We start from the raw sequence: 72089 nt of genomic DNA on the forward strand, positions 1-72089 counted from the left end.
TTTGCGAAGCAACGTTATGCATAAGAGGATAACAATAATAAGAGAATAGACACCTAAACACTAACTGTGGGGAGTGGTGGTCTCGTACGCTGCGCTACGAACCCGGCGACCTGAGTTCGATCCCCGCTCATGGCCAGCAACACCGGTGATGAATACCTGAACCGGTCCTGGACTTCATTCCCTAGTTCGACTCAGCCTCAAATGAGTTCCTGGTGCTGTGGTGGTGTTGTTAACATCGCCACCGAGGAGACAAAAGCGGCCGGGCACGATGCTGGCCATCCACCAACTCGTGTGCCACAGTGCCGGCCTTTGCAGGCGCTGCTACTTGCTAAAAGCACTTGCCCTGACGGTCTGTTGAGGCTTTGTCATTGTGTGACTGGAAATTTCAAAAGTGGTGAACAGTGATCGTTCAAGGAACGTTTGGTGTTGTTTTACTGTAATAATAATAACAATAAAGTACAGAACCCGAGTTTAAAGGTTGTCGACATTGTCAATGTCTTATCCATATTCTTGTTTTTTTTTGGTAAATAAAAAAATAACATTTATGAATAAAACATAAAAATGGAAAATAATAAAAGGAAAAACCCCACGATGTTTCGATCGCAACACAAGCGTTCTCCATCAGGCGGAAAGAAAAGAGACTTAAAATAAATTTGAGTCCAAATTTTACGTCTTATCCGTGATTTCTGTGGAGTTTTGATCAACCTCTCTACCTCTCGAGGTGCGGTGATTTAGATCGCCGTGTGGATTATACATCAAACGAGATTAAACTTAAAAAAGCAACAATCTTAGTGACTAGGCGGGCGTTTCAAGGGCAGACTCGACTCGCGTGGATTTACTGCGAGGGATGAACTCCTTAATGTGTAAAGACTGTCAGAAAGTCTCGAGGTGAAGACAATGTGTCAGCGAGGCTGGAGGGTCTTGGTTGGGTAATTCCCCATAGTGTCCAAAAGAGACAGCTGGGGAAATTCCCCTGGAGAATCCACAAATATATGTGTAGTGGTGATACGCGCTGGCTGTAGGGATCGTGGGGTAGCGCGTGGTGATTGGCTGTGTTGGTGACGCGCGCTGACGGTGAGAGATCGTAGGTCAGCGCGGGGTCATGGGTTATGTGATGGTGATTGGCTGTGTGTTGGTGACGCGTGCTGACAGTGATGGATCGTGTGGCAGCGCGTGGTGATTGGTTATGTGCGCTGACACAAGTTGGAAGAAGGGATCATATGGCAGCGTGTGATGATTGGTCGGCTAGGGTGGGTGCTCACATCGCGGTCCGCATAGGTTCCGTCTCCTTGGAGCGGAGGGCTATATAAGGCGGTGCGCGCGGGCGCTCGGGGAGCAGTTGGTGACCAGTGAAGACGGAAGACGGAGGAGGAAGAGATAGGGCCCTGAGACACCTAGTCCCGCTGTCCTTGTAAGGACCGGGGCCTTGTGTGGCTCAGAGGCGGGACCTTGGGACCCGGGGGCCGGACGTCCGTGTGAGGACCGGGCCGCGGGACCCAGTGGTCGTGATCCATACCCGAGCTGGGGTGGGTCTAGAGGTTCCCCCGGATGCTACGGGGCTGGAATGCCCGTGTGTGTGTAGCCGGGTAGAACATGTAGCGTGAGCTGTAGTATCCACACGTGTCGGGTGGAACGTGTAGCGTGAGCTGTAGTAACCACACGTGTCGGGTGGAACGTGTAGCGTGAGCTGTGGTAACCACACGTGTCGGGTGGAACGTGTAGAGTGAGCTGTAGTGACCACACGTGTTATTGAGGAAACCCAAGTGTTAGTCAAGTGGTCTCCCGCCGTAGTTTACTATACTACAACTGGCGTCAGGAGTGAAACAGTCTTCCTGCCATGGATACCAGGAAGACTCATCGGACTCACGAGTGTGACTGGGAGGAAAACCACGACGACTCGGGCCAGCAGGCATCAGGGGGAGAAGAGGAAGAGACGCCGGCGCCACAAGACCCTTCATGGGCGCCCAACGAGCGGCTGGGGGCTGACGCCAGACTCCGCGACGCGCACTCCCACCTGGCGGAGCTACTGCTCGCCGCGGCAAACATCCTAGCGGAGATCACCACGTCTGGAGGAGCGAGAACGTCGACGGACATTGAAAGGGCTCGCGTTGCTGATTCCCACTAAAATGACTTTGAAATTCCCGCCATTTCTGCTGAGCGGCCATCTTTTGGCGGGAACTGCGAGCAACACGTGGCGGGAGTCCTCCAATCCCTGCCGCTTACGTCATCAACGCGCGCTACGGGCCGCCATCAGCCACCCGCCATAGGGGCCGCCATTTTGCAGCTCGACGGTGCGGTGCGGGAGAGTCACGAGCCAGAGGACGACATCATTTTCCAGCAGCGTCTTCCCGCGTTGACAGCCTTCAAGGCGGACGGCGGGGACTGGGGCGCATTCCAAAGAAGATTTCGCGCCCATCAAGAGATGTCGGCCTGGTCCGACGCTACGGCACTGCGGGCACTGCCTGCCATGTTGGACGACAACGCGCTCGCAGCCTTCAGGTCCGCACCGAGATCGGCCCGCTCCACGCTCAAGGCTGCGCTGGGCCTCATGGCCAAAGTGTACGGATCACCTTCGGCCTGCCGCCACCAATTTTACGACTGACGGAAGGTGGACACGGAGACCGCGCTCGCCTACCGCATGGCGTTGTTGGCTCTCGCCGACGCCGCGTTCCCTCGTATGGACGAGGAGGGGCAGGACGCTATGGTTTTGGAACAACTGCTCAAGTTGGCGCAGGACCTGGGGGTCCCCATCAACACAGCCGACGAAGTGGATATATGTTCGTTGCGTGTTGCAACGAGTATTCAGGCGCACGAGGTCCTGCAGCGGAAACAGGTGGTCGTCTGCACTGCTGCCGCGGTCTCTGCTCCTGGTCACCGAGCCCCAGGTCGTTCGCCCACGGGAAGAGGCGTTCGCGGCTGCACGACCGGGGGATTGAAGGTCGGGGGGTCGGTCGCCTCTGCGATCGACCCGCAAGCTGGAGCAACCGAGACCTCCGACGTCCTTCATCATGTGCTACAACTGCGGCCTTCGGGGCCACGTGGCGTCCGGGTGCTGCGCTCCACGTCAGCGCGCCACGGGACCTCGGCTGGACGACGACCACGGCCCCAAGTCGTCCCAACTACCCCCGGCAAGTCGCGGCACTTCACATGCTCGGCCTACACATGTAGTGGTGGTGTTGACGTGCGCCGACTGTGACAGTGATGGATCACGGGGCGGCGCGGGGTGCGGGGTTGGGCACGCGTTGTGGGCGTGGTGTGGACGCGCGCGCCGGGAGTGACAGATGACGGGGCGGCGCGGCGTGGGTGGTGAGGCACGCTGAGATGTGGGAAAACAGGATCGTAGCCAGCGCCCAGTGATTGGTCGAATAAGATGGGTGCTCGCAGCGACGTCCGCAGGTGGGGTATAAAGGGGGACGCGCGAGAGCACTCGGGGAGAGTTACCCAGTTGAAGACCCGAAGACGGAGCTGAAGACCTAGTGCCCCGAGACCCCTAGTCCCGCCGTCCTTGTGGGGACCGGGGCCCTGTGTGGCTCGGAGGCGAGACTGTGGGACCCGGGGTCCGACGCCCACGTGGGTCGGGCTGGGGACCCACAGTCAAGACGGACACCCCGGGCAGGGAGTGTCCCGAATAGCTGAGTGGGCGTTAGTCGCCAGGGTAGCTAGGAGGGCGTTAGTCGCCAGGGTAGCTAAGAGGGTGTTTGTCACCCGAATAGCTCAGCGGGCGTTAGTCGCCAGAATAGCTCAGTGGGCGTTAGTCGCCAGGGTAGCTAAGAGGGCGTTAGTCGCCAGGGTAGCTAAGAGGGTGTTTGTCACCCGAATAGCTCAGTGGGCGTTAGTCGCCAGAATAGCTCAGTGGGCGTTAGTCGCCAGAATAGCTAAGTGGGTGTTTGTCACCCGAGATACTAAGTGGGTGTTTGTCACCCGAGATACTAAGTGGGTGTTTGTCACCCGAGATACAAAGTAGGTGTTAGTCACCTGTGAACGAGTTTGGTAAAATAAAGAGTGTGTTACCCGTGAAGTCGTCTCCCGCCGAGTTACTACATTACACATACACGACACACATGGGCCGTCGCTTTGCGGCGGAGGATGTGCGATTGGGGGTCGGGGATTCGGTTCGGAGAGGGGGGTTCGTACGGGGCCGGGGGGACATTAAATGGTCCGAGTTGGGCCACAGAATAGTGGCCGCGGCGGCCGGTTCGTCGGTCGTTACGGGATTCATAGACGGGTCGAGGTCAGGGTGTTGGTGGACACGGGAGCGTCGGCGACTATAATTTCAGACCTCATTTATAACATTCTCCCCGTCCAATGTCGACCTCTGCTTCCGGTGGACGTGCCATTTTACGCGGCAAATGGGGGCTCATTGGGTATTATCGGTCAGATTCGGGCGAACATTTGCATAGGGGATATTAAATTGGCGGGACCTGTTTTCGTCTCCTCTTCCCTAGCGGTTCCTTGTCTGTTGGGCACAGATTTTTTGGCTAAGATGCCCATTAAAATTCTCGTGGATCAACGTTGTATTGAGCTGCCATCGGGTCGCCGTATTTCATTTTTATCTAACCCTACTGAAATACGGACGGCGTGCGCGACGATCCAAGCGCTAGCGACACAGACGGTGCACGTGCCCCCGGGTTCGCAGATGTTGATACCCCTCCGGTTGCGGAAGCCATTGGGTGGGGAGACTGCGGGTCAGGGCGTGCTTTTGGGTCCATCGAATAGAGCTGTCGGGGGTCTGGATTTGGCGGTTGCTCAAACGTTGGTTCGGGCTGACGGGGACCCGTTCGTTATGGTGTTAAACGCTGGTTCGCGGCCGGCCATTATTCCGCAGGGCACCGTGCTTGCTCATGCGGCACGGGTCCCTGCGGAAGAGCGCCTGGTTGCACATGTTGATCCCATCCCGGCGCAGAAAATTATATCGGGTGATGACCTTGAATGGGTCGGTTCGCTGTGTGCAGACTCCACTGATTTGTCAAGGGTGCAATTGGGTGCGCTGCACGCTCTGCTGATCGAATTTTCCGATGTGTTCAGCACGCACAAATATGATATTGGGTGCACTGACCTGTTACGCCACCACATTGAAACAGGCGATGCAGCACCAGTCCAGCAGAATCCCTTCCGGCTGAGTCCTGCCGAGAAGGAACACGTTCAATCGGCCGTCAATGACATGCTGATGGCCGACATCATTTCGCCCTCGTCCAGTCCGTGGGGAGCACCTATCGTTCTGGTTAAAAAGCAAGATGGGTCCTTGCGATTTTGTGTAGATTTCCGTCGCCTGAATAAAATCTCCGTGGCCGACGCGTATCCGCTCCCCAGAATGGACGAGTCCCTGGACGCATTGTCCGGGGCGCGGTATTTTTCTACACTTGACTTACTGTCGGGATTCTGGCAGCTGCCATTCGACGATGAGTCTAAACCTAAGACAGCATTCCGGACCCCAGGGGGCCTGTTCCAGTTTAATCGGTTGCCCATGGGACTCCACTCCGCTTCCGCGATGTTTCAGCGCCTTATGGAATTGGTTTTGTCGGGTTTGCAATGGGATACTTGCTTAATTTATCTTGACGATGTCATTGTTTTCAGTAAAACCTTTGAGGAACACCTCCAGCGATTAAGAGGGGTGTTCTTGCGGATGCGTTCGGCTAAGTTAAAGTTTAAACTGGCAAAATGCCACCGTCTGCGGAAATCCGTAAGGTACTTGGGCCACATTGTCGATTCTTCGGGGATCTCCACCGATCCCGCGAAGACGAACTGTGTCAGTTCATGGCCAACGCCCACGTCGGGTTCAGAGGTCCGCAGCTTCATTGGTTTTGCGTCATACTACCGCCAATTCATGGAGCATTTCGCCACCATTGCCAACCCCTTGCACGCTCTAACAGCCAAAGGAGTCAGGTTTCGATGGGGGCCAGAGGAGGAGGCCGCGTTCTGCTCCCTTCGGGACGCCTTGGTGGGTGCCCCGCCCTTACGTTACCCTGACTTTACGAGTCCCTTCTTGCTGGATACTGATGCTAGTAACACGGGCATTGGGGGGGTGCTCTCACAGGTCGTTGGGGGAGTTGAACGGGTGGTCGCCTATGGTAGCAGGGTTTTGTCGCCTGCGGAACAGCGCTACTGCATCACCCGTCACGAGTTGCTGGCTATTGTTTTTTTTGTGCAGCAATTTCGACCTTATCTCTATGGCCATCATTTTACGGTCCGGACGGACCACGCGGCGCTTCAGTATTCATTGAGGGTCGCCCAGCCCTCGGGCCAATTGTCACGGTGGTTGGAAGTCCTCCAGGACTATCAATTTACGACCATTTACCGTAAGGGGTTACGCCACACCAACGCGGATGCCCTGTCGCGGTTGTCGCCTAGTCCTGAATGTGCGTGCTTGATGGGGTCGGCGCGCTGTAAACCGCCAAGTGCTGTGCCCGAGAGTGAGTTGGTCACGGCCGCGAATGCTCCGATGGTTGACGTTCCCGCTACCCCTGCGGACGGGGACTCGCTACTCTCACTGTCTCTCGTTGAGTGGGGCCGACTCCAGATGGCTGACAGCTCCCTGCTCGCGTTGCGTCATAGGGCGGGGGGTTCCGAGGAGGGTCGAACACGGGCTGGCTCCTGGCTGCTCAAGCAGGGCCTGCTAATGAGGTGGGACTATGTCCCGGCGGCACGCACTCGTCGTGCCTTCCGCTATGCGGGGCAAAGTTGTTTTGGCCGCACACGAACGCCTCTTGCATCTGGGGGTAAACAAAACGCTTACTCTGCTCCAGCGTGACTATTATTGGCCGGGGATGGGGAGCGATGTGGTCAATATACTGAACGGGTGTGTGGATTGCGCCAAACGGAAACCACCGCCCATTGCGCCAAATCCACTGCTGCAGTCTATTCAGGTCTCGCGCACCAACGAGCTCATTGCGCTGGATATTTTGGGGCCTTTTCCTGTCACGCCAAGGGGGGTAACAAGTACCTGTTGGTTGGTGTGGAATACTTTACCCGATGGCCTATGGCGTGGCCACTCGCCAACCAGTCAGCGGCGGCCGTGGCGGACGCTTTTGTCCAAGGCTACGTCTTGGACAAGGGGGCTCCCGAACGCTTGCTGACCGACCAGGGAAAGAATTTTTCGAGTAAATTGCTGCAGGAGGTGTGCGACCTTTTGGGTACTAAAAAGGTGCGTACCTCCCCGTACCACCCACAGACTGACGGGATGGTGGAGCGACTCCACAGGACTTTAACCTCCATGTTGTGCCAGCAGGTGTGCGAGGCACAGGTTGACTGGGACTTGCAGGTCCCGGGGGTCCTCGCCGCGTATAGAATGGCCCCCCACGCAGCTACGGGGTTTTCCCCATTTTATCTGATGTATGGTCGGGAGGCCGATCCGCCCATGGAGACTCAGCTGGGACTTTCCGTGCCACGGCCTAATTCCAAATTGGTCGACCATATTAAGTTTAACATTGCTAAACTCGCCGAGGCACGGGAGGCCGCACGGCTTAATTCGAGATTTCGGCAAGTCGCCAACGAGTGCTTGCGTGCACGGAAGGTGTCCGTGCACGATTGGAAACCGGGCGATAGGGCCTGGCTGCACTGCCCTCATGCACCTTTGGCTACGTCGCCTAAATTGTTGAGGCCATAGCGGGGACCCGTGGAGGTCGTGCGGGTTGCACGCCCCCAGTGTGTTCAGATAAAATGGGGAAAGTGCCGGTGGTACGTTCACCCCTCCCGGCTGAAACCGTTCTCGCCACCATATGGCTTCCTTTGTGTCGTGATGACCGAGCATGTGATGTGACCAACGACCCGGGGAGGGAAATTTCTTCGCCTGCTCCTCACATGTTTTCGCCTGATCCGCTCCCAGGTGTCTTGGAACTGATGGCTGCCGACCACCGGCGACCGGATCCCCACGGCATGGCCGGTTCTTCCAGGCCCGAACCGTGCCTTCCTGGGCTGCCGGAGCCACCGGACGGTCGACAGCGTCTCCTCCCGTACGACAGACCGGCCAGGCGGACTCGCGCTAGGTCGCGCAACTTTTCCTGACCGAATAAATGGGGTGGGGATGCGGGCCGACGCGGCCGGAGCGTCTCGTCACTACGTTCCCCGTCCGCTCGACCGCTTTATCACCGTTCAAGGAGCGTGCGGAAGGGGGATCGGTAGTCAAGGAGACACTGGACACGTTTTTTTTCGGAATAACTTTGATTGTGTTGCTCGTCGGTTTGTACATAGGTTGTTGTTGTGTTGTGTAGTTGTGTTGCGTTGTTGTTGTGTTACGGGGCACACTTGGGGAGTGGGGTTTTTTTGTTGTTGTTTTGTTGTTGTTTGGCAGCCGGGCCAGCTGCGAGCTATGTGGGGGGGGGGGGGGGGGTGATGTAGTGGTGATACGGGCTGGCTGTAGGGATCGTGGGGTAGCGCGTGGTGATTGGCTGTGTGTTGGTGACGCGCGCTGACGGTGAGAGATTGTAGGTCAGCGCGGGGTCATGGGTTATGTGATGGTGATTGGCTGTGTGTTGGTGACGCGCGCTGACAGTGATGGAACGTGTGGCAGCGCGTGGTGATTGGTTATGTGCGCTGACACAAGCTGGAAGAAGGGATCGTATGGCAGCGCGTGATGATTGGTCGGCTAGGGTGGGTGCTCACATCGTGGTCCGCATAGGCTCCGTCTCCTTGGAGCGGAGGGCTATATAAGGCAGTGCGCGTGGGCGCTCGGGGAGCAGTTGGTGACCAGTGAAGACGGAAGACGGAGGAGGAAGAGATAGGGCCCTGAGACACCTAGTCCCGCTGTCCTTGTAAGGACCGGGGCCCTGTGTGGCTCAGAGGCGGGACCTTGGGACCCGGGGGCCGGACGTCCGTGCGAGGACCGGGCCGCGGGACCCAGTGGTCGTGATCCATACCCGAGCTGGGGTGGGTCTAGAGGTTCCCCCGGATGCTACGGGGCTGGAATGCCCGTGTGTGTGTAGCCGGGTGGAACGTGTAGCGTGAGCTGTAGTAACCACACGTGTCGGGTGGAACGTGTAGCGTGAGCTGTAGTAACCACACGTGTCGGGTGGAACGTGTAGCGTGAGCTGTGGTAACCACACGTGTCGGGTGGAACGTGTAGCGTGAGCTGTAGTGACCACACGTGTTATTGAGGAAGCCCAAGTGTTAATAAAGTGTGCTACCCGTCAAGTGGTCTACTGCCGTAGTTTACTATACTACATATGTAACGGGCATATGTGACGCAGGAGAAGTTGATGGAGGCAACACGTATTTATTACAATTAAATTCAGTACAGCAGAGTAACGACTCTAACACTTGAAGAGGTATCGGCCTCTTCACCCGGTCTATTAGAGGAAGTGTTCCCCAGCTAACGTTCCCCGTTAACTCCCTACTTCCCTCTATCCCAAACCTTCCCCAAATGTAGGCTAGCTGACCTGGCCCAGCTTTGGCGCAGGTTCCGACCCTCAGCCACACGAGTCTGGCCCTTACAAGGACATCAGACCTCGCTGCTCTGAGGTCGCCACTGACTTGCCCTGCTCGGCTCTTACAAGAACAGCGAGTCAGGGTAGTTCCAGGTCTAGCAATCTGGCCTTCAGTCTTCACTGGCTCTTCATCTTGATCTGTACCCAACGACTGCCACGAGCTCTCTCGCTCTCCGCCTTATATACCAACATGCCCTCGAGGGGCAGGCTGTGTGGGATCCCAGTGTCTCCCCCACACAGCCCCCCAGGGTGTTAACCGTTTGCGGACATGGATGTAGACACCCCAGTGTAACTGCCCGTTTCTCCCCATTATGTAACACCTCTACAGATATGCGCAGGGCAAGAAGGGATGTTCGGGGTCTGTAGAGAGGGACTCGTGCCTCGTCACTGTCTTTACGTCGTAGCTGTCTTCATGTCATCACTGTTTTCACGTCATCATGGTCTGCTCGATCATACGATCTACACGTTGGCATTATCTCATGACGATGGGGTCCTAAGCTACGTTACGTGCAATAAAAAAACCTCTAAATTTCGATTCCGAAGTCATTACAACTGGTGTCAGGAGTGGGGTGAATTAAATGTTAAGATGCGGCAGAAGAAAAACCCACCGGGTGCAACCTTCGGATGAAGGAGAGGAATTTGAAGAAGCCCCCCTCCAAGCAATCCCCGGGAACAGGGATCCCGTCAACAAAATCCTGGAACGATCTGGAATGGCGGGAGGAGATGAAGCTGGATGCCAGCAACCACAGCCGCAAGCCACGGAGGCAGGAGGTTGCAGGACGGCTCAACCTGCTCCTCACAGCCGTCGCGCAGCTCTCACTGCAGCTGGACGCGACGGGGGCGAGCAGGGGGGCCATGGAGAGCGCAGGATGAGACGCGACTGAAGAGCCCGCGCGATCGCCAGCCACGACGCTTGCTGCGGCAGAGCAACTGTGATCACTGACTACAAATCCCGCCGCGACCGCGGCATATGCGACGCAGGAACCGGCGGCCAATATTTTTGGTGACCAACGTGATGCAGCAACCGGCTCCAAGGACGCAAGAGAGAGCGTCAGATCGACCGCGACTGCTGCCCCCTGTCAAAGAATTCGTCACTGCGGGCGGGGACTGGGCTGCTTTTACTCGCCGTTTTGAGGTGGCCTACCAGTCCGAAGGGTTGATGGAAGAGGAGGCTCTGCGGGTCCTGCCAACGGCCCTCGACAACGATGCTCTTGCGGCATTCCGAGCCATTCCAGTCAAGTCGAGGTCCACAATTTTACGGGCCTACAGGGAGATGGCGGACGTCTTTGAGCCACTATCCAATACGCGGCAGAAGTTCCTGCAATGGAGGCGGGGGGAGGCTGAAACGCCCCTCGCTTACCGCAGAGCTTTGATGGCGCTTTGGCAGGCGGGATATCTGCGTATGAATCTGGCCGCACTGCACTCGCTAACGATGGAGAAATTGCTGGTGTTGGCGCAGGAGATGGGGATCGTGCTGCCTGTCGTTGATGAAGAAGCACAGACGTCCCTATGGGTAGCCAGGTGCCTGTAAGCTGATGACAGCATGAACCAGCGGCCTTGGGTAGTAACCTGGGCAGGTGAGCCCCAGTTGAGCGGTGCCTCGACTGCCTGATCAACATGGAGCAACCGGAGCTGGGGAGGGAAGGGACAGCAGTACAAGGCTGGGTTCAGTGGCAGGGGGAGACCTCGTGGCGGCCTGGAGATAGGAGGCCTAGCGGGAGGCGACCCCCCACAGCAGAGACCTGCCATCACCTGCTTCAGATGTGGTCAGCCTGGACACATCGCCCGAGGATTCCGGAGCGACGCCCGACCAACTGCAGCGTCACCTACATCCCACTCTTCCGCTGACGTCCGCTACACAGCCCAGACAGGCAAGTCGTGACACACCAGACATCCAGCCCAAACCACCTCACGCATCTATGCGCAGAGTTCAAACGTCATATACATCCCTCATCCATTAGCCATCGACGAGGTACAGCAGGTTCCCACTCTAGGCGGCTGGCCACATTCGAGCACCCAATGGAGGAAGTTGGCTCGCCGGGTTGTGGCGGCGTCGGCCGGCAGATACGGCACATCGGCAGTGGCTGGCTACATCGAGGGGGTAGAGGTACGCATGCTAATAGACACGGGGGCCTCGGCCACTATCATCTCATGAATAATTTTTGACACGTTGCCATCAGGGAGTAGTTGCGCTATGCCACTAAGAAATGGGTGTATTGCGGCTAATGGAGGGAGCATGGGAATCATGGTCCAGGTAGAAGCTCGTGCAAAGATTGGAGAATTAGAAATTACGGGACCTTTATTGATTTTCAAAGCACTGGCAGTACCATGTCTCTTGGGTACTGATTTTTTTAGTAAAATGCCCCTAAAATTTCTGGCAGATTTAGGAAGTTTCGAAATGATGTTAGGACAGTGATTATTTTTTCTGAACTCCCCAGCTGAAAGTCAGGTTGCGAATCATTCCACTGTGGTATTGGTTAAGGAATCAATAGAGATTCCGCCAGCCACGCAAATGTTAGTCCATCTACGATACCGCAACTGCCTTGAATCGACTGATCCTGAGGCGGGAGTGTTCCTTACTCCTTCAAACACTTTGACCCGAGGCCTCACGATGGTGGGTGCGCAGATGATTTTACGGGTGAACCAGGAGCCATTTTTCAGGTCCTAAATGTAGGAGTGAGACCCGCAGTGGTCCAGGCGGGTACGGTGCTGGCTCACGTGATGGCTGCAGGTTGCGAGGCTGCTGAATGGATAAAAGGGCCGAGGTTAATGATAAATGGGCAGAAGAAATGTGCGGGGGAAACGCAACAATTTACGGTCGTTGATACAACAATTTTCTGACATTTTTAGCAAAAGCAAATTCGACATTGGTCGTAGCTCGTTGCTACAGCATCACATTTATACGGGCGATGCTGCTCCCATTAGACAGAACTCATATCAGCTGAGTCCTAATGAAAATTAAAATGTACAGCTGGCAGCAGAGGAAATGTTGCCAACGAATATAATCTCACCGTCAACAAGCCCCTGGGGAGTACCGGTGAGATTGGTTAAAATGCAGGACAGAAGCCGGAGATTTTGCGTTGATTTCCGAAAATTGAACAAAGTCTCAGTGGCAGATGCATATCCGCGTCCACGGATGGACGACTCCCTTGATGCATTATCGGGATGCCCATTTTTTCCACATTAGATTTACTTTCGGGGTTCTGGCAGCTGCCCTTGGACGAATAATCAAAACCAAAAACTGAATATAGAACACCTCAAGTGCTGTACCATTTTAATTGTCTTCCCATGGGATTACATTCGGCACTGGCCACATTTCAGAGGCTCATGGAGTTAGTCCTAGCAGAACTGCAATGGGATTCGTGCCTCATTTATTTGGATGATGTTATTGTATTCGGTCGCACGTTCGAGGAGCATTTACGGTTGATTCAAACCTGCAAAATATCATCTTTAACAAGCCTCAGTATATTATTTGGGCCACATTGTTAACGCTTCTGGCATAGCGACAGATCCAGACAAAACGGCATGCGTACTTGACTGGCCAACCCCGAAGACGGTAGGGGAGGTGCGCAGTTTCGTTGGATTTGCCTCCTACTACAGCCGGTTTATTCCACAGTTCATGACAGTTGCAAAACCCTTACACGCTCTGAAGGCCAAAAACCATAGGGTTCAATGGGGGGAGGAGGAGGCTGCGTTTGTAGAGCTGAGAAGTTGCCTCGCTAATACACCCCCCTCGATTATCCAGATTTCTCCCTGCCATTTATCTTGGACACAGATGCCAGTGACCTTGGCATAGGGAATGTTCTCTCTCAAGTTAAAGGCAGGGTTGAGAGGGTTATTTCTTACAGAAGTCGGGTCCTCACACCAGCAGAACAGCGTTATTGTGTCACCCTCCGATAACTTTTGGCCATGGTATACTTCACCCAACAGTATAGGCTGTACCTATATGGCAGGGAGTTCGTTATTCGTACTGACCATGCAGCCCTGCAGCACTCCCTACGAGTGGACCAGCCTTTGGGTCAGCTCTCGCTCTGGCTAGAGATACTGCAAGAGTATTCCTTCCACGTAGTCAATCGAAAGGGCTTGAGGCACTGCAATGCGGACGCATTATCTCGGTTGCCGCCGGAAGAATGGTGTGCATGTGCGTTGGGTGCAGGACGCTGCAGACCTCCTGCAGCCGGCTTGCCAAAGGTCGTGGCTGCGCTCGGCGAGACAGAACCTGCCGGGGTGGTTCCACCCACGCAGTGCCGGCCCGAGCCTCTTGGGGGCCCTAAGCAGAATTTGATTTGGGGGCCCCCCTCCCACCACGCAGACTCATCTGTGCTAGAAGGTGGCCAGGGGGCCCCAAGCAGCCGCTTAGTTCGCTTATGCCTCGGGCCGGCCCTGCACCCACGGATAATTATTTGGGGCTTACACTGCTGGAATAGGGGAAACTCCAAATGGAGGACAGCTCTTGTTGAGGCTGCTGCCCCCCGATTCCTCTCCCCCTCCCTCCTCTTCTTCTTCACTCCTCGCTGCTGCCGCTTCCCCTCTGTGAGACATAACTCTCGGCTGGCCCTTGGCCACCTCGGTCATTCCCTCAAACATTAGTGGGAACTACCCGCACGTTGCTATTCCCCCCGTGCACACGGCTAAAAATAGCGCGGCAGCCGCCCGCGCTATTTTTACCTCACCTCGCCCGCTACGACTCGCGCTAAAAATAGCAGTATGAGGATGCGCGGCCTCGGCGCAGCGCGAGCCCACTGGCCGTACGACTAACCACCAAAACAACCACCACAATACCCACCACCACACCTACCACTGCCACAACTGCAACAACCTCTGTATGAATATGCCCGCGTGTACCCGCGTACCTCGTGGCGCAGTTCCACACACGCGGCACCCACCGCCCGCCCTTGAATTATTTGCCGTCGCAGCCTTTCGGAATCTATTAATTAATCGGAGCTCTTTACCGGCAGGGCTTTAATCCATTGCGTCAACACGGCTTGGTTACTGATTACCTCCTCGGAGCGGCTCGGAACTAATTAAGCAATCTGTGAACGCTACGCTGCCGCTCCTGCACATCCACGCGTTGGTGCGGTGAACCCCCACTAATACCACACGACGCTGCTCCCCCATGCAATAGTGGATCAGCGGCCGGAGGACCTGCCCGTTAATTCCCAGGGCAACAACACGCTACGGATGATAAGGCATGCGCGATAAGCCCCGAGTGAACACGCATGGGTGAGTGCAAACACGTGGGTAAATACGCCCTCGCAGCGCAAGCAACGGCACCGACATGTGGTCGTTTTATCACTGAAAACGCACGCGCTCTTTACGTACGCCCGTACACACACCACGTTCCCACTCTCTCCACACTTCGCAGAAAGCACACGAAACGGTTTATTGATTACTAATGGTTTATTCCCCGTGTGACTGAGATTACCCTCTACGTGAATCGGAGCTGAAATCGGCGAGGAAACCACTCTACCTCTCGACATTCTGAACCCAATTCGCCCGACCAATCAGAGGGCCTGCCCTGTTTTCCCGCCGCTCGTGGTTACGCCCCCCTACCTGCCTGCCGACCCGTGTGTGTGGTGTGTGTCTTAACCGCGGGGGCTGCGCAGCCTCGTCATGACCGTGTAACCTCACGTTGATTCACGGCGCTGCAGTGCAATTTAGCCTGGGGAAAGCCTCAATCAATTCCCTTGCCTCAGGAAAAACCGTGGAGAATGTCCCTCCACGAGGAGGGCTCCTGGGTGAAAACCTGTGGGCCAGGCGACTTTCCCGCGAGGCTCTATGTGGGGGTGGGTGCGGGTGTTCATGTGGGGGGCAGTGAGGGGAGAGCAGTATCGGCCAGGCTACTTGGCGGTGGTGGGACCATAGGTGGTGCGCCGACAGAACGGCTTCGCTGCTGCGGCATCACACTCTCTGTAAACTTTGCGGTGCCACGCTGAAGCAAATTACCACAACCCCACCTCTAAGGGAGTCTCGCGAGTTGTGCTCCAAGAAGGGTTGTTAACATCGTCAGTGCATAGTAGCACCCACTTCCCTGCGGGAAAAACTAACTCGAGGGGTACACGAAATTAACCTGTTGCACCTCGGCCACCGGAAAACACTCCTAACCTCATAACGGGACTTTTATTGGACGGGGACGTCAAATGATGTCCACCATATTGTGGCGGGTTGCACGGAATATGCGTGCCGAAAGCCCCTATTGAAAAAATCTCAGTCCCCGTTACAATCCATCCCCGTGTCCCGAATCAATGAAATGGTGGCACTAGACATCCTGGGACCATTTCCGTGTACTCAAAAGGGAAACAAGTTTCTATTGGTTGGAGTAGACTATTTTACCCGCTAGGCTATGGCTTGGCTGCTGCCTGACCAAACAGAAGCATCCATCGCAGAGGAATTCCTCCATGGCTACGCTTTGGACAAGGGTGCCCCTGAGCAGCTTCTCACTGACCAGGGGCAGAATTTTTCATCCAAACTGCTGCGCGAAGTGTGTGAGACACTAGGCACTCAAAGGATTAAAACATCACCATACCGTCTTCAAACGGATGGGATGGTGGATCGCTTGCACAGAACCATAAAATCTATGCTCTGCCAATTGGTAAATGAGGCACAAACAGATTGGGACTCACATGTTCCGCGAGTTCTCGCAGCACATCGAATAGCCCCACACGCCTCTATGGGATTCTCCCCGCTTTTCTTATGTATGGTCGGGAGAATGAACCAACCATAGAAACTTAATTGGGTACAGCCTCAGGGATGAAGAATAAAACATTCATTTTTGGGCCAATGCACGCTACGCTGAGTCGTGTGTCAAAGGCACGCGAGGCAGCCAGGGAAAACACCGCCAGAGCTAAAGCCGCTAATGAAATGAACACCAGGCGGAGGGAACACGTGCTTCCATGGGCGGTCGGGGACAGGGCATGGGTACATTGCCCACAGGTACCGCCGGGAACGTCTCCTAAGTTGCACTGCCCATGGCAAGGTCCAGTGAAGGTCATAGAGGTGAAACGGCTGCAGTGTTTATGAATACAGACAGGGCGTCGCCGCTGGTTTATCCACTCGTCACGTCTCAAACCTTATGTGCAACCACACCCAGACAGCTCATCCCCATGTCCTGTATGGCCGACGTCTGGTGTATCTGACGTGCCGGGGCGCTCGGCTACAGAAACTGCACGCCAAAGGGAAGTTGTTGTGCCGCCCACAGTTTCCACGCATCTAAAGCCCGAGTTCGTCAAGGGACGGCAGGTGGACGAACTCTTAACGCTCGGGATGGCACAATATTCTGCATAAGACAAGGGACCGGCATCGAGAACCTGCTCAAAGTGCGCAAGGATGCGCTAGTAGGTCGAAAACCAACCCAGGGGAATTCAAGATCCACCCCTTGAGCTACGTGCGGATGTTTTGTTGTTAAATGTGTTGTTGTTACTGGGTGAGTGGGGTCACACTACTCACCCCTTAAAATAGCCTGTTGAGTTAGCGATCGTCGCACGTCATATTACAAAATGCATTACCGCGGTTCTGCCCTAACGCACTGTTCCACTAAAAATGGTTACTAGACAAGATGGCTAAAACATTTTCTAGTGATGTAAAGACTGTGTCAGTAAGTCTCGAGGTGAAGACAAGGTGTCAGCGAGGCTGCATGCAAAGACAAGGTGCCAGCAAGTCTGGAGGGTCTTGGTTGGGAAATTCCCCAGAAGTCCTTGGTTGGCAAATTTCCCAGAGTGTCCAAAGGGGACAGCTGGGGAAATTTCCCCGGAGAATCCACGAGGATATACGCAGGGCAAGAAGGGATGTTCGGCGTCTGTGGAGAGGGACTCGGGCCATCGTCACTGTCTTCACGTTGTAGCTGTCTTCACGTAATCACTGTCTTCAAGTCATTGCGGTCTGCTCGTTCATACGATCTCCACGTCGGCATTATCTCATGACGACGGGGTCCTATGCTACGTTACGTTAAATAAAATAAACCTCTAAAGATCGAGTCCTCAGTCATAGCGAATATATAATCAGTGTACAGCGTTGACATGCAATTGGCATACATTACACAAAATATATAAAAAACTAATAATTATTATTTTGTGTGGAGGTGAACTTGGAAGATAACGAGAAAAAGTGAGCCACTCAGCGTGCTTCATTACAAGTGGTGGTGGCAGCGGTGACAGCTTTACCCAGGGTCGTCCGGAATCGGAATGAGATGATTAATCCTGGAAAAATGCGGTGAGCTGTGAAGCTCTTTTTCGCAAACTTAACAAAGAGAATGGCCTTGCACGCGTACAAGTTTATAAACTGCATATTTGTTAAGGTTATACTGCACTGGCAACTACATTTTTTGTACCTCATCCCCTCCTTCTCTCAGCGTTTCCCCTGTCCCTCAACCCCGCTCTTGTTGGTTTTCTGTCTGAGAGAAAACTGTCTAAAACATTTCGCCATTCGTGTTAGAGACCACGCTAAATACCGGCGAACAATTGACCACGGCACATCGTGCTTAATTCATTGCCCGGTGATTGCGAGCTGAGACTGGACTGAAAAGGTTGGGAGACCTGATGTTCTTATTTCTGGCCGAATCTGCTTTTCTGGTGACAAGTGAATGCACAGCCCTTGTGTAGAGCCATATCTTGATGAGAGCCTTCTCGCACTGTGCGGGTCCTTTGACTCCACTTCTACAAGCTGGTCAAAGTGGGTTGGTTAATGTTTAAAGTATAAACGCTGAAGCATTATGCTATAGACAGTTGGGTTATGAGGCACTATCCGTCATTGTACTTAAACATATGATGTGTGTTTGTGTGCACTTGGTTGTTTTTGCCAATAAAATTACGTAAACAACCGGGTTTTAGCAGATAAAATAATGAATCATTATTGATATATGCGTTAGGTCATATAATGATCAGGCCAGATTTTCTCAAGACGTTTATCTATACAACTGCATTAAAAGGACAAGTAACTAATTAGTGACGTTTTTGGAAATGGATAATTTTATAGGCATACTAGCGGAAGTACCCGGCTTTGCCCGGGTGAAAAATATATTTCTTAAAAACCTTACATATATATACACAGATACTAAGGTATTGTCAAAGCCCGGTGGGCTGTTTGTACATTTCTCCACCAACAAATATATAAGAGGCTTTCACAAGTCCAAAAAGTTGTAGAAAGTGTAGGGTAAATAGTTGATGTCAAAAGGTTTCCGAAAATTGTGGTCTCCCCCCCCCCCCCCTCAAAAAATATATTTACCCCTCGTAGGTATATATACTAACAACACCTTACATACAACAGAGAAAGTGGTATCTATTGACTCTGTAGTAGTATCTACTGACTGTACCGTAGTATCTACTGAGCCAGTAGTAGATACTGACTGTGTAGTAGTATTTAGTGACTGTAATAACTACTGACCATAGTAGTATTTACTGGGCCTACAGTAGTATCTACCGACTATATACTCGTAACGACTAACTGTATAGTATCTGCTGACTCTATAGTTGTATCCACTGACTATAGTAGTAACTACAAAATCTATAGCAGTATCTACTCACTCTATAATAGTATCTACTGACTCTAGTAGCTACTCACCGTGGTAGTATGTACTGACTGTATAGTAGTATATACTGACTGTAGCAGTATTGACTGACTGTAGTGGTATATACTGACTGTTTTGGTATTTACTATAGCGGTATTTACCAACTCGATAGCAGTATCTACTATCGCTACAGCAGTGTATACCGACTGAGGTCGTACCTGATATCACTACAGCAGTGCATACTGCTGTGTTGGTACCTGTTATGATGACAGCAGTGCATATTGTGGTGGAACCTGCTATGAATACAGCAGTGCATATTGCTGTGATGGCATCTGCTATGATGAGAGGAGTACATATTGTGGTGGTGGTACCTGGTATGATAACAGCAGTACATACCGAGTGTGGTGGCGCATGCTATGACGACAGCAGTACATACTGTGGTGGTAGCTGCTATGATGACAGCAGTACATACTGTGGTGGTGGTGGTACCTGCTCTGATGAGAGCAGTACATACTGTGGTGGTGGTACCTGCTATGATTACAGCAGTGCATATTGACTGTATTCATCATTCACCCTCACCATTCACCACTCACAACTCACCCTTACCACTCATCCTCACCACTCACCACTCCCACTCACTATTCACCATTCACCCTCACAACTCACCACTCACCAATCTCCCTCACCAATCTCCCTCACCACTAACCCTCACCACTCACCTTCACCACTCACCCTCACCACTCACCCTCACCAATCACCACTCACCCTCACCACTCACTCTCACCACTAACCCTCACCACTAACCCTCACTACTCTCCCTCACCACTCTCCCTCACCACTCACCACTCACTCTCACAATTCACCCTCACCATTCAGCCTCACCACTCACCCTCACCACTCACCCTCACCACTCACCGTCACAACCACCACTCACCCTCACCACTCAACCTCACCCTCACTACTCACCATTCATCCTCACCAATCACCATTGACCAATCACCACTCACCACTCACCACTCACCCTCACCACTCACCCTCAAAACTAACCACTCTCTCACCACTCACCCTGACCACTCACCACTCATCCTCACCAATCACACCCTCACCAATCACCAATCACCACTCACCCGCACTGCTCACCCTCACCACTCACCACTTACGCTCACCCTCACTACTCACTAATCACCACTCATAACCGCCACTCACCCTCACCACTCACCACTCACCCTCACCACTCACCCTCACTACTCACCACTCATCCTCACCACTCATCCTCACCAATCACACCCTCAACAATCACCACTCACCCTCACCACTCACCCTCACCACTTTCACCACTCACCACTCACCCTCACAACAACCAGTCACCCTCACCGCTCACCACTCACCCTCACCACTCATCCTCACCAATCACACCCTCACCAATCACCACTCACCCTCACTGCACACCCTCACCGCTCACCACTCACCCTCACTACTCACCACTCATCCTCACCAATCACACCCTCAACAATCACTACTCACCCTCACCACTCACGCTCAACACTCACCCTCACCACTCATGCTCACCACTAACCCTCACCACTCATGCTCACCACTAACCCTCACCACTCACCCTCACCACTCACTAATCACCTCTCACAACCGTCACTCACCCTCACCACTCACTCTTACCACTCACCCTCATCACTCACCCTCACCACTCACCCTCACACAACCACTCACCCTCACTACTCACCCTCACCACCAATCCTCACCAATCACACCCTCACCAATCACCACTCACCCTGACTGCTCACCCTCACCGCTCACCACTCAACCTCACCCTCACCACTTACGCTCACCCTCACTACTCACCCTCACCAATCACCCTCACCACTCACCCTCACCATTCACCCTCACCAATCTCCCTCACCACTCTCCCTCACCACTCTCCCTCACCACTCACCCTCACCACTCACCAGTCATGCTCACCACTCACCCTCACCGCTCACCACTCACCCTCACCACTCACGCTCACCCTCACCACTCACCCCTCACTAATCACCACTCACAACCGCCACTCACCCTCACCACTCACCCTCACCACTCACCCTCACCACTCACCCTCACTACTCACCACTCATCTTCACCAATCACACCCTCAACAATCACCACTCACCCTCACCACTCACGCTCAACACTCACCCTCACCACTCATGCTCACCACTAACCCTCACCACTCACCCTCACCACTCACTAATCACCTCTCACAACCGTCACTCACCCTCACCACTCACTCTTACCACTCACCCTCACCACTCACCCTCACAACAACCACTCACCCTCACAACAACCACTCACCTTCACTATTCACCCTCACCACTCATCCTCACCAATCACACCCTCACCAATCACCACTCACCCTCACTGCTCACCCTCACCGCTCACCACTCAACCTCACCACTCACCCTCACCAATCACCACTCACCCTCACCACTTACCACTCACTACTCACCCTCACCACTCACCCTCACCATTCACCCTCACCACTCTCCCTCACCACTCTCCCTCACCACTCTCCCTCACCACTCTCCCTCACCACTCTCCCTCACCACTCACCCTCACCAGTCACGCTCACCACTCACCACTCACGCTCACCACTCACCCTAACCACTCACCACTCACCCTCAACACTCACCCTCACCACCACCACTCACCCTATTCCCGTTTTAAAAACTTACTTACGTGTCGCCAAGTATGCTTGAGGGTGATTGGTGATTGGTGAGGGAGAGTGGTGAGGGTAAGTAGTGAGGAATAGTGGTGAGGGTGAGTTGTGAGGGTAAGTGGTGAGGGTGAGTGTGAGTGGTCAGTGATAGTGAGTGGTGAGTGATAGTGAGTGGTGAGGGTGAGTGGTGATGGTGAGTGAGGGAGAGTGGTGAAGGAGAGTGGTGAAGGTGTATATATTTTTGCCTATGATGACAGCAGTACATGCTGACGTTTTGTATGTTAAATGTAAAAGCTAAATGTGTGAATGTGTGTGTCGGAAATGTTAAGCAAACGTGGCGACACGTAAGTATATTAAACGGGAATAGGGCAATTCTAAAGGAATCTACAACCTTCGATGATTCCTTTGCGCGATTCAAAGAATCGATTCCTGGCGCGTAAGAGGTTTCCATTTTTAATTACAGAGTTTTATTTTCATTGGTATGTTATGTTTTAAGTTTTCAGGAGTTTTTAATTATATTTTTGCCCCGGTCAACGCCGGATATTTCCCATTCGTAGCAGTTTATATCGACTCTATAACAAACTTATATTAAACGGGAATAGGGCGATTCTAAATGAATCTACAACCTTCGAATTCTTTTCGCGATTCAGAGAATCGATTCTTGACGCGGTCGGGTTTAGAATTTTAATTACACAGTTGTATTTTCATTGGTATGTTATGTTTTAAAGTTTTCAGAAGATTTTAAATGTATTTTCCCCAGGGCAACGCTGGTTATATCGAGTTTATACCACAAAGTCGTCGCCTGAGACATGTGGGGTGTCGAGGCCTAGTACCGTGCAGAGCCTCCGGCCTCGCCTAGATTGTCCATCCGGCCGAGGCTGGGTGCTGTGGCCGTTACCCCCCCCCCCCCCGCGCTACAATAATACTGTCTAATCGCTATAATTTTATTATCTACCGACCCTATGATAATAATTGCACACATTGGGGTGGGGGGGGGGGGAGTGAAGAGGACGTGAAACTTTGATGAATTTACTTCAGCGTCGCGTGTTAATGCGTGCGCATATTTTTAACGGGAATTAAAAATGGCGTCTACCCTGCAGCGACGGCGTTGCTGCCCGTTGCCAGGGGCCAACCGCCCGTTGCCAGGGGCCAACCGCCCGTTGCCAGGGGCAACCGCCCTTACGCATGCACAACGGCGTGCTTCGTTACACGCCGGTCGGCAATAGTAAATAAATAAATAGAAATCGCACTAAATCGATAATCGGCTCATTTATCGCCATTATATATAAGCGACTTTCTGACGATTACAATTGCTAAACCTTGAATTTGGGGTCTAGGGATGGAGCGGTGACAATGTAACAACTCGTTACGTGAGTGTCTTTTCAGCCCTTGCAGTTCATGTGCTTGCAAACTAAGACTGAACTGATGAGTGTGATTTGTTTAACATTCCTAATCATACAGAGTGAATTGAATTACACTTGGCTGTAATGGATATCAGCACCTCCGAGATCCCTCCTAGAAATGCAATAAAGAAAGCGATACATGAGCATTTCTGTGCGAATGTTTTGGTGTTTTCCTCTTGAACATATCTTTTTTGTAGATCATTGACAGATCTTTGCTCACCTAAAGCCACACACTCATTCATAATGGTCCTGACTAAACCTTTGTTGAAGTAATGCTCTCGTGAAAACGAGCATGGAGACCAAATAAAAATGTCTCATGTAAATAATTGGCATTTGTTGAATGAAGCAGCTTTTATAAAAGTTCTATGATGCATGTGGCGTGGATATCACTTTCTTTATAACCCGGCTAACTGTGGTCGCTTGCCATTCGGAGCTGGTGGACACTTCCCAGAGGTGTGGACTCGAGTCATGTGACTTGGACTCGAGTCAGACTCGAGTCATGAATTTGATGACTTGCGACTCGACTTGGACTTGCATAACAATGACTTTGTCCCACCTATGAGATGTGGACTCGAGTCATGTGACTTGGACTCGAGTCAGACTCGAGTCATGAATTTGATGACTTGCGACTCGACTTGGACTTGCATAACAATGACTTTGTCCCACCTCTGACACTTCCATTGCCAAACAACTACGAGTAACATATCAAAGAGAACGCCTGCACACGTTAAAGTTTATAAACGGCATATTTGTTAAGGTTATACTGCACTGTCAACTACATTCTTTGTACCTCACCCCCTCCTTCTCTCAGCGTTTCCCCTGTCCCTCAACCCCGCTCTTGTTGGTTTTCTGTCTGAGAGAAAACTGTCTAAAACATTTCGCCATTCGTGTTAGAGACCACGCTAAATACCGGCGAACAATTGACCACGGCACATCGTGCTTAGTTCATTGCCCGGTGCTTGCGAGCTGAGACTGGACTGAAAAGGTTGGGAGACCTGATGTTCTTATTTCCGGCTGAACCTACTTTTCTGGTGACAAGTGCACGCACAGCCCTTGTGTAGAGCCATATCTTGATGAGGGCTTTTTTAAACTGTGCGGGTCCTTTGACTCCACTTCTACAAGCTGGTCAAAGTGAGTTGGTTAATGTTTAAAGTATAATGCAATAGACAGTTGAGTTATGATGCACTATCCTTCGTTGTACTTAAACATAGGATGTGTGTTTGTGTGCACTTGGTTGTTTTTGTCAAAAAAAATACATAAACAACTGGGTTTTTGCAGGTAAAATTATGATTCATAATTGATATATGCCTTAGGTCATATAATGATCAGGCCAGATTTTCTCAAAAAGGTCATGTAATGTTTGTAGACCCATAGCTTCATGAGGGCCTCCTGGCATTATGCTTAATTGCCCATACTTCAGCAATCTGATCAAGGCAGCTTGGTTGAATTTAGGGAGCATTAACCCTGGATTTTAATAGGGTATAAGAATGTTTTTGCTGCATTGAAGTCTTTGGTACATGTCGATTGGATGAGTGTATGTTTGCTGCCTTTTTTTCGTAACACCTTGCAAGGTGAGTGCTGTGATCTGAGTTTCATTTCCCAGCTGTGTTGATGCGCTGTATGATGGGTGATCATAACATTTAGCGCCTGTCAAATGAAACATAATTGGCTTGAAATTGTCATTTTGTCTTTCGAAATATTTAATGTTGTCATCAAGGCCCTTGGTCCACCTCTGCTGCATTTTGTCTATTCCCATCCATTGCAGGCGTTTGTCACGTATGTGCAAAAACTCCTCTACACATGACATTACTTCCCATCAACCCTTACCTTCATCTTGTCGAAAAGGACAAATTCTGACTGAGCAAAATCGGGTAACAAATAAAAGTTTAATGAAGAATCAGTTCAAACCTACTTTGGGTAGCTGTCGTCACTGCAATGAGGCTACGTTGTGTGATGCATTCGCCTAGAAAGAACCATGCTCTGAGTCACCTTTTCTCGCTGTGTTTGTCATCTTGGTTTCTCCCAGCCACCACAGTTCCTATCATCTCTCCATTTATGGTTTTTCCTCTTAAGAAGAAATCCGTTCTGATCTGACCTTTTAAATACCATAACACTTTTGAAATTATTGAAACAGATAACTTCTTCTTAAACATCTTGGGAAGTGGATATTGATTTTTTTTCCAATACCTACTATAATTATATTCAGGATCAATGTGGTGAGCCCTTGTATAATACTGTCGCGTCATTCTGCTATTTAAATTGTCTGGGACTTTTACAATCACAACAACATGGCCCCCATCTTGCTGACACCTTTGTCATTGCTTAGTTTTCAGTGCAGATTAAGATCTCTGACATGTTGCTGATTACTACTATATCTGATGGGTGTCTAAACGGTGATTCTTTGTTATAAATACATCAAATACTTAATACATTTGTAATCAGTCCACCAGACGAAAGTTGAGATGACACACTTATCTTTATTTTCTACACGAGCTAACGCTGGGTGCGACCACTCCATTCCAAATCCCACCAGGAAGTGCCCCGATCGCCCCGCCTCATCCTGTGACGTCACCACTCTCCTCCTTGGCGTTCCCTATCTCTCACGCCCCGCCTTCTCGTTTCTTTCGTTCGTGACGTCATCTTTAACAGTAACCTGGAATCCCTTGGGTATTTCTACTCCCGGATCGCATAAGTATTAACACTACACATTCATCAATTACACTGACTGAAAACGACATAGAGGGATACATCGCCGAATGTAGGGGTTAGGTTCCTGGAAATGCAGTTTTGGGCAAAGCTGTATTACACCTATGATAAACCTTACAGGAAAAAAGGGTTGCATTCCCCTGTCTAAAATTATCACCCCCTTCCTCTTTATCCAATTCTACATGATATCCTCCTTTGTCATTGTACTAAAGGATGTTGAGTCACTCTCCATTGCGTTTGTGTGTATACACTCTTTATTTTTCAATTTTACCTCCACACAAAACCCATTATTCTTTCTGCACTGTGATTCTCACGCCAAATGCTCACTCCTGACACTGAATTTCCAGCCTTACGTTCGACCCTAACACTATAACTTGAACATAAATTAATTGCCCTCTAGGCATCTGTTTGACGAACATCTTCAACGAGTGGATTGCGAGATGTATGCAGCAATGCGAACATTTGAATTTTGTCTGTGAGAGTGCTTGATGATTTGTCATCCAGGCGTCCATTTGACTGACGCCATTAACGTTTGGATGCTAATATGGTTGCAGCAATATGTAAACATTCCGTTGTGCCTGTTGTGTCTGTTATATTATCAAACAAGCACTAAAAGGGATTATTATACCGTTGTATATATGGGGATGTGTTCCCAACAGCGTTATTTATTTTACGTGAACAATATGCAAGAGCTTCATTGGGGCATCGGGAATAACGCTACTAATAATACAGATGGTAAACATTTCATAACTAATAATTATAATGTTTTATAACATCAGGAAGTATTATGTACAATACTATGTACTCCTATTACACAACAGTGGGAGACGAGGTTGTAGCTACTGCACTCCCAATCCGGGTCATTCTCAAATAAAAGTTCCAGGACTTCTGTAATCTTAGTGATGCCTTCAGCGAAAAGTACAGATATTAAGCATTATTTCATGATAAAAAATAATAATGGATTATATTAGTAAGTATTATGTACTGTATTCACAAGTGCATTCTACTGTACTCTTGTAAGGCAGCAATGGTCAAAATGTTTGATGTGATGAGGTTACTTTTAGATGGAGTCTGATACTCTGTCCTGGTCTGGCGAGTTATCAGCCGGCGAGACGCACTGTAATAACCTTGAAGAAAATATTTATATCTTTAAGAAATGTAATCGTGACCACGATTTGTGAAAATCAAATCACGGGGGTGGGGTCTAGTGGACTCGGAATATTTTACTTCATTGGCTCAGCGAATAATGGGGGCAGGTACATCTACTCAACTGGTGCTGCCGCGTATTCTCTCTAATTAGCGCTGTTGAGATATTTTGATTTCATTTTACTCGTAAAAAATAATCTATCAAAATAAGCGCTATAAGAAATGAGCATTTTTTGGGGTCGTGCTAAGCAAGGACTGCCTTTATGTGTTAATTTTAGCAGTTACAGGCCAAACCTTGCATTCACTTATCAATAGTTATTGGAGCTGCCATACCCCATGCATGCACGGAGGTTTTTCAGCCAAGCCACTCTGAGTTGGAGGCCTGGCTATGGATTTTTGTGATAAGCAAAGTCCAATGTGGATCAAGTATTGGCGGCCCTTAGCAGAAGGAAAACTATCATTGAGCCTTGGCTCACAAGCCAATTTCTCATGCTGGGAGAATCTTTAAAGCCCCCTGTAGTGCAACGAGCCAACAGCTGAAAGATGAGGGGATGGCTAGAATGGAGGTGGCGGGAACCCAGTGGCATCATCAGTGGTGGCGATCCATCGAGACCGCTGAGTAGTGAAGCAGAAATCTGGGGCCCGCTGGAATCAAGGAAGGGGAGAGCAGTGATGACTGAGAGGGATTCTGGGAATGATGGATTGGAGAGAGAGCAAATGTGTAGCTCAAAAGACGTTGCATTCCTGTCCCAGGTTAAAAACGTAGTTGAGAGGGTGGTCGCGTATGGCAGTCACATCCTGTCCACCGCGGAACAGCGGTATTGTGCCATCCACAGGGAATTTTTGGCCATGGTGTACTCCATACAACAGTACAGGCCTTATCTCTATGGCATGGATTTTGTTGTTTGCACGGATCATGCAGCCCTTCAGTACTCCCTGCGAGTGGACGAACCTTCTAGCCAGCTCTCACACTTCAGGTGCGAGATTGTAAATCGGATGTGTTGTCCCGCTTGCCCCTGGTGGAGCATTGTCCATGTTCGTCGGGCGCGGGCCGCTGTAAACCACCTGTGGCGGGGTCACTGCATGTCGTGGCGGCGCTCGGTGAGGGGGAGTCCGCCAAGGTGGTCGTGCTGGGGAACAGCACTTTTAACCTCACGAGCGCCGAGTGGGGGCGGCTGCAGTTGGAGGAGGGATCCCTCATGGCCTTGCGGCATTGCGCTGAGTTGCAGTGCAAAGGGTCTGCTCCCACGGGAGGTCCTCAAATTGTTCTTCATGAAGTACGTTTTATGAGGTGGGACGAGGGGCTGCACCGTCACTGTAGTGTTGTTCCCACCGCCCTGCAAGGCAGGTTTACGCGGGTAGTGCAAGAAGAAAAGATTTTGCACCTCGGGGTGCAAAATACGTTGTTGAATTTGTAGCGTGGTTTTTATTGGCCGGGAATGTCGAGTGACGTGTACCATCTGGTAAAAGATTTCACGAATTGCGCGTGCTGGAAACTGCCGCTGAGAAGTTCCAGTCTCCATTGCAGTCCATTTTGTTGTCTCGGATTAACGAGCTGGTCGTACTCGACATACTGGGACCCTTCCCGGCTACGTAGAGAGGGAATACATTTCTCCTAGTAGGGGTTGAATATTTCTCTCGGTGGCCGATGGCCTGGCCATTGCCCAACCAATTGGCCGCATCTATAGCCAATGAATGTTTTCACGGCAACGTAATGGATAAGGGAGCCCCCAAGCAGCTTCTCATGGATCACGAAAATTCTCATCGAAACTGCTGCGCGAGGTGTGCGACGTGCTAGGCACTAAGAAAGTTAGAACGTCACCATACCATCCCCAAACGGACGGTATGGTCGAACGCCTGCACGTAACTTTGACATCTATGCTCTGTCAGGCAGTCAGCGTCGCACAAACTGATTGGGATTTGCATGTTCTGGGGGTCTTGGCGGTGTACACGATGGTCCCACACGCTTCCACAGGATTTTCACTATTTTTCCTTATGTACGGGAGAGAGAATGAACTCCCCATGGAGGTCCAATTAGACATGTCGGGGGGCAAGCAACAAACGGCATTGCCCATGCCCCTGCAGGTTACGCTGAGTTGCAAGTTGGCAGCACGCGACGCGGCTAGGATGGTTGCTCTGCTAAACAAATAGCTATGTAGTTCAGTTTGCAATTTCGAGTTTGCGTTTTAAGTCAATGTAGGTTTTTAATATGTCATGAAAGCTGGCGGCCAATGAAAAGAACGCGGGGAGGCATGAGAGTGTGCTTCCATGGGTCATAGAGGACAGGGTTGCACTGCCTGCAGGTGCCCTTGGGAACATCCCCTAAACTGCATCGGCCATGGCAGGGTCCCGCGGAAGTGGAGGAGATTAAACGGCCACAGTGTGTGTGTGTATACAGGTGGGCCGTCGCCATTGGTTTGTCATCCGTCACGGTTGAAACCATGTCCCTCCCCAAACTGACAACTCATCTCCAAGCACTGTACGGCCGGTGTCTGATGTGTCAAACGAGCTGGGGGAATCGGCCACGGAGAGCGTGCGTCAGAAGGATTGTGTTATGCTGCCCACAGTCTTAGAGCCCCTGAAGGCAATGGGGTCACGGAATCCCGCTGCATGCGATGGACCACTGGCTACAGCGCGGTCAACGTGTGATAAGGAATCAGGGGGGGAGCCGACCCCTTTTAAGGCTTTTATGCAAGTCCCCATCGCCCTGAGAGAAGACAAAGTTCGCCCTCAAGGATGGATCGAAATGTGTTATGTTCCATTAATAGGAATTTCCCTGTGTGTGTGTGGATACGCAGATAAACCCCATCAGCATGTCCTTAAACCGTGCATTGAGGTCCTCTTGCCTGAGATAATTTTCAACCCAACATTGAGTAACTGTGACCGACTCACAGCAGCAGCAGAAAAAGACAAACTGTGGACTGCTTCTGACCAAATTCACAACAGAAGTCTCAACGCACAAGCAAAGTAACTTCTACTATTCTGATAATTTGTTTTTTACCCTTCTATCTGGCAACAAAACTGACACCTTTTTACAAGGAGTCATGTTTGCATAGACTGCAATACCTGCAGTCATAATACAAACAAAAGAACATAACTCTGAGTTGTGCGCCTTTTGGCGTCATCTGGTCCAACACCATGTGAGACTAGGCTCTAAGGAAAGCTGTCTCGGGTGTGGACCAATCAACTTCAAGGACAGTGCACATTATCAGAGTTATGTTCTTTTGTTTGTATTATGACTGCAGGTATTGTGGTCAATGCAAACATGACTCCTTGTAAAAAGGTGTCAGTTTTGTTGCCAGATAGAAGGGTAAAAAAACAATTATCAGTGCATACATTCTCAGAGTTGTGTTTTTGTTTGCATTATGACTGCAGGTATTGTGGTCTATGCAAACATGACTCCTTGTAAAAAAGGTGTCAGTTTTGTTGCCAGATAGAAGGGTAAAAAAACAATTATCATATTTTCTTTTTTTACTGGCAAATGAGGTTCCAATGGTGTAAATTCTACTATTCTTTCAGATCCCCACCGTCTACTGAGCAGTGATGCTGGGTCTGACCAAAATCCTTCATTGCTACCTGTGGTCTACCAACCTGTCCTCCAATGTTTTTGCCAATCATTCATTGGCAATGCTCTCTGTTCTATATCTTCCTGTACTTTCTCAATCGAACACATTCTCTGTGCCTCTGCTTCTCAATCATTGTACTGTATTTTAATTGTCCTCGTCATTTGCGTATATTTTAATCATGAATTTCTCCTAACTCCACATTATTCCCTTATGCCATCCTTTTATGCAGTTTTTTTCATTAATCTGTTTAGCTCAAACTCTAGCATTGTGATGAACATAACATTACGGTATTGGCACAATCTGTTCCGTAATTATAGTTTTCGTTTTCATTTTATTGTCTTTGAATTTTCAGTTTTATCAACTTTTTCCAATCAATTTGTTATTCAACTCCTTTTTATATTTCAACTCCTTCATCAAAATGTCAAGTGTGTAACTACTGTGATCGTAAAACATAATCTTCTCATATATGTTGTTATTATGCCCGTTTACCCAGGAAAACATCATTGAGTCTAAATATGTTTTTTCATGAGGTTTCTGCTAAGTATTGACAATAGTCAGGAGCAATGTTGTTGTGATGGTGTAACGGCAATAAAGTGATGTGCAGCTAAGTTTTCAACATTGCCATGTTTTGTCCAACACCATTTACATTTTGTGGAATCTGGAGAAAACCCATGCCGAGCAGGGAGACAGAATAGAAGTTCCACACAGTCACGCTCACTCACACGCACACTCACCCTCATACAGAACAAGGTGAAAACATGCCAACTTCACAAAAAAAGGCACCCGAGTCTGGAATTGATCCAGGACCCGCAGGGTGTGCATTCGCCAGTCTGGTGTTAATCCGGATTAACGAGGGTGAGTAAAGCATTCTTGAGTGCGGAAGGGCAGACAGTAGATTTATGATGGTCGGTACGTCACAAGAGGGGGTGGGTGGCCAACACCATGCCCGCTCACTCTGCTCTCCCGGTTCTCGCCATTGGCTGAAGGCGTGCCGGGGAGGAGGGGTGAGCTCCGCTGGAGGATCCGCCACGTGGTCCGTGGCGAGGAGGGGATGAGCAGCGACGCAGTCCAGAACCCAGGCTTCCTACAGAGACCTATATCCTACCCGGCGGAGCTAAGCCCCGCCTCTCACCACGCCCCCTCGTGGAACCTTCCCGATGGTTCCCGAACCTCTACCCGACTCTGCCCGTCCTCTGGCCCAGATATTATCCCCCCTTAGGATTGTTTGAATTCTGACCACAAATATTGTGATTAATGCACACATGATTCCTTGTAAAAGGTTTCAGTTTGGTGTTTTAACCTGTTTTGTTGCCAGAAAAAAGGGAAAAACCTATTCTCATATGTTGGTACTGGCAAACGAGGTCCCATGAAACCCACTGTATTTAAATGCCCATATGGTCAGTGTTAAGAAATGTGCTATGGTTCAACAGAAAGAGAAGCAGTCAAACTCACAATTAGGAGTATTGTACTTTTCTATGTAACAATATAAAATACTGTATAATAAGTAAAATTAAACGTTAAATAAAGTAACATGAATAGAAAATAACACTGTTTTACTTTCATGAACCTTGGGTCCTGATGCTAGTCAGAAAGGGGGCAATGAGTTACCACAATTGCAGGCACACACACAGACAGACAGAGACACACACACACCACGACGACAATGATCCCCCGTGTAGCCTTAACAGGCTATAGGGACAAGTGTTGTTAGTGAGCAGCGCCTATGAATGCCGGCACGGCACACGTGGGGGTGATTTGCCAGCGCCACGCCCGGCTGCCTTTGTCTCCCCAGTGGCGATGTTTACACACCAGACGCCGGCACTGATGTTAGCCGTGAGCAAGAATCGAACTCGGGTCGCCACTTTTGTAGCGCAGTGCGCTCACCGCTACACTTCCACTCCCCACACACCAATACCAATATCCGCCATTCGCCACAAAGTGACGGCGACGTCACCACGGCGCCTGTGCCAGGCTAGGGGCACTTTAAGGCTCTAAATGTGGGGTTGGCTGGCTTGCTCTCTTCTGAAACAGTGGGATGCTTTCCAAGCAAAAAAAAGCTCAAGAAAAATATAGAATTGAGACGAAAAAAAAATCTGAAATGCTGGATCTGATTAGCATATCGATACCAATCTGTAGTTTGACTGCTTACAAATGCCACTTGGTGACTGATGTTCGCCTGGAAAAATAAACGGTCAATGGACTAAACTATTTTTCTATTTATATGTGGATATATAATGGAGTTCTACTCATTTGTTCTTTCGCCCATGATGCTCCACATATATACATAACAAGTTAGTGTATGATTTAGGTTTTAGTGCTTTGAGAGCCTTAGTATAATTTGGAAATTATATCTCATTGTCCGATTCCTGGAGACACTCCTTCTTAATGCGCTATCCTCCAGAGGTGGGACAAAGTCATTGTTATGCAAGTCCAAGTCGAGTCGCAAGTCATCAAATTCATGACTCGAGTCTGACTCGAGTCCAAGTCACATGACTCGAGTCCACATCTCATAGGTGGGACAAAGTCATTGTTATGCAAGTCCAAGTCGAGTCGCAAGTCATCAAATTCATGACTCGAGTCATGTGACTCGAGTCCAAGTCACATGACTCGAGTCCACACCTCTGCTATCCTCACTGCCGCGGTAATATGCAATATTCAACAATTCAAAGGACATACGCTCACAATCTTTCTTTCACGTCCACACACGCGTTCTGTCTCTCACACACAGGCACACACACGCGCATTCGTTATTATCAAGCACTGGGTGGAGTCTGGGAAGCTCCACCTTTTTGTGAATCTGAATATAAAACCGGGGTGAATCCAGAGAGCAGAAGAGACGGAGCAAATGACTTGCGCCCTACGGCTTTCCATCACCTGAACATCGTGAGTATTATAAGAGATGCAAGTCGGCTGCACATTGGCCAGTAATAGGCTAAAACTATTGAAATCAGTTACAGGTAAATTATATACGGCATAGATGTTACAACGTACATTGTAAACTATGTGTGGTTAATATAGGCTGGCTATTGTAAATCAGATATGTTAACAGGCTATGTTTAAAAAATAATACCATGTTAAACTGCATGTTAATGTCTAATGGGTTAGCGATGTATAATAGGTTGAACGAATGGCCCTGTAATATCGGACTGCATGCAAACACACCAAAACAGTCTAGGCAACACAAAATAACGTTTTAAAAATATGTCAAACATGAATCTTGCCTGAACACTTGCACTTACGCGAACCTTGATGTTGGTTTGTAATACTATACTTAGCCCAAACACAACATTAGCGACATCCTTAATAGTCTTGATTTATCAAACGCATTATCTATTGATATGCCAATCACAGTGCATACTACCTTCTTTGACAGTGTTCGGACATGTGGTCATTAACGAAAAATATAGAACAAAAACCCAGGGTATAAAAAAGGGTTTTACCCTTTCTGGAAATGAAAGAGGTGTTAAGATGTTAAAACACCAAACTGCAACCTTTGCAAGGATTCATGTCTGCATTAACCACGTATACTTGTGGTGAACAAATCGTGCTTTAGTTTAAACACAGGACACAATCTAAACACCAAAGTATGCAAGTGAGGTGTGTATGTGTACGTAAATAAATGCACATACAAGTGACGTGGTGTAGACTAAGGTTGCCGCTAGTCAGTACAGGTTTCTCTCACTTTATGCGGGTTCGGTTTGTGTAATATCATGTATTTTGGACGAATGTATTTCTACCCAAAATTCGCTATATGCAATTTTAATTCACTCATATACGGCTTCGTGATCGGACGTGGGGCACCATTGTGTGTATATGTGTACTCTATGAACTGTTTGGCAGGTAAGCTGCCCTGTGTGGTTTCGGTTTGTGTGCCTTTTTTCTTGGAACACATCTACAACCACAAAGCCAGGGAAACCTGTATGTGTTGCACTTCAGGCTCCCTACGCCCTTTCCAATGAATGTGCAGTATTTAACAGAACATTCCATCGCACGACAGTGGCATGAAAATAGCTGTATAAGACGACCTCACCACTAGGGTGCTCTTATTAACAATTTTCTTCTACCACATAACTTATTGCAACACTACAGGCGCAGTCCTTGGCTCTGCAAGCGGCCCAAAACAAACGAAAAAACGTAATAGAATCCTTCTCGTGACACTTAGTGTGCCTCAGCAGGAACTGAACTCTGTTGCCAGTCACGAGAGAAAGTCCCGGAGTCTGCCAGTGCAGAACTAATATGATTGTGTGCTGTTTATATGTAATTTCTAGCTCATTTGATTAATTACCTAGTATATATTACCGCCCGACATTCTCCTCCCACCTTTGCACACGTGGTGCATCCATCGGGTCAGCCTGAGATCATCCCTGGTTCTGGCTCCGCAGACATCCTGGTACTTGATGTCATAACCCCTATCAAACTCTTCCCTTCGGAGGTCATCCCACGATATGTGTGAGCACAGACACACTTAATTGCCCCTAGGTGTTGTGTGTGTCTGTAGCCATGTTGATTGTGAAACGGCTTTCCTCTCTCGTTAGGTCGACTCATCCTTAAAATTAATTCCTGCTGCAGCATGCAATGACAGTCACTGGGAAGACAAAGGCGGTTGGCAGGCTCTGGTTATACCCCTGGAATGCATGCTATTTTTGTCGTGGAGAATATACGTAATTCGTATTACGTATATTTTCTGAATGATCCTTTGGTTCAATACTTCAGTACAAATCTTCCATACGTCATTATCAAGTTTATATGCTTAACTCAGATCTCATGGCACTTATGTATTGATAAGTGGATGTTAATAGAACATGTAACTAGTCGTATTCACAACCCCCTGACTATGTGCTGTGTTGTCACTTAACAATATCTAGTATCACCAAAGGTAATTTTTAATTCCATGATGTTTAAGAATGTTCATTTGCATGGTTGGCATTTGAACGTTTCAACTTTCCAGGCACCAGGGTTTGTTAATTCAGAGAGTCAAATGGCAAGGGGCATACTTGTCTCTCTGCCCTGGATTTGCCCTTGGGTGAGCAGCGAGTTTATGGTGTTTTGCCATGGGTCCACCCTTGCGTATATTCTCTCTCAGAAATTTCCCTGGGTCACTCCTTGCCCATGCAATAGTTATTCCTCTATGGCCTGTCATGAACGTCTTCCTCCTTCACAACACGAGTTCGGTTAATTCCCGGGAAGCAAAATGTACTACTTCTTCCAGGCCCTCCTCAGCTCTGGTTATTATCATCATACCCATTTGATCGATGTCTCATTGATTATGTTTACCCGCTTCTCATTCTAATGCTGTTGTGGATTCGCCATCTGGTTTTCGTGACTTCTGGCATGCAGTGAATGCATATGTGTCTGTCAGGAAGTGCGACATTCAAAATAGACAAGACATTAAAAAAATTATAACATGCATTCAGTCGATCGAGGGGCTGAAAGATTTGGGGGAAATATCTAATTGCGATTTTTCTGAAAGATGTTGCGATTTGATTTGCGATTATAAAAATTTAGTCAAGCTTCAGTTCAATATTCACTGTGTAATAGATTTAAAACATGTGATGGAGCATTGCCAGATAATACCATCAAATATGAACTGCTCTATATATTCTAATGCAAGGACGATAACTTAAAATACATGAATTGCTTCCAACATGTATTTATTAAAATGTTTTAATTCAAATAGAAAAATAAAACATAGAACAATTGTTAAGTTAAATAAAGTTATAATAGTACAAAATAATAAAATTCCAATAAGAAAGTAATCGAACTTTTCAAATCGCAAAAAATCGCAGCCTTTGCGATTTGCTAATCGCATTCTTTCAAATTGCGATTTCGATTTGAAATTGATTAATCGTTCAGCCCTAAGTCGACCCTTTCACATCGCAGGGGTTAGAGGCGCCGCCCCCCCCCCCCCCCCCGCGATCTGTAAAGAAACGCGTAAAATATTTTGGTCCCCGTGGCGAGCGAGCGAGCACCTCCAGCTGGGGAGTTCGCGGGGGCTGTGAGATATCACGTGAGAGGCTGCCATAAATAAGCTTGGCATCCTCCAAACCACTGCGCAAACTAACTTTTCACAAAGTTTTACTTGAAGAAAAATTGTGTATATTTATGGTATTAAACAAAAAATACATTGATATTATGCATATATTTGATGCATTTGTGCGTTACTAAACTCGTTGTGTGTCATTTGCTGGCCTTCGCATGTCGTCTGTGGTTTTCGCAAAACTCCCAAAAACTCCCCCAAAAAGTCCCATTATATTTATTATGCCGACCCCGCGATATATCGAAACCGCGATGGGGAAAGTCGTGATGCAGAAGGGTCGACTGCATATTCAATAAGGAGCCAGGGTGAGCTGGCTTTGTTGCTCATATAGACACGCAGTGAGCTATTGATCAGCGTCGTCCATATCACGAGGATTGTTTTCAGGCAAGGAATTGTCCTTGTGAACTTTCACATCAAGTCCTTAATCCAGGCTGTGCTATAGTCCGATGAGAAGTCCACACATCCCGCTTGTTCTCCAGGGATCACTGACTCGACGAGGGGGCTGATCCTCTGGAGGATGATGCGTTCCAGGAGTTTGTAGGTCGTTCACATGAGTAATATTAGCCCATAGCTTCCCAGGTCATCGGTTGGTTTGTCGGGTTTGAGTATTGCAATGACCAACACCTCCCACCATGCTTTTGGGATCCATCCGGTTTTAATGTTTTTGTTCAGATTAACTTATATTTAGATGCTGTATCAATGTGTATGTTGTTGTAATAACCTTTAAATGAAAGTCTATGTGAGTCAGTAAACTCATGCATAGTTCACAGTTATCTGAAACTGTGGTTACTTTGTAGTGTACTTTGAAAATAATTAATCACGTGTTTGGTTTGTTTATATTTTCAAGCTGGACACAATGCAACTCCACCGCACCATCGCACTTGTCTGTCTATAAAGAGGGTCAGGAAGAGAGTTCCAGCCTCCTTTGTGTTCTGAGCAAACGAGAGGTGAGTCCATGAGACGGTCAACTCTGGCACTTGCATTGTGAAGATTAAGGTCGCTGTTGGCATCACGACTGGAATGTCTCTGTCGTGTAAATGGCATGTTTAATTATGCATTTGTAGTAAACAAATAATTGAAATCATATTCTTTGGGTCTTTCTGTAAAGTCATGTAGATAGGTCCAAAGACAATTACAAAGAAAAACAAAAAACTACGACGTTTCGATCGCAACACAAGCGGTCGTCACCAGGAAAAAGGGAATCAGCTTCTAAAGACAAACTCTTTATAAAGGTGTAATAAAGGTCGTGGAAGCGACTTCTGGAATCCAGTCTTTATTTGCCTTTCTTTTACAACACTCCTTCACGCTGCTGACAGACAGCGTGAGAGGGATAGAAAAAGAGAGACACGCGCAGCCACGTGGCAGCCTGGACCCCGCTCCAGCATGGCCTCACCCTCCGTTCGTTCCAGATCTGACCACGTGTTGTTCGTCTCCACCCCTTTTAATACCTGGGTCACGTGGTACCTTTCCACCAACCCTGGTTAGCCTCTATGGAATCTTCCAGACTCCATTGTACGCTCCCAGGACCACGCCCCTGACTCATCCCCCCATTGGTTGTGGCTAAAGCCAGCAGAACCAATCCTCTACTTACAGATGTCACATTCCCATTACGTCAGGGCCACGCCCCTAGACTTCTCCCCATTAGCTATGGGCCAGGACCGTCAGAGCCAATCATCGTACGAGGTGTAATCCAACAGCAACCCGGATATGTCCTCATATTACAAAGGTTTGAAATGGGCATAGCCCGAATGTCAGCAGCCAATGCCAATGCAAGTGGTGGGCAGCGACTGCGGCGGTGGTGGATTTTCCACCAATCATTGGTGCTGACCATTATATATTCATGAATTTATATTTATTTTCGTTGTAAAGTATTTTATGCATATAATAATTGCTATTCACAGCTTCAAAGTGGATTACGAATTCGAAAAACACACCTAATACAGAATTAGGGAGACTGCAGTCAAATCATATAACTGTTCATCTGATACTGTAGTTATGATGAGCTTAAAAGAAGATGTACACATTTTTGCATTCAAAGAAGAGTATACCATTCTGTGCCAGCACGCTAATAGCGAGTTACAGAAATAATGGTTACACCATTGGTGCTGCCATTAACCAACCTAAACATCAGCTCACCACCTGCATGAGGCAAGGCCTAAAGGCCCGAGCTCTCAAGTCCAGTACCACAAATGATGGCACATGAATAATAACCGTCATGGTTGGCCATGTGATGGTAATCAATGTATACAAGCCCCCGAAAAAGAAATGTCCATCACCACTTCAGCAGCAACTACAATGAATAATGTACCGTACATTACATTATCACATAGGGATAATGTAAAGTACAATATCACATTGGGATAATATAATGTGATGCCCAAGACATTATCCCTATGCGATCGATTGACCCCAGTGTGATTGTAGCTTTGAGCAGTGCCTAAGACCACCCTACTCTCGCGCAGGGGCACACAGTGTGTGTGTGTGGCCTTAGCTCACTCTGGCACAAAGAGCGTTGGCTTTCAGATCAAGATGTCATCACGGTCAAAGCTCTTGATACCACCACACCTTAGAACCACCACTTTTAACCTCTATCAGATCCTGCAATTGCACAGTAGACACACGATCTCTAAGACCAGACCTCATAGTATCCCCCCAAGCACCTCACCACTTTTTTAGATACATGACGTTGGCCCCATCCCAGTACACCCCTTACTACTACCTCTAGGGGCCGGTGTAGCATTGGCTAAAGACCGACTTTTATCAACATTTTCATTAGGAAATGACATGTAGTCAAAAACGTTTTCAATTGGAAAGTAGTTTTTTGAGGAAAACAGTTTCGGGCCAAGTGGCATGAGAACCATGTGTGGAGCTTGAGCACAGAAGCTGGGCAGGATTGATCCATTAGCTATGGTGCCATGGCTTAAGTGCTGCTTGTTATAGCATGGGAAATTAAAACACTTCCCATCAGTATTCTTAGGTTTTTTCGGTAAAGTCACGTAGGTAAAACATTAAAATTAATAAAAGTAAAATAAAATAAAAATCACGACGTTTCGGAGGCAACACAAGCTTCCGTTAAAGGAATTAATTCCGTACTGTTATATTCCAAATTTCAACATGCAACGGCTTAATCAATTGTTTAAATTTAATTGGTATTATTAAAAACGTAGAGAAGCATGGTAGGTATAAGGAAATACTTTATTTCATATTCATATTCTTTATTTAATATTTCTCACAGATGTTTGACATTAAAATAGGTGATGAACTTTGGTTATTCGTCTGAATATTTGTTATGCTATGATTAAAAACAACATTCAATATTCAACTGAATTATACATTGATTTGTATTATTGTTAAATGTTGTATTACTAATTAAGAACGATGTCTATGTGTGTATTCAAGGCTATGTCTGAAGAGGAGGCACACGACATAAAAGCTGAGGATGAGCTTGCCAAAGTACTTAGAGACTTAGGTCTTAAAACAACTTTTTGGATTCCAAAACTACGAGATATTTTGGATATCACCAATGTAGAAGCATTGCAATATTTTGGCCCTGATGAATTTGAAATCATAGAACCACATTGCCGGCATTCATGGGAGAAAAAGGCATTGTGTAAGTTAGTGGGAATGTCGGGCAATGAAGTTGTTTTAAAACAATCACAACAATGTGAGCCAAGTGGAAACAAACAGAAGCAAGATGCACCAACAAAGCAGCATCCGGAACAAATCCATCAGAAAAGATTAATTCACAGTGGTGAGGCCAACGTAGAGACTGAGACAGAGCAGCAAATGAAATTGAAAGGAGCAAAACAAACCCCATTGTGTGATGGCAGCCATCTCAATGAAATGGCAAACACTTATCTAAAGAAGTTAGATTTATCAGACATTTCAACTTTACGTGGGACTATTTCACATCTAAGTCTTTTACAAAATGCATCTAAAGGACTTGCTTTGGAAGGGGTGTATCGAACTGGTCAAATAAAGGATAGGTTAAAGAAAAGAGGCAAACTCTTAAACATCCCAATGTCGTTTGATCTTGCTGGGCCAGTACATCAGCCGATGATAAAGAAACAAGAGTTTCCATCATCTGAAGAGGAAAACATATTTGAGACAGCAGTGGAAATAATGGGATTCAATACCATAACGACAGAAGAAGGTTTCCTACAGGCGTTGAAGGAAGAAATCACCTCGCGACATAGCAAGGCATTACACAATGAAAAAAAGCAACAAGAAAATCCCACGGATACCTGCATTCATAGCGCTAAATACCTGTACCTACCACTTGCCTCAGGAAGTCTTGACTTTAATCAACTCAAGCTCTCTGATGAGGCGTTGGAGGAATTAAAAAGCGTTGAAAACACTTTACAAACCGCCAAGGATTATTTTAAACCGCATGTGCTAAGAAACAGGTTAAGACGTTTTTTCGAGAACTTTGGCTCTCATGCCCATACAGGCCCTGTCCACTTTGGTGGGATATTTAAGTGGAAAGCATCAGCAGAGGGCATCAGCTCAGATGAGGAAAAGCAAGAGAGAAATATGCTATCGGAGGCAGTGGAAAGGTATTCCAATTCTGCCTGCAACAGCAGTGGCAGTGCAGGTGGTGTGAGCATGATGGCATCCGAATTTACCACGGAATTTTCTGAAAAATACAATGCTACACTTCTTAGTAAGGTGACATTTTCCATAGGTACAATAGGTGGATCAACTGGCCTTTGTTCTCTTCAACAATGGAAAACCGACATTGTATCCAACACCAAGACGTGGTCTGTCATTGATCTAGGCACATCATTGGTTCCAGTGTGGGACATTGTCAAGTTTAACCACAAGGATCATTTTCAAAATACCTTGATAGCTAGCGGGCTCAAGGAGGCATACACACTTTTGACAAACCAAAATCAAGATTTTTGTCTTGAGGACATATTGGTCTCTGCTAACGCTAAAGCCAGGTCAGTGATGCAAGATATTAAACATGGGCAAGAATCCGACATAGAAAATAATTTAAAAAAGATACTTGATTTGAAACAAACGTTATATGATGAAACGAAAAGCAATTTAACCTGGATAAATACCTGTTTATCTCACCCAGCCCTCCAATCATTTTTGTCAAATATTGTTACAGCACCTGCCGAAACGGTGAAAATCACAAAGCTTATGCGGTCTATTATGGAGCCAAACAGCTGTGACGTTGACAGTTTTCCACAATTCGCCGCCATTATGCAGTGGCTGAATGAGTCTGAAGGAGTCTCTAATCAATTATCTGACTTCAAAGATCTCGTGAACATCTTATCAAAAGCAGAAGAACATTTAAAAGTTGGCTTTTCACCAACTTATTCAGAAATACATGAAAAAAGAAACAAAGAAATCACACATGCATTTAATTCATTCTGTCAATCACTGAGAAGAACAAAACTCATCGAACAAGAGCTACTCATCATTTCAGTTGCTTCTGCTGTTGGCTACTGTGTAAAAGAAAAACGATTTCAGCATCCCCTGGATTACGACAACATTGATCATCTTCAACATGCACTAGAGTCAGCTTACGGAGAGTACTCAAGACTGATGCTACAAGACAAATCCAGAGCTCAGGCATACGTGTTACGCACAGGTTTGTCTAATGCAAGGACTCTTGCCGAAAAGCAAAAACAGTTCGATTTCATGAGATCCCAGGTCGAAGAAACAATGTGTGCTGAAGTTTCCCATGTGATTAAATGCAGTGAAATAGGGCCAACTGACTGGAATAAACTTGATATGATGCTGGAATCCTTTATCGCTGGAACTTTCAAAGAACAACCATGTAGTTCAAAGAAAGAATGTAGGATGCAAAATGCAGGAATATTTTCCCAGGGGGGATTGAAAGAGGACACATATTCAAGGCAAGAAGAATTACAAAATAAGCCATCTATTCAACCACGAAGAAATTATGATGATGAAAAGTTCATGAATCTGCTAGAAAGACTTTCGCTGAAAAAATACTACCCCAAAGAATTACACACAAGTGATGTATGTGTTATCAACAGGTCTCCAATTCAAACTAACCCTGATCGATGCACAGAACAAGAACTTGCTCTTTCTTATCTGCAAAAACTGATGATGATTGACTATCGAGCAAGATGTGTTAGTTTTCAGTGTGAAAATCAAAACCAAGACAAATTAAACAACTTATCTCAGTCCACAAATACAAATAAAAGCCCTAATAGTGATAGCTTCTTTTCTGATGATAATGATGATGACGTAATAAATAACAGCGAAGGGCCTAGGACAAACACTGAAACCCACATTCACCCTATGGACTTACAAATGGCAATATTCCATTGTGGAGACAATTTTGTAAGGCAGTACATTTACACCAAACTTTCATTCATTCAGTTCGCACTTCCGCTTTTAGTTCCAAATCCTTGTCGTTCAGAAACAGAATTCCCTATATGGTCATTCAGACAGATTAAAAAGAGCTGGAAATACCGTGATGCATCTACCAACGAATGGCAATCTAAAAACTGTGCAATCAATGATGCCAACACTGCACTCGTGTCCTTCATAAGATTTGGTAAATCACTTTCATCGAAATCTCAGATAATGAACTCTCTGCTCGGCAATCAAACGCATCGAGTTTTCTTTCATAGGCACTGCCGAGGCAGCAGCAGGAATGTTCAACTAATGAAAGGAGTTGCAGAGATCGCCTGGTATCTTCCAGGTGGGAAGGACAATGATGTATTTAATGACTGCATAGCATTCACTAATCTCCACGGAGATGCAAGAGAACACAAAGCACAGGTGAAATTTTTACATGAGATTTCGTCTATAAATGTTATTTTACTGTCAGATGGTGATCGCAATGAAGAAGGCAAACGTATCTTAGACGAATGTTTGAGTTCCTCAAAGCCGCTAATTTGCCTCTGTGCTGACAAAAAGAGATTTTCCAGCGGAGTATCTGGAACAAACGCGAAAATTGCTGTCGAAAATCGAAATGAGGCTGAGTTAATCGATGAATTGACGTCAATAATCAAATTGTTTTTAAACAATTCAAAAATAAAAATTAACATCGAAGCTTGCTCAACTATTGCAAGACAGCATGGCTTCATTGTTGATGAAGATGATAAACAATGTGAAGAGGGCAAGGATATGGCGAAAGTTTTGCTGAGTCTTATAAGTGTCAAGCCGCTGTGTTCCATAAAGGAGACATTTTTGCCTCTTCAAGGGACATTGTGGCAGTCGTGGTGCAAGAAAGACAAAGAATTGAAACGCATGACGGTAAGGGGGGGACAAAGTGTTGAGGAATACAAAAGTAATATTTTAGGAGAAAAAACACGCATTAGGAAAGCACAGCTTGAAAAAGCATTTCCTCTTAACGAATTTATGAGATCATTGATTGAAATTTTGAACCAAAAGGCATGCACAGTAAAAACATACTTTCTGCATTGGCTACGCATATACTTAGATAATATGTCTGCAGATCGCTTATCACAACTTCATCTCACTTATCATCAGGCCTGGACGGCAATAAAAGCGTTGAAAAAACAAGGTTCTAACACGAGTACTATTGCTACAAAACAAACAGAGTTGGATAAAATATCAGAAGAACTTGAAGCCTCTTCCTTTGGAATCGATCACGTTTTTAGGGAAGTTGGTCAGATCTACGAAGCTTCACAGACAACGCCATCAGTTGACAAACTCCCGGCTACTTTGCCCAAGATTGCAGCAGAAATGATGATCTCTGGATTTCCCCTTGAACTCATGGATGGTGATGCTGCACATGTCCCTCTCATTTGGATTAGCTCAATCTTGGACGAAATCATTGCTAAAATTGGGAACGTGAAGCTGTTTGTTATCTCAATACTGGGAATACAGAGCAGTGGGAAGTCCACGCTACTGAATGCCATGTTTGGTCTCCAGGTTCCTGTTGGCAGTGGGAGATGCACCCGAGGGGCCTACATGCAGTTAGTGAAGGTGGAGGCAGAGTTCAGTAAACAGCTGGGATATGAGTTTGTGCTGATAGTCGACACAGAAGGACTGCGTTCTGTAGAGCTGTCAAATGCAACACGTAGTCATGACAATCAGCTGGCAACGTTTGTGATTGGGCTGGGAAACATGACCGTGATCAACATTTTTGGAGAGAACCCTTCTGAAATGCAAGACATTCTACAAATTGCTGTGCAGGCGTTTCTGAGAATGAGGCAGGTGAAGTTATCACCGAGCTGTGTGTTTGTCCATCAAAACGTAGGAGAAGTGACTGCTCACAATAAAAACATGGAGGGAAGGAGACGCTTTCAGGAGAAACTCGATGAGATGACCCGCATGGCTGCAGACCAGGAGCAGTGCGCTGTTGCATCATTTGACGCGGTGATCAGGTTTGACGTGAACTCTCAGATCCGTTACTTTGCTCATCTTTGGGAGGGAGACCCTCCGATGGCTCCACCAAATCCAAGCTACTGCCAAAATATTAAAGACCTTAAAGAAATGTTACTTAGAAATGCGACAAAAGAAAAAACAATCAACGTCTTGAAGATATCAGAATTCAAAGCACGCATTAAGGATCTATGGACGGCTTTGCTCGCAGAAAACTTCGTTTTCAGCTTTAAGAACACCATAGAGATCGCAGCTTACACCAAACTGGAAGAAATGTATGGAAAATGGACTTGGGAACTCAGGAGTCATGTTCTTCAGCAGGAAAACAAACTCTATAACAGCATTGATAACAATGCAGATACAATGACACGATTACAGATTGAACGAAGAATTTTGTCAAACTATCAGGATATTAAAAAGAAAATGGAAGAACATTTCAATAGCGCAGATGATGCAGAATTGTTGGTTCAATGGAAAGTTAAATTTGAAAAAGGATTTGAAACAGTGAAAGAAGAGCTAGTATTTGATGCTTACAAAAACTACTCTGCCCTGATGGCTCAAAAAGACAAAAAACGAAATCTCGATCTGCAGAGATCAAGTTATGAATATCAACTTATTAGAAAGAGCAAGGATTTGGCTTCAAAATTGAGAGTAAATACAGTAAATGACGAAGAATTGAAGAATGATTTTGATAAAATCTGGAAGGAGTGGATTAAAGTGATAAAATACGGTATGACCAGCCCTGCAACGCTTGATGTCAAAAAAGAAATTAAAAACCTTCTTTACGACGTTTACGAGAATCAAACTCCACACCTAGAAAAAGTGATATTGAACTATCACATAGGGACAGGATTTTACGTTAATCAAAACGAACACATTATGATGAACACGAAATGGCTTGGAACTCGGAGTCACCATTTCAAAGATGAGGATACTGAGTCAATAAAAAATTTAATTACTGCCATAAAATACAAAGTCAGGAGCTGCATTACCACCCAGGAGAAACATAGAACGAATTTCAAACCATCCTACATACGTGAAATTTTAGAGGTAATGAATTCAGACATACAGGAATTTCCACAATCCAATCGAAGATTTTGGCTCACAGATAAGTTCAAAATTTATTTATCTGTGCACATATTGGCAGAGGTTACGGGGCGATTTCAGAAAATGCATGAAAATTTCCAGAGAGAAAACGACCCATTAGTATACTTCACCAGTAAGAAAGAAGAATACTTCAACAGCTTCAAAATCCGCTGCCAAGGCGCAACGTCCACAACTATTTTTGTGGATTTTTTGTGTAACAAACTGAAAGCATCCATTGAACAGGCAGTTTACGATAAAGTTTGTGTTGACATTGCAGGCAGGATGAAGTCCACATTTTCTGCATTCAACGGAAATCGATCAAAATTAGAAAACTACATTCTCATTGATTTAGCGAAGAAGAAAGATTTTAAAGCATTTGATGAATATATTCACCATCCAAAAGAACACTTTCAGAAATACATTACTGAACGTGTAGAAGAATATTGCAAGGGAAAAGAAAATGAAATAATTCATGAGATGTTAAAGTCAAGTCTTGGGGATACCACAGCTGCAATTACTCGTGCAATTAATAAAGCAACTGAAATGGTACAAGACAACGGGTATGATGCATCTTCATGGCTGGATACATTTTGCACACAGCTTGATGACGCCATCAAGCTCCCAAGACACACTTTGGACCAAGGCGACTACAAAGAAATAACGGATATTGAATTTCTTAAAGAAGAATTCACAAACGGACTAAAAACCGTGGTTGAAGGGTTAAAAGATAAATTTTCTTCAGCATGCTTAAATGATTTACAAAGCGTTCAGAACAAACCGCACGAAATATTATTTCGGCAGCTATGTGGGTGCTGGGTGCAGTGCCCATCCTGTAAAGCCATCTGCACAAACACGATGTCCAATCATGACGGAGACCACAGTGTTCCCATTCACCGCCCCATGGCAGTGAGTGGAGGAAAGTGGCATGAAACTGATCACTTTGTCACCGACATCTGCACTAGTTTAGTTGCCAGTAACTGCAACATATTTTTTCCAGACAGAAAAATACTATGGAAGGATTATCGTACAGCCGGGCCAGAATATGCTTGTTGGAGCATAACACCAGACTTAGCCACACAGCCATATTGGAAATGGTTTGTCTGCAAGTTCAAGTCAGACTTAGAAAAGCGCTATAACCTAAAATTTGCGGCGCTGGGAAAAATCCCATCAGATTGGGAATGTATTAAAGAACATGATGTTATTGAGGATTTAGAGAAACTGTAGGTTGATTAATAAAACTCCAAACGAGCATCCTATGTTACAGATGAACTTATGAATACGTGGCTCTGTTTCCAAGTCTGCAGATTTAAATATTTTATGTTATTAATAATAACAACGAACACAATTAATCATCAAACAGCATCATCTCTAAAATGGAATGGCATTTAACGATCGTTACATGCATGCATATGTACATACTTTACACTTAACTTGAGAAATTGTGGACGTTATAGTAAACTGATCATCTGCATTAGACGTGAATATTTTCGAGCAAAATTAATATATGCATCATTTTAAGTAATCCATAAAGAAATATCTGCAATCATTTCCAATGTGTTTATTCCTCTATACCCTTGTTTTGTTTAAACGTGCATTTTGTTTGTGATGCACTTCAAATGTAAATACAAAATTAAGAATAGAAATGTAAATTAAAGTGGTAAATTACACATCAGCTAACTACGTGCTTAATATTAAATTGTGTTTCTACTTTAACATTTGTAATTTAAATCTAAAATCAATATTGCATGTTTTAATGGTAAGTTTGTGCTTCAAGTTCCCACAAATACTCACCAGCCTTGCGCTTTCTTCTTCATGTTGGTGCCGGACCCCTATTTCATGATGCAGAGCCTTCTCCCTTGGGAACTCTCTTCTAGAGCTTTAATCAGCTGCCCATCCCCTCTAATGAATGCCCAAGACTGGTATTTAGCATCTCACGATTGTTCCTTTCAGACGTTTATGTTGATCCAAAATTGCTTCAGCATGAGCATAATAATATATTTCCATGGGATAGCATATGGCCATTTGAAGTCAAATGCCAAGCTGAAAAGTTCCAATATTATCAAGTATTCCGTTCTCAGCATGGATATCTGCCAAATATAACATTTAAGTAAATGTTGAAACATCTTTACCAGTAACTTCATCTTTTCTGATTATTTTGCAGCAGCAATTCTGTCTTGCTGAATGGCTTTTTTCGATTAAAATAATGATATCACCATTACGTACAATTACTTCGTTTGCTCTCCAATTATACGTTCAGACCCACCTAAAATACATATATTGAGTAAATACAACACAATTTCAGCAAGCCTCATGGTACTGTAAATCCATAATGTGAACAAATGCTTCCAATGACTGGAAAGGCACCACATGGGACACACAAATTAGCTGGGTTTACAAAGCTCATAGAATTTACTAAATTAAACAACATTGTACTGATCAACACCATTCACCCCCACAAATCATCAAGAATATCAACGTAGCACTCATGTTGTGGTGCATATCACTACTGGACTGACGATACACGAATGTCGAACCATTTTCAGTCAACTAAGAAGAGTGGATATTTCTCTGGGCAGACATTGGAAGTGACGGTGGCTTAATAATGATGATGGTCACAATCAAACTAAGAAAGAATTTCAGGGAAAAGAGCACGAAGGCGAAATATGACTTGGACAAGCTACAGAGCCGACAGATGAAGGCAGAAAATGAAGCAATGATTTGAATAAGGTTTGCACCATGACAACTGTTAGCGCTACATTAAGTTACGGATGATTCCATGTAATATCACAATAAGGGGCTAAAATATGTTATTAACAAGGCTCGGGAGTTAAAACAGGCCTGGGTGACTAAGGGGGGGGCATGTACCGAAGTGATTAGTCATGGAATTTGAAATCCAAGAGACCTGATGGAGAAGACGATACAATGATCAATCATCCACTATAACAGCACTGTCAGAACTGCACATGTAAACAAATACAAAATAAGGTCAAAGTCTGTGCAAGTCATTCAACTATTTTTTACTCGACAGAAACAGAAGAAAGCTATTGACACTGTTAGGAAACTCATCAAATAGAACCAGTCAAGAAAATCAGCAACATAAGAAATATTTAGCAACTTTTTTGAAAATAGTAACACAAATTTACGCGATCTAAACCAAAAAACCTCTATTATAGAAGATATTGGTCACGAAAGCATACGTGTTAAACTGAGTAACACAAACAGGCAACCAATATGACTCCCTACAATATCAATGTTGCTGAAATGATGTGCTTCCAAAATGTCGTGTTGCTGATGGGATGTGAAAAAATATTCGTTGAATGTTCATATTGAGGTACAGATATTGGAGAGATGTGTATTGTTACCCTATTAATTTTGGAACTTTTATTAGATTAATTATGTTATGATACAAAGTAGACAACTGACAGTAAGGTTGGCAGTATGCTGTGAAATATCTGCCTAAGACCAGAGGAACTTATTAACCACATTTTCTAGGGCACAGTCGAAGTTAAGAGAGGTTGGCCAATGATCAACATCGTGCCTAAGACGTAAATGTCAAATGCATACATGTAGATCACAAGAGACTGATGAAGGTGGAATCGGTTGATACATTATTGGCACACCTACAACATTACAAGTTAAATAAACAAAACTCACATTCGTAGTCTTCAACCCTTATCCACTCTATATCTCCGACCTCTGTTTGTGCTATGAAAAAGTGCAGTTATCACAAATAATCAGTTTTTTATATATAAGAATGTGTATTTATGGCAGTGCTATTGCTTTTTTAAGCTGAACGTTCAGTAACTGATGATAATGACGATACCAACATTTTCGTACGTGGACATATAATAGCACATGTTGGTAAATGTGAAGAAATAATAACAGTTTTGCATACAATCAATACAATTTCTTCGTTTGATGCATCGAAGTCAATATGCTGTATGACTTGAGGGGAGGACTTGTCCATTAGAATGTTTTTAGGTGATGTCCAGATAAGCGTATTAGCAAATAGTGTCCACGCTGCCTACTCATCTTCCTCTCTTCCAGATCCATTGTATGTTATTGCAAGGTCTACATTATTTTTAACACCACAATTCACATAGCATGAAGATGGTTTAACCAAGGAAAAAACTGCATATTAAGTGTAACATATCATAAAAATCAATGGACAAAAGCAAACAACTTTAAAATGTAAATTCTGAGTGTAAGCCGGATCAACAAAAGAAAAATTCAGAGGTCCTATAAATACCAACTAATAGGCTGAGATCAATAAGTAAAACAACGCATCGTCATCTAGGCATTGTTTGGAATCCAGGGGGCAGGAAGACTTTACTTTGAAGGGATGAGGAAGGCGATGAAGAAAACGACATAGATGGATTCATAAAAGCAATGAATAAAAGTGGCATCATTGCGGACGAATGCTTCAGAAGGGTGGACGAGAGGAAAGATCAAGTTCTACAACTGCCAACCGCTTCCAAAGACAACACAAATGATTGACTTTTCATATAATTATTTTACACGAAGCTTCATATTTTACATTAACAACTTTAAGTTTCTTACGTCCATTTCCAATTTGGTCATTGTAATTAAGGTGCGTGAGCAATTGGGAGTCGTTCTGGAATTTGAGTTGTTATTTTTGATCGCATGCAACTTCATATATACATAAAGATTATACTATCTGAATACAATACAGGAATATATTGCACATCTTTAAGTCATATTTGCGAAGTGGAGTGTTGGCATAGTGCTTTGCTATCTGCCATATGATATTTGTTATCTGTGTATCTTATATTTTTGGGGAATAAGAATCTGATTTAAATAATATGGTTGGTATTCCAACAACCAATGAACTAAGGATTGTTTGGATGTCGCATTTTTTTTTGTTAAGCTAATCTGGATTGTGTAATGTTTAAAATGCTGAAGGGGTCACAGTTATTTTTATTTATTAATACTTGTTTGTATGTTCCGGAACATGAGCATGATATAGTGGCTGTGCAACTAGATAGAAAACATATCAGTTTAAGATAATGTTTTCAAAGTCACAATCAAATGTTTTATTGGGGTCATAACTCTCGGTTTTAATCAATAAATTTATAAGAATCAAAGGATTCAATTATGTTGTGCTTTAATGAAAGCAGCATTTCAAAGTGGCGAACAAGACAAACACGAAATACAAAACACACCAAGGAAAAATTGAAGAAATAAATAAATGAGACGATCAAGATAGTGACCATACGGCAATGAATGTGAGGGACGTTGGGTTCTGTTTTGCAAAAAAGGTCGCACAAAGAGTTGTATTCTCCTTGCATTGTTCTTCGAGTTCAATTACCTTGCTTTTTAAATAATCCACACGGTCAGGGTTAAGAATCCGCATTACTTGTAAGTCTAAATCAAGGATTGTGTATTTATTAGAACAATTATTCAAGGAGCAAAAAAAAGAGAGTAGATTTTACTTCTCCCTCCACCAGCCACTAAGGCCCACTGGTGGTTGTTGTTAAGAAGCCCGATGGTTCACTGAGGTTTTGCGTAGTTCTTAGCCACTTAAATCAGGTGACTCGGGATGATACTTATTCCTTACCGAGTATTAACGACTCATTGGAGGCATAAGCAACATCAATTTGTATTCGTTCATTCATTTCTCAATCCGCTTGTTCTGGTGAGGTTCGCGGTGGCAGCATGTTGAGTAGGGCAGTCCAAACCTCCATTTCCCTGGCGATGGGCTCCAGCACTAATATACACTCCACGACTATACACTACACTACCTTGCGCCACTATACACTACACTATACGCTACACTACACACTGCTATACACTACACTACCATGCGCCACTATACACTACACTATACTCTACACTATACACTGCTATACACTACACATTGCGATACACTACACTTATACGCACAACAATACACTATTATACACTACTAGACAATACACTATACTACACACTACAATACTATACACTACTAGACACGTATTCTAGCTTCACAGTCCGGCTAGCGTGTCCGGGGATGCCCCCGGGGTCTTCGCCATGTGGGACGTGCCCGGTAGAGTACTAGAGGGAGACTATCGGAGGGCATCCTAACCAGGTGCCCGAACCACCTCAACTGGCTCCTCTCAATTCAGAGGAGCAGCAACTTGACTCTGAGACTTTCCCCGATTAGCAAGCTCCTCACCCGATCATGGAGAGTGAACCTGGCAACCCTGCGAAGAAACCTATTGCCCAAGGATGCTGTTCAGGATCCATCCCTGAGTCGGAGCCAGTTCCGCAACAGACACAACACAATTTTCGATTTAAAGTTTCGTGACTGCAGGGATTCATCTTCTTGGTTCTTTTGGTAAAGTCACGTAGAATGGAAATAATAAAATAATAAAAATTTTACATTATAAAATAATTCTCACGACGTTTCGGCCACAATGCAAGCAGCCGTCCTCAGGTGAAGAACAGGTCTGTCGAGAAGACAGAGTCTGAACGACAACCCCAGGCTTGGAGCGTCTATTCTGGTTGACACTCGCACCCCGCTGGTCCTGACAGCGGACCAGTTGCTCCTCGCGCACGCCCCACACGCGCTCTCCCGTCAGTTGCTCCGCTCCTCTGCCCCGCACACCGCTGGCCGACGGTGTGCCCGAAGCTCCTCCAGCCACGTGGCTGATGGCGCGGATCACCTCCAGCCACCCAACGTGGTCCAGCTTCGTGACTCTACCAACTGACCCGGAGCCCTTCCTGGATCCCACTTATATTCCCTTCACCACGTGATCCTGTCTCCTCCCTCTCACCACGCCCTTCACCGAACCTTCCAGATCCCGACAGCGCATAGCGCCTTGCTGGCTCCCCCCTTAGGTTCCGCTCCTGTTCCCCTCGCATCCGATTGGACCCGAGGTGAGCGGCGGACCTTCACATATGCCCCCATACTGGGCCCCGCCCCAATTACCCTGGCCCGTATGATTGGCCCAGATCCGAGCAGCGAAACCCCGCTTACGCTCGCATTACATAAATATAAATGTTGTATCGGAGTTACACCCGCCACTAACAACCGATACAGCCCATCGGTAAGGTTTGTTATGTAAACAAAACGTGCCAATTCGTTACGAGTTCAACTGGTGTGTTGGAGAGTAAGCCCACGACAGCATTTACAATGAGTGTAGTATTGTATAGTAGTGTAGTTTCATATTCTTTGGTTCTTTTGGTAAAGTCACGTAGGTAGAAAAAAAATAAAATTAATCCCGACGTTTCGGAGGAAACAGAAGCGTCTGTCTTCAGGCGAAAAATGGTGAGAATGCCGCCAAAAGCAAGGGTTTATATACATTTGAGAAGGATTCAAAGCAAGGGAAGGATTAGCAAGTAAAATAGTATATGTAAAAAGAGCTTATGGAAATAAGTTATTAGCATGTTGAATTATAGTGCAAAGTTAATGAGCTTCCGTCATCGACTAAAAAAGGCTCAGAAGAGAGAGAGAGAATAAGAGAGAAAGAGAGTCGCATGTTAACGTTAATGAACTCGGTAAAGTCACGTAGGTAGAATGAACAGTTTCATTTATTAGATACTAGCGGGAAGTACCCAGCATTGCCCAGGCGAAAAAGACAGACACACACATCAACTTACACACACTTACAGACATTGACCCACACACACACAAACAAATCTACTTACACACACACACATATGGACTCACACACATACATCGACTTTAGATACACACATATGGAGTTACACACACATATCGACTAACACGCATACAGTGACTCACACACACATCGACTCATGCACAAATACGCATACATATACTTACACACACATCGCCCTACATATGGACTTATACACACACATATCGACTACAACAAACAAATATGGACCCACACAAACACATCGACTTACACACACTCATCGACGTACACACACATATTGATGTACACACACACATGGACCCACAGATTACATCGACTTGCACACACACACGGAAGTACACACACACACATTGTGGCAGACACGTACATCGAGTCACACGCACACAAGGACATAGACACATAATAATATGTTAATATTTAGCAACCGAATTTAGAAATATAAGTAGTCTACACACAAACATTATTAATTTAATATTTGCAAACGTTTTTTGCACAAACACATTTGGACTTATGCACACACACACGAACGTTCACACACACTAACATCATCGCAGACACGCACATGGACTCACACACACGCAAGGACTTAGACACAATAAAAATATATTATTAGTTATCACGTAAGTTAATAAATATTAGTTGTCAGCACACAACCAAAAATAAAATAATATTTCCAAGGTGATTATGAAAATAATAGCTTTCTATTGACTTAAAGCTTTCGTGACTGTAGGAATTCATATTCTTTGGGTCTTTCGGTAAAGTCACGTGGATAGAAATAAAAATAAAAAATAAATAAAAATTTCACGATGTTTCGATCGCAACACAAGCAATCGTCTTCAGGCTTAAAAAGTGGAGGGAAGCTGCTGATGCAGGCTGCTTTTAAAGGGTAGAAATGGGCGTAGCCCAAAGAGTACAAAGAACAGAAAGAACCACAGCCACATCGAAACACACAAACGATGGCGGCTGAGTTAGTGATTGAAAGAACAGAACGAACCACAGCCACATCAAGACACACAAACGACGGTGGCTGTTAGTGAATGAAAGAACAGAAAGAATCACAGCCACATCGAGACTGACACACAGACACACACATATATATATCGACTCAAGCGCACACACACATATCAACTCGCACACACACACATCTACATGTACACACATACACACAGACGTACACACACACAAATCGTCGCAGACACGCAAATGGACTCACACGCACATAAGGACATAGGCACATAATAATAAAAATATTAAGCAAGCAAATTTTGAAATATGAGTTGTCTGCACACAAACATAATTATTGGTATCAATCCAAGGTGATAATTTAAAAAAGGGTTTCAATGTGTAATAAAAGACTTGACCACGATCTCTGGCTCAGTGTCCTTTATTCGGTCCGTACTGCGTTCCCACACGGCTGTCTCTCTTATTCTCTCTGTGCTGGTTCCGATGTCACTCCAGTCCACATCAGCAGCCCCGCTGCTGTTCTTGTCGCTCTTGCAGCCCCACAGCAGCTCCGCTGCTGTACTCTCACACAGCTCCCTTGGCTGTTCCTGCTGCAGCTCTGACAGCCTCGTGCTGTCTCGCCTTCTCGTTGCTCCTGCGACTCTTGGCAGCCACCTCGCTGCCCCTCACACACAGCCTTACTGCCTATCTCTGTCTGCAGCTTTACACCTCCCAGTAGCTCCCTACTGTTCCCAGGGTTGGCTCCCGCTTCTGACGGTGCCCCCTCGGCTCGTACGCCCGCGTGGCCCCACACCTTTCCATTCACACCCCGACTTACTTCTCCTTCCGGTTTACGCGCTTAAGGACCCCCTACCTTTCACCCACGTCACCTGGCTCCGCCTCCTCGTGACGTCACATCCGGAAGGTCGCTTTCGCCCGCATTACACCACCCTCCCCCATAGAAAAAACCCAGCCGACCTCGGCTGAACAACACCAAAGCGTAATGCGGTGAACCGACCTTCCCCCTTAAAGGACACTAAGCATGCAATATAACAACAAGAACAACACACAAGTAACATCGACGAACGTACGAAAGCATGCGATAAATACGACGGCAAGAACAAGAACAATAACAACATACAATCAACGAAACGTAAGCGATTTGGAACGAGTGCGGGTCGCCGGCCCGTCCCGGACGGTCGGCGGCCCACTTGTAGAACGGGGACGCGAAGGAACACGAGAAATGACAGGGGGTAATTCCCCTGCTGCGATTGGAAGTCCACCGACATCTCGTGTCCCTGACGAATCAGTCTTGGTCGTATTCCGCGAATGCGCCTGCAGCGGGGTCGGAAGGGTCGCCGGGCTTGAAGGTACCGCAGCCCTGGCAGGCGCCCTCCGAACAGGCCCACTCCTCCCCCGCGGTGTCACGGTCGGCCTGTCTGGAACAGGTACGACAGGCGCTCCAGCAAGATCAATGGACGCAGGCGGGGAAGAGTCAGAGTCAGCAGCAACAGACCACGGCAAGGCAACATTGGGAGATGACGCATCACGTAGGGGAGCAACATATGGTTTCAACCGCGACGTATGAACAAACCAACGGCGAGAACCAAACTGAACGCGTGCCGACTGTGGATTGGGAACCTCAATGAGGCGCACAGGACCATGCCAAGGTTTGTGCAATTTAGGAGAGGTCCCCGGCCGCACCTGCGGGCAATGGAGCCAGGCCAGGTCTTCCACCTTCCAGGGGCACTCTCCCTCAGACCGCCGAGCATACCGCTCGTTCCGGGCCTGGGCTTTGGCCGTAGCCACGCGGGCGTTTTCTCCGCGCCTCCGTAACCCGGCGAACCGTGTCCTGAATGTATTCAGGGAGTGGTTTACGAGGTCCCTTCACCCCAGTACCCAATTGCACATCCACCGGAGGCACGTTTTCCCGACCATACATAAGGTAAAACGGCGAATACCCTGTAGCCGCATGGGGCGTCATCCTGTACGCCGAAAGCACTCCGGGGATGTGCAGATCCCAATCCGATTGCTGTTCACTCACAGTATGGCAAAGCATGGCAGACAATGTCCTGTTCAGCCGCTCAACCATACCATCCGTCTGCGGATGGTATGGAGATGTCCGTATCTTCTTAGTCCCAAGGCCTGCGCACACTTCAGCCAATAATTTAGAAGAGAAATTTCGGCCCTGGTCCGTGAGGAGTCTCTCCGGCGCCCCCTTGTCCATAATGTACCCAAACAAAAAGGCGTCGGTGATGGCCGCGGCCGACTGATCGGGCAACGGCCAGGCCATCGGCCAACGGGAGAGATACTCAACCCCTACCAGCAAATATTTATTTCCCCTCGCCGATGGTGGGAAGGGTCCCAATATGTCCAGTGCCACCAATTCATTGACTCGAGACACCTGAATCGACTGGAGAGGCGGCACGTAAGGATGTTTAGGCGGCTTACGCCGGGCGCATTCAGGGCACGCGCGCACGTGCCCTACGACATCTGTCGCCATGCCGTGCCAAAAATAATGACGTTGTAACGTCAACAAGGTCTTCTGCACCCCTAAATGCAATAGTGTGTCACAATGGAGAGTTCTAATCAACTCAAATCGCAAGGACGTTGGTACCACCACACGCCAGCTTTCCTGGAACCTTTCCTGCCACATAAGCAGACCATCTCGGAGAGCGGTTCGCGGCCCCACAGCCGAACTCGGACTCCCATTGTCCCTCATAGACCGCTTCCGCATGGACAACAACGACTCGTCCATCATCTGTTCCCGAATCCAGACAGACCGCGGCAGATTCAAAACCCCATCAGTCGGTCACGGTTCCATCGGAGTATCCGACTTCCCGACGGCCAACGTAAGCGGCTGAGGGGGGTTCAGAATCGGCGAACACCTATGCGTCCCCGACGCACATTTACAAGGGGCGCGCCCTGGTAATCTAGAAAGTGCGTCAGCGTTCGCATGGCACACTCCCTTCCGATGTTGAATTTGGAAGGAAAATTCCTGCAGCGTGTCCAACCAACGTGCCCACTGTCCCGATGGCTGGTCCATTTTAAGTGCATATTGCAAGGCCGCATGATCCGTACGCACAATAAAAGAACGACCGTAAAGGTACGGTCGAAATTGCCGTAGGAAAAAAACAACCGCCAAAAGTTCTCTACGAGTGACACAGTAGCGTGTTTCCGCAGGCGACAAGACTCGGCTACCATACGCCACGACGCGCTCTACGCCCCCTTTAGACTGTGATAATACCGCCCCAATACCTGTGTCACTCGCGTCCGTATCAAGAATGAAAGGGCGATCAAAATCGGGATAATCCAATGTCGGGGCCGTAGCCAATAGATCACGCAGACTCCGAAAGGCCCCCTCTTCCGGCTCTCCCCAAACAAATTTCCGTCCTTTACCCGTAAGAAGATGCAAGGGCCTCGCAATCGTCGCAAACCCCGGCACAAATCTTCGGTAATACGAGGCAAATCCCAAAAACCGCCGAACATCCCCTACAGAGGCCGGAGTCGGCCAATCCCGGACACACGCCGTCTTTTCCGGGTCCGTGGACACCCCCTCTGCACTCACAATGTGCCCCAAATAACGGACGGACCGTTGCAGTAGGTGGCATTTCTTTGGTTTGAATTTCAAATTGGCAGAGCGCATCCTCGTGAACACTGTCTCCAGCCGCGTTAAATGTTCCTCAAATGTGCGGCTGAACACAATAATATCGTCCAAATATATAAGACACGTCTCCCACTGCAACCCCGTCAAAACGAGCTCCATCAATCTTTGAAATGTAGCAGGGGCCGCATTCAATCCCATCGGGAGGCAGTTGAATTGAAATAACCCCTGCGGCGTACGGAATGCGGTTTTCTCCCGTGAGGACTCGTCAAGGGGAAGCTGCCAAAATCCCGAAGAGAGGTCCAGTGTGGAAAAGAACTTAGCCCCCGACAATGCGTCAAGGGAGTCGTCCATACGCGGCAGGGGGTACGCATCTGCCACCGATATCTTATTCAATTTCCGGAAATCGACACAAAATCGCAAGTTGCCATCCTTTTTCTTAACCAAGACCACAGGAGCGCCCCATGGGCTGTTCGATGGCGATATAATGTCCGCAGCCAACATGTCTTCCACCGCCCCCCGAACGTGTTCTCGCTCCGCTGGACTCATCCGATGCGAATTTAACCGAATAGGGGCAGCGTCGCCCGTCTCAATGTGATGGGAAAGCAACGATGTGCGTCCCAAATCCAAATCGTCGGAGCTGAACACATCCGAATACATCAGCAACAATTTACGCAGCGCATCACGTTGCCCCACGGACAGGGAAGAATTTTCGTCACATAAGGTAGCGATCCAACGATTATCCGAACCCCTTGGCTCGGAAACACCAGCGACCACTCCCCGGCGATGCGGACAATCGTGCGTCGCAAACGCCGTAGTGGCATGTGCCACAACCGTACCGGCCGGAACACGGATGTTTTCCACCCCCGCATTAAGCACCTGTAAAACCGGTAATTGATCCGGCCGGACGATGGTCTGTGCCCCAACTAACGCCAATCCCGTTGTTATCGTGGCGGATGGTGACAACAAGACCCCTTGAGCTCCTAGCCGATTGGGCAGGGGCTTCCGATACCGCAAGGGTATAAGCATCTGTGAACCAGGTGGGATGTCCACAGATGCGACGGACAGCGCCTGCACCTGTACGGCCGAAGCAGGTCGCCCCCAGGGCGACGGCAGAAACGAGATTCGACGGCCCCCCGGCAATTCAATACAATTCTCATTGATTTTAATCAAAATGGGCATCTTAGCCAAAAAATCCGTGCCTAGTAAGCAAGGAACCGCCAAAGATCTCGATATTAACACAACGCCCGAAGCCGACACATCCCCTATAGATATCTTAGCATCCACCTGGCCCACGATACCCATACTACCCCCGTTCGCAGCGACGCAAGACCCATAAACCGGACGCACAGCCCCCGGCGGAATGCCCAACAGATGGAAAATGACATCCGATATAATAGTCGCAGACGCTCCCGAGTCGACCAAAATGCGCACGTCCACACCTTGTATGGACCCCGGTACAGTGGACGAACCCGTAGCGGCCGCGACAACTCTCCGTGCCAATTTGCGCCACTGCGTAACTGAATGACAAGGCCCCGTCGATGGCCTTTCTTTAACAACAACAATAGGATCGCGCAACAAAGGTGGTGGGTGAGGTGTAAAGCCTTGCCGAGTGTCTGGTGCGTGCCGACATGCCTGTTTCGGAGGTTCCTTGGTCGGCTTGTCCGGTGTTGTGGGCTCCTGCTGCGGCGGACCCGGGAAGCGGGCCCAGCAATCTTTGGCGTAATGGCCCCTACGGCCGCAGCGGAAGCAATCGGCCTCGTTGCGCCGAAGCGCAGGTCTTGCATCCCGGCGGCCCCGTCCCGATGGCGTAGCGCGCGGCCCCGGCCATGGAGAGGAGGCAGCCGTCAGCTCCTGTGGACCCCGCTCATCCGGCACATAGATCGCCCTTGTGGGGTCCCACCCCATCGCGCCTCCTTCCTTGACGGGCCCACCCGTCCATGCCGCCACTTTCTTCCAGCGACGGAGATTAAACTGCGCATCCAGACACTTTGCTGCCGCCCGGGACGTGAGCTTCTCATGCCCACACACAGGCATGGGGATCCCCAGATCCCGAGACAGCTCCAGCATTTTCCCCAATATGAGAGGCTCGAGCAGATCCTGTGGCGTGTCAGGATATGCTGCCATGGCCAGCTCCAACACCGCACCCCTGAACGCCACGGGCGATTCTTCGGGTGCTCGTTGTCGTTGAGCGAATCGCCGATGCGCGTCGTCAGGTGGCTCATAGGCGTCGGCCATTTCCTCAAAAACTCCACATAAAGTCTTCTTCTTATCGGCCGTTATGGAACGGAAAAATCGAACAGATTCGTCGTCCAGTAGAGTCGGCAACACTTCCAAGGCCTCCGCATCGGTCCATCTTGCTGAACGAACCGCCGCCAAAAATCGGCAGGCGAAAGCGCTCCAATCGCCCCCGATAGAGAATTCCTTAACTGTAGTAAGGTGGCGACTCCGACTCCTCTTTACGCCGTCTTCCAATGATGGTTGTTCTGGAGGCAAATTCAAAATGGCGTCGGCCCGCGGCGTGGCCAAGATGGCGGTTTGGCGCCGCGGAGCGCGCAAGATGGCGTCTTCTTGCCGCGTGGCCAATGGCGGCGGCAGGGCAGGCAACGTGGCGGCCCGTGGAGCACCTTCTCGTTCCATCGTCGTCCTTGGCGTAACGAGGTGACATAGATGCGCCAGGACGTCCTTGAGTGTCTTCAGTTGTTCTGCCACCTGTTGCCATCTTTGGTCAGCGTCCGATGTTGTTGACGGACCCGCCATCGCGCCGACATATTCCACGCCCGTCCCCGTACTCGCCTCAGCAGGGCTCTCCTCCACCACCCCAGCAGAATCCGTGGTCGGAGGGAATTCGTCGTCGTCGGACGAAGAAGCCGATGCTGGCGCCGGGGGAATTTTCTTCCTTACTTGCTTAGACATGCCGTTTCACTTCTGACCCCAGTGTAATAAAAGACTTGACCACGATCTCTGGCTCAGTGTCCTTTATTCGGTCCGTACTGCGTTCCCACACGGCTGTCTCTCTTATTCTCTCTGTGCTGGTTCCGATGTCACTCCAGTCCACATCAGCAGCCCCGCTGCTGTTCTTGTCGCTCTTGCAGCCCCACAGCAGCTCCGCTGCTGTACTCTCACACAGCTCCCTTGGCTGTTCCTGCTGCAGCTCTGACAGCCTCGTGCTGTCTCGCCTTCTCGTTGCTCCTGCGACTCTTGGCAGCCACCTCGCTGCCCCTCACACACAGCCTTACTGCCTATCTCTGTCTGCAGCTTTACACCTCCCAGTAGCTCCCTACTGTTCCCAGGGTTGGCTCCCGCTTCTGACGGTGCCCCCTCGGCTCGTACGCCCGCGTGGCCCCACACCTTTCCATTCACACCCCGACTTACTTCTCCTTCCGGTTTACGCGCTTAAGGACCCCCTACCTTTCACCCACGTCACCTGGCTCCGCCTCCTCGTGACGTCACATCCGGAAGGTCGCTTTCGCCCGCATTACAAATGTACGCGAGTTTATCGAAAGAAGCAAAACAAACAAAAAATAGCTGTTTGCACACAAACTAAAATTATTATTATATTTGCAAACTATTCTATTAAATATCAGTTTTCTATGTACGTGAATTTAGCAAAAGGAGCTAGAAAATATTACTTACTTTACATAGCCGTGGTGAGGCCTAGTCCCGTGTAGAGGCCCCGGCCCCGACTAGAATGACCAGCACCTTGGCAGGCTGGGGGCTGGACTGCTCCCCCCGTCCATGCTACAATACTACTATCTAAGCGCTCTAATATGAATATCTACGGACTCTATAGCAGTAACTGCATGCATTGGAGTTAACTGGGGAAAAGAGAGGGCAATACACCATGAAGAAATAACCTCAGCGTTTTGTGGATTTTTTAAAGCATTTTTAAGGAGAATGAAAATTTTAGGCGATCGAGTGTGCATTGCCAGGGGCAACCCCTGTCAGCTTTTCGCGGATGCGCAATTGCGTGCTTTGTCCCGCCCTGAGCGAAGTAGCTAAATTAATAAATGCAAGCGTAAGTTCATTATTAAATAAAGAAAAATCGCACTAAATCTGTAATTTAACTAATTTAAAGTCGACGGACATGAAAAACGAATAGCGCTTGCCCAGCGCGGGGCTTACGGCCTGGTACCCCACATTTTGTTTTACGTTTTAGAGCCAAACCCGCGCAAGTTTTTGAGCCATACGGCTCTTGACTCGTGTGCAACCGCAAAAAAACAAAAACATGAACAAAGAACATCCTAAAGTGAGGACGCGCAACTGAAACATGCAGGAAAAACCAGCAAAATCTTCCGCAAAAAAAACTCCGTATACCAACGCTGTGTGCAAGTGTGTAGTGTAGTGTATATTGTATTATACTAGTAAAACTCAATGGTTGTTGTGTGTTATAGTGTAGTGTATAGTAGTGTAGTGTATAGTGTAGTGTATCATACAAGTACAACACTCACTGGTTGTTGTATGTTGGATAGTAACAACAACAACGAGCATCATCATCAGGCGAATCTGCGGTTTTAATTCCACATACGCCGCATAACGTCAATAACGGTAGAGAAAAGCAATCCCGAACTCCTACGCTCTGTGCAGATTAACAGGGCTGATAGGTCTGCGGAGTTGAGCACCTTGACAGGTTATCACGGGGCATCTGTGGGACTGTGGGTAGCCAGCAACAAGGTCGTTTGTTGTCGATCCCCCGCACCTCCGCTTAGCACGGATGGCTACGCATGGTGCAAAATAAGTTAAACGCACACATACATTAGCACGGTTGGCTACGTACCGTGCGAAAGAAGTTCAACACACATACGTTAGTACGTACATAGATACAGTAAATAGCAGGGCAGTACAAGGCACTGCTGTGCGCCGGCTATGATGCTTGCCTTCATTAACCCCCATTGACCAGAATGGTGAAGTAGGTCACCTGGCCATCAGGAGACGACATGGCGTGATGAAGCGCTCATCCAGCAGTGAATTGACGTGGGAGGTGTAAGGGCACAACAGATATTCAGTGATGCCTCTCTGTGCTGAATCAAACACGCGCACGCATTGTGTGTCATAACGCCAGCCGGTGGATACGATCTCTCTCCACGTTGGATGCATTCGTGAGAGCATCTTCCACAGAAGGAACTAACTAAAAACGAAACTAAACCATTTTTATTTAAAATTTTGACTTAAAACTTTCGTGATTGCAGTAATTCATATTCTTTGGTTCTGTCGGTAAAGTCACGTAGATATAAAAAGAAAAATAAAGTGCTTAAAAAAAGAATAAATAAAAATACTAATGTAGACTGTAGCCTGGTTCTTAAGCTGGGTGAGCGTACTGCCAGTCTATAATGTAGACTGTAGCAATGGTTATTAATATTATTCCTGTTATTCTACCAGGTGAGGGCCACTGAGCTATGTAGCTCTTTTTTCAGAAGCGACCTGGCCACAAATGACAACTCAAAAAAGTTTCTTATCATCATCATCACGTGGAAATGTATAGCAGCTAAATACTCTAAACGGGTGGTGATGTTGATTCTTAATGTGGAGGGAAACCCCAGAGGACACGGGGTCAAATCCACGAGACCACGGGGAAAACACACAAACTCCAAATATACAACAGACGTCAAGGGTTGGGATCAAAACCACGACCTCCTGTGTACCAGGTGATGTAGTTAACATCTCCTAGCCACCATGGTGCCCCTAATGCGTCCATCATCAGTGTAACGTTTTTACCCCGTGGCCCTACTCGATAATTTGTGAAAAAGAGCTTCATAGCTCATCGGATTCCTCAAGTATGAGTAGATTAATTCTGATTCTGATATTCTGATTTATCGCTGGCAGCGCGGAGGTTGGGAATGGATCAGAGTCCGGAGCCCAGCGCCAAAGAACACCACGTGGTGAGTTCAAAACAAGGTCGGGGTAGACTCGAATTCATCACCATCATCATCACCACCAACATCACCACAAGCACCATCATAATCACCACCACCATCATCATCACCATAATCACCATCATCATTATCACCAGTTAACTCGTACCTGGGAACGAATTATAAATAAATAATAATCAAAATAAATTTTATTTGAGTGATCTTCTAAAAATAGTATTTCTCAAGCAAGAACGATAGTAGCATTAAATGACTGTCGCCTTTTAAGTTAAATAATCCATTATTTTACTGCAAAAACGTGACATCTAACTAACAAACATAATACAGTTTTTTGGGGTTAGATCGCATTAATGTATTAATGTGTAATTTAAACCGCCACCACCCACACAACCAATTAGTATAGTAGTAACAAATTGGCGTGTTGTGTTTACGTGACAAACTTTATGAATTGCCTGCGTTGGATGGTGGCGGGTTTCACGACACATTGATATATTTACGCGATCTCACCCAAAAAACCTCTATTATGAATGATATTGGTCGCGAAAGCCGACGTGTTAAACTAGTGTAGTAACGCTTATGACTCGTTCACACCGGAGTTGGAGGCACACTTGTTTATTTAACACCACACGTTGTGACATACACACTGAGGGGGTATCGGCCCCCTCACCCGTCTATCTGAGGACACACCTCTAGGCTAACCCTAGCCTGCCTCTGAGTCCTCCTCTAATGGGCTAGGGGAGGCTATCTTGGCCCGACACTGGTCAGTCGGGCCCGGTACCCAGAGTCCAGACCAGCACTGGCTCTGGCTCTGGTACCACGCCACTGGCTCGAGCCTGCGCGGTCCTGATAAGGACGGCGTGCCAGGGGGAGACCAGGGCTCTATCTAGGACGTCTTCCGTCTTCTCTTCTTAGCTAACACCACACTCCCGAGCCCTTCGATACATTCCCCTTTTATACCCAACCCCTCCCTGAGGGGTGGGGCCCCGGGGGATCATAATGACCGAATCGACCCCCCAGGGTGTCTGGCGCGGACGTCGCAGAGGGCACCTGCTCGTGCACACATGTAGCCCCGCCTACTGTGTTTGTTTACCATAGGCTGCCATGCATAACGGGCTCTCTCTCTAACACCCCTACATCACTCCCCCCCGCATAGCATGCAGCCGTCCCGGCTGCCAACATACAAAAATTTGACAATAAAGGTGCCTTCACCCCCTGACCGCGCGTGTGCCTCACTATTTTTGAACAATAACAGGAACCAGAACAAGAACGCAACAGCAAGATGAGAAAACAACCCGTCGCACCCCCCCCGAATAAATACGAATTCCGTAAAAAAAACAGCCTATATACAATCAGCAGGGAACCCACCACGCACACACAACACACGGTGAAGCCAACATATGTACATCCGAGGAGTGGGGAACACACCACCCACACAACATCCAATGAACACAACAGCTATGTACACATTTTCCGGCCTCACAACAGTTTGCGCATTTTAGCGCGCGTCCTTGCAGCGGGCCCCTCACACGGGGTAACCGCGTGTGGCGGACCATCAGGTGGCAATTGTCCGTCTTGGGGTGAGCATTCATCCGACTCCGCGTGACCCTCGGTATCCGCAGGAGGGGTGATTGGGCGTGAGCCCGTCACTCCTGATGCACCTGAAGGTGGCACAGCCGGCAAGGCATTAGGTGAGAGCGACGGAGACGGACCCAGCGAGTCGGCCGACCCCCCACATGCTTGGCCACGCGCGTGTGAAGTGTGATTGTGTACCGCAGAGAAGGGTTTTAACCTAGAGGGGTGCACGAACCATCGCCGCTTCCCCCACTTGATGCGCACGCACTGCGGTCGTAACACCTCCACCACTTCCACAGGGCCCCGCCACGGCCGCACCAGTTTAGAGGAGGTTGCCAGTGGCACCTGGGGGCAGTGCAGCCATGCCTTGTCCCCCGGCTTCCACTGCAGCATGTGCGCTCGACTCAATCTGAGGCGCTCATTCGCCTTCTGACGGAGGTCAGAGTTTTGCATTGCAGCATCCCGTGCCTCTGTCAATTTGTCCAGATTAAATTTAACGTGGTCAGCCAGATTAGTTTTTCCCTGCGGCACGGGGATCTGCAACTGGGCACGAACAGGCGGGTCTGGTTCTCGGCCGTACATGAGGTAAAAGGGAGAAAACCCCGTAGCTGCATGGGGTGCCATCCGGTACGCCGCCAAGACCCCCTGAATTTGTAGGTCCCAATCCGTTTGCGAGTCCGAAACTTGTTGTGATAACATGGACGTGATGGTGCGATGCAACCGTTCGACCATCCCGTCAGTTTGTGGGTGATATGGGGAGGTCCGAATTTTCTTTGTGCCCAGGAGATCACAGACTTGTCTGAGTAGTTTACCGGAAAAATTTCTGCCCTGGTCGGTCAGCAGCCTCTCCGGAGCACCTTTGTCCAGGACATAACCCTGAACAAAGGCCTCCACGATGGCTGCTGCCGACTGGTTGGCCAGAGGCCAGGCCATAGGCCAGCGTGTAAAATACTCGACACCAGTCAACAAATATCTATTCCCCCTGGGGGTGGCGGGGAATGGTCCCAAAATGTCCAGAGCGACCAGCTCGTTTATCCTGGACACTTTGATCGATTGCAAGGGCGGGTTAGACTCCCGTGCCGGCGGTTTGCGTTGTGCACATCGAGGGCATGATCCCAACAAATCCCCAACATCCCTCGTCATGCCAGGCCAATAAAAATCAAGTTGCAGCAAGGCGAGAGTCTTTTGGGTCCCCAGGTGTAGGAGGCGCTCATGAGCGGCCCATACCACCCTGCCCCGCAACCCAGTAGGGACCACCAGCCGATGTCGACGCGACTTCCCGTCCCAATGCATCAGCAGGCCTTGGCACATTTCCCATGCGTCGGAACCACCTCTTTTTCCCCCCGCCGCACCGCCAACGCGACGTCGCCACCCGAGGAGGGACACATCCTCCATCTGGAGGCGCCCCCAGTCAATGACGGGCAACCCCAACAGGGAATCTTTGCCCTGTTGTTCGATCGAATTAGTAACTACTGTATCGTCGTCGTTGGCGGCCGCCAAGACAGGAACCGATGTGTCCCCTGGAGGTCTGCAACGTCCAGACCCCAGGAGGCATGCACACTCGGAGGTGGTTGGCAAGCGCGACAGAGCGTCCGCGTTGGTGTGGCGAACGCCCTTACGGTATGTGGTTTGGAAATCGTAATCCTGGAGGACCTCCAACCATCGGGACAATTGTCCCGATGGCTGTTGAACCCTCAGGGCGTACTGCAGTGCCGCATGATCTGTGCGGACGGTGAAATGCCGACCATACAGATATGGGCGATACTGTTGGATGAAATGGACAATTGCCAACAGTTCCCTACGGGTGACACAATATCGTTGCTCCGCTGGAGACAACACCCGACTGCCGTACGCAACCACACGTTCCACGCCGTCAACCACCTGGGAGAGCACGCCCCCAATACCCGTGTTGCTCGCATCGGTGTCGAGCAAGAATGGTTTTGAAAAATCAGGGTAAATCAGGGGAGGAGCGTTTACCAAAGCGTCCCGAAGGGAGCAAAAAGCAGCTTCCTCCTCCTGACCCCAGCAGAACCGAACCCCTTTTGATGTTAAAGCGTGTAGGGGTTTTGCTATAGTCGCAAAATTAGCGACGAAGCGTCTATAATACGACGCAAACCCAATAAAACTCCTAACCTCTCCCACTGAGGTGGGAGTCGGCCAGGAGCTTACACACTGCGTTTTGGCGGGATCGGTAGAAATACCTGAGCGTCCCACGATGTGCCCCAAATAACGCACCGACTCGCGTAACAAATGGCATTTTTGGGGCTTAAATTTCAAATTAGCAGCCCGCATCTTTAGGAAAACCGCCCGCAACCTCTGGAGATGTTCATCAAAAGTTTTGCCAAAGACAATAACGTCATCCAAATAAATCAGGCACGACTCCCATTGCAATCCAGCCAAAACCAATTCCATCAACCGCTGGAAAGTTGCCGGCGCTGAGTGTAAGCCCATCGGCAACCGGTTGAATTGAAACAGGCCGTGCGGAGTACGGAAAGCAGTTTTAGGCTTTGAATCATCGTCCAGAGGAAGCTGCCAGAATCCCGAAAGTAAGTCCAATGTGGAGAAGAATCGCGCTCCCGCCAAGGCGTCAAGCGATTCGTCCATCCGTGGGAGCGGGTATGCGTCGGCAACCGTAATTTTGTTAAGGCGCCGAAAGTCAACGCAAAACCGCAACGAACCGTCCTGCTTCTTAACCAGGACGATCGGCGCTCCCCAAGGGCTGTTGGAGGGAGAAATGATGTCGGCGGCTAGCATGTCATCAACAGCCGATTTGACATGGTCCTTTTCGGCGGGACTCAACCGAAAAGGATTCTGGCGTATTGGCGCGCTGTCACCCGTATCAATATGGTGACGCAGCAGATTAGTGCAGCCCAAATCGTATTTATCCCGACTGAAAACGTCGGAAAATTCCCTTAGTAGTGTCTTAAGACGTTGACGCTCTAAATTTGACAGGTCCGTCGATCCCGCACAAAGCGCCTCGAGCCACCCTTCATCGCTGTCCGAATGTGGTCGCGGTGCAGGGACAGCGCCGACATGACTCGCGACGGGTTCCTCACAGGGCACCGGCGTTGCGTGAGCAAGCACGGTCCCCTGTGGGACCACCACCGTCTGCGAGCCCACATTGAGGACCGCGATGAAGGGTTCTCCTTCCCCTCTCACTATGGTCTGGGCCGGGAGTAAATCAGGTCCACTGACCCCGGCCCTAGACGGTCCCAACAGAACCCCTTGAGCCCCAATGCCCTTAGCGAAGGGCCGCCGAAGTTTCAAAGGAATCAACATTTGCGCCCCCGGAGGAACGCGCACCGTTCTATCTACGAACGCCGGCACCGTCGCGAACGCCGTCCGGCTCGTAGCGGGGGATGGCAGAAACGCCATGCGTCGGCCCGATGGGAGCTCAATGCATCCCTGGTCGATTAATATCCTAATCGGCATTTTGGCCAGGAAGTCCGTCCCCAGCAGGCACGGAACCGCCAGCGAGGAGGAAACAAAAATCGGCCCAGACAATTTAATATCCCCGACACAAATTTGGGCACGAATTTGTCCGATGATGCCAAGTGAACCCCCGTTAGCAGCAAAGAATGGCACGTTAACAGGCATCAAAGGACGGCTTTGGGCAGGGAGAATGTTATAAATCAACTCCGAAATAATGGTCGCCGATGCTCCTGTATCGACCAGGATGCGCACCTCGACCCCATCGATGTGGCCCACAACGGCCGACGACCCTGACGACGCGGCTACAACCCGATGGGCCAACACGGACCACTGGCTGGGTTCAATCTGAGTACCCAGAGCGGTGCGTGTTGGTGCCATGGTACGCGATATTGGCCCCCCCTTCGCTGCGGTGTTTGAGTGTGTGACGGGCGTGTGCGTGGGCCAAGCATGAGGGGTGCCGCGACTCGCCGGATTATGATGGTGGAGCTTGTGACGAGGGCCGGCGTCCCGTTGAGGTGTCGTCCTGCGCTGCCCAGGAGAGCGGCACCCCGAGGCGACGTGGCCCCGGATGCCGCAGTTGTAACAGCGTGGAAGCGCTGGTGACGACGATGGATGTTGTAGACGGCTTGAACCGGCCCGGTCCTCCCGTACTCCCGCTCCATGCTGCCGTTGATGGTCGATGGCGCAAACCTCTTCCGCCGGGAGGGTGGCTGCAGCGACGGCACGCCCGCTCGCCGCCTTGCTGGCCTTCCGTCGTTGAGAGGACAGGTTTGCGTGGAGAAGACGGGCCGCTTGGAGGGAGCACATCTCTGCATCGTCCTGTGCGACAATGACGATGTCTAAGTCGTCCGCCAGCAAAAGTATCTTCTCTGTCACCATGGCGTCGACACCCTCGTCATCCATTCGTGGAAAGGCCTCCTTCGCCAGTGCCAGGAGGCTTGTGCGGTACGCCAGGGGCGACTCCTTCGTCCCCCGCTGGCGATCGTAAAAGAGTTGGCGACAGTCCGATGGTGGACCATATACCGCCGACAGCACCTGCATCGCCTTCCGCAGCGTGGAGCGCCTCTCCTTCGAAGCCGATGTTAGAGTGGCGAGGGCGTCGCTGTCGAGAAGTGCTGGCAGCGCGCGGAGAGCCTCGGCGTCTGTCCACTGTGCCATCTCCTGGTGAGCGAGGAAGCGCCGCTGGAAGCCGCCCCAGTCGCCATCCTCGCCCACAAATTCCTTGAGTGGAGGTAGCCGCTGATGTAAGGCAGCGGCTGCAGAGGAAGAACGCACTCCCTCGTCCGCCTCACTCAAGTCAGCGTCGGCACGAACCAGCGATGGCATCGCCGGTCGCACCCGTGGTGACGTTCCGCCCGTTGGTGGTGACGCGGCAGGTACTGTACTCCCGCCGTTGGACGCGATGCTTAGAGCGGCCACGCCCTCAACAGCAGCTGCGGCGATGGCGGGAGTTTCAAAATGTTGCTCCGTGGAAATAGGGGGAAGGCGCTGTGATCGTCGGCTGCCGTTGCCCCGTGGCGGTCCCGCAGCCCCCAGCTGCGTGATGGTGTCGAGCATGGCGGCTGCGGCGTACAGCAGCTCGGTCAGCTTCGCGTGCGCCTCCCTCAGCCCCTCCATCGACGGCTCCCCTTCCTCCAGCTGCTGTGGCGTGGATGCGCCCAGCCCCGGCTGGTCGATGGCATCTTCAGCCGTCTCGGGCCCTCCGACTGCAGTGGTGTCTTCTGCCTCTGGTACCCCGACTCGAGTCGTCCGGCGTGTATCCATGTTCGTACTTTGTTTCACTTCTGACACCTGATGTAGTAACGCTTATGACTCGTTCACACCGGAGTTGGAGGCACACTTGTTTATTTAACACCACACGTTGTGACATACACACTGAGGGGGTATCGGCCCCCTCACCCGTCTATCTGAGGACACACCTCTAGGCTAACCCTAGCCTGCCTCTGAGTCCTCCTCTAATGGGCTAGGGGAGGCTATCTTGGCCCGACACTGGTCAGTCGGGCCCGGTACCCAGAGTCCAGACCAGCACTGGCTCTGGCTCTGGTACCACGCCACTGGCTCGAGCCTGCGCGGTCCTGATAAGGACGGCGTGCCAGGGGGAGACCAGGGCTCTATCTAGGACGTCTTCCGTCTTCTCTTCTTAGCTAACACCACACTCCCGAGCCCTTCGATACATTCCCCTTTTATACCCAACCCCTCCCTGAGGGGTGGGGCCCCGGGGGATCATAATGACCGAATCGACCCCCCAGGGTGTCTGGCGCGGACGTCGCAGAGGGCACCTGCTCGTGCACACATGTAGCCCCGCCTACTGTGTTTGTTTACCATAGGCTGCCATGCATAACGGGCTCTCTCTCTAACACCCCTACACTAGCAATTCCTTTCATTAACCTGACTTCACTTTTGTAACTAACTATAACTTGTTTCGCCTGACCTCAATGCCAAATTAACAAGTGCATTGGTCTTAGGCCGGTCACCACAGTGGATGCACAAAATACCCGTCACCTCAATTCTCGCTCCGAGAATGATAAAATATATCGTCCCGACTGCCATGCAACGTTAACTCTCTGTAGCAGAATATATGGGAACGTACTGCCCTCTACTGCGTGAGTCGTGACATAGCCAACACCGTGGCGTGTGGCATGGGACAGTAATATCGTCAAGGCTCGATTATTGCAACTCACTACACTACGGGATATCTGAAAAAAACATTTGTAAACTGCAGCATGTACAAAACTGTCTGGCACGCGTTGTGATGGGTTCTTCAAGATGGGGCCGTGTCCGTCGAGTGCTCGTCGAGCTGCAATGGCTTCCGGTTGCCGAACTCAAACATTCTAAATGTCGCACTCATTACACACAAAGTTATTGCCACAAATGAACCACAGTACCTTATTGATATCATCAAGGAGCATAAACAAAACCATCTCTGGTTATCCTCCCAGCGGCTTATTGGCTCGCCATCGTTCACTGCATCGAACGCTTTAGGATGCGCTTCTGCGACCCTCTGGAATGATCTTCCTTCCGATATTAGGAAGCTACTGAGCTGTACACTTTTAAATAATCTAAATTAACAAACTAATATATTTATCACTACTTTCTCGTGTTTCGTTTGTAGTCGTTGCATCGTACCTC

General features: G+C 48.3%; 1 protein-coding gene across 1 annotated transcript; it reads left to right on the forward strand.

Moving 5' to 3' along the window:
• Positions 1–10434: 10434 nt before the first annotated feature.
• Positions 10435–52798, forward strand: LOC144953511 (interferon-induced very large GTPase 1-like). The gene is made up of 6 exons (XM_078884055.1): positions 10435–10932; positions 27909–28137; positions 42536–42621; positions 42697–45648; positions 51966–52003; positions 52756–52798. The coding sequence occupies exons 1-6, from the start codon at positions 10435–10437 to the stop codon at positions 52796–52798; spliced, it is 3846 nt and encodes a 1281-aa protein (XP_078740181.1).
• Positions 52799–72089: the final 19291 nt, after the last annotated feature.

This window comes from Lampetra fluviatilis, chromosome 77 (assembly GCF_964198595.1).
Source record: "Lampetra fluviatilis chromosome 77, kcLamFluv1.1, whole genome shotgun sequence".
Lineage (NCBI taxonomy): Eukaryota > Metazoa > Chordata > Hyperoartia > Petromyzontiformes > Petromyzontidae > Lampetra > Lampetra fluviatilis.

What these genes read in the sequence shown, in the direction of transcription:
- LOC144953511 (XM_078884055.1), top strand. Translation starts at nt 10,435, where the DNA reads ATGCAGCAACCGGCTCCAAGGACGCAAGAGAGAGCGTCAGATCGACCG. An exon ending in AGGGTCTGCTCCCACGGGAG is followed by an intron (nt 28,138 to 42,535) that starts GTCCTCAAATTG and finishes ATCGATGCACAG; the next exon opens with AACAAGAACTTGCTCTTTCT. An exon ending in GTTTTCAGTGTGAAAATCAA is followed by an intron (nt 42,622 to 42,696) that starts AACCAAGACAAA and finishes AGCTTCTTTTCT; the next exon opens with GATGATAATGATGATGACGT.